This window comes from Cupressus sempervirens, chromosome 10, assembly GCF_028749045.1.
Source record: "Cupressus sempervirens isolate cs-2001-9-10 chromosome 10, ASM2874904v1, whole genome shotgun sequence".
In the NCBI taxonomy this organism is placed as follows: Eukaryota; Viridiplantae; Streptophyta; class Pinopsida; order Cupressales; family Cupressaceae; genus Cupressus; species Cupressus sempervirens.
This window is the reverse complement of record NC_143127.1, coordinates 269,197,504-269,269,592: the sequence shown is the minus strand read 5'-3', so window position 1 is coordinate 269,269,592 and position 72,089 is coordinate 269,197,504. Positions and strand designations below refer to the sequence as shown.

The following is a 72,089-nucleotide window of genomic DNA, read 5'->3' as shown; positions in this document are numbered from 1 at the left end:
AATATCTGTATGGATGGTTGGTTCTTGTGGAGTAGATTTTTTTAGTACTAAACATTGTGCAATCCACTCTCCTTAACCATGCCATAATATTCTTTCTATTCTTTTGCATGAAACTAGTTTCACAGAACTATCAGGTATTCTTTCCAATGTTATTTCTTCCCCTTTGTGCTCAAAATGAATCTTCAAGTTTGGAAGGTCAAACTTAAAACATCCCAAAGAAAATATCCATGGAGCTCCCAAAATTATATCTAAATCTAGTGGAACCACATGCAAGTCCTCTCTGATGGTGTGTTTTCTTCCTAATGTGATTTCTTGTTGTGGAATCACCTTTGTACATCATACCAATGATCTTGTGGCTTGAACAACAGTAAATCCCTTGAGCTTCTCAAATTTTAACTTCATTTTGTTAACTAGTTTTTCATCAATGAAGTTATGGGATGCTCCACTATCAACTACTGCAATGACTTCCTATCCATTAAGAGTGCTCCTAATTCTTAAGACTTGATGCTTAGAGGGTTGACTAATAGTGGCTATCACTCCATGTTCTTCTCCTTCTTCCTCTTCGTCATTTCTTTTTTCACATTTTGCTTTTTTGTTGATATTTTCTTCCTCTGGATCCTCTTCTATTCTTTGGAGGCAGCCTCTCTTTTTACATTTATGTCCTAGTACCTAGTATTCACTGCAATTGCGACAAGGGTTTCTCTTTTGGTTGAAACTATGACCTGGCCCCCATGGTTCTTGGCATTTGAAGCATAAATTCTTTTTCTTTAGCTCCTCTCGTTATTTTTTAGGTACAATTTTTTTGTATAATTTATCTTTTTTGTGAGATTTTATGTTGGGCTTATTCCATGATTTTCTATTCATGGTTGAGACCTCGAGTCTTAGAGCTATTTCAAAAGCATCGTCTAAGGATGAGGGCTTTAGGGCACTTACTAGACCCCTTAATGAGTCTTTTAATCCCTCTATGAACAAGTAGGTAGAGCATTCATCATCTACTCTGATGACTTGGATTGAAATTATTTGGAATTCTTTAATATAATCCTCTACTATTCCTTGCTGCCTTATTTGAGTCAATTTCTTAAAATTCTCTTGGGGATGCCTTCTATCAAATCTCTTAATGATTTTTTGAGAGAATTCTTCATAAGAAGTGATATTTTGATGTCCTTGAGTAACAAGGCCATGGTGCCACCAATCATGTGCCATGCCCTCTAAGTGAAGAATCACGAATTGAGGTGCATCTTCTTCTGTCATTGGACTAAGGGTAAGATAAGTGTTCAATTTTTGTAGCCAAGCACGTGTAGTAGAATTTTTTGATCCTTCAAAATTTGGAAGTGTTACTTTATTTACTTTGCTTTTCAAATCTTGATTGATGTCTTCTTTCTCTCCTAGGAGTTTCTTGCTTGTTGACTTCACAGAATTCTCTAAATGTTACTAGCTCTCTGATTTTTGGTTCAAGGTTGGCATAAACTCTTGCATTCTCAACAACATTATTGGTTGTTTTTCCCTCTCCTTCCATTGAGGGGCCCTCGCTAGGTAAGAAAAGGGGTTTGGGTACTTGAGATGATGAAGCTCCATTATTTTCTAAGTGGTTTGAACTTATGTCTCTTCCAACAAAATTATTGTTTTTAAGATTGTTTATGGAATTTCCCATGTTTTGTAATGCTCGGAGAAGTGCTTGGTTTGATCTCTCTATTTTCTTCACTAAATTTTGGTTTGTCTATTCCATAATATTCCTAAGTTCATTAGATAATTGTTCACTCATTTTTTCTCCTTTTCTTTACTATATTTTTAGGATGGCAGGATCATGCTCTAATACCACTTGTGATGATCCCTTTTTAACCCCTTGACCTAAAATTCAAAAGTTAGGCATAAGTTAGGGAATCATCCAAAATTTAGCAAACCTATGACCATCATTGTTATTAAGGTGTTTGAGGAGATGAGTATTTAGTATAATGAACATGATTATTTGGAAGATTTCTTCATAGAGGACACATGAACCTTCTTCTCTCCTTATTATGATCATCATAAGATGGAATACTTACATTGCCAAAGGGCACGTGAAATAGACTACAAGCGATTCCTTGGAGGATATCTATCATGTGCCTAAAATTACTCTGCCTCTCCCTCCACAAACTCCCTACCTAAAGAGATCATAATGTGGATGATAAAAAGACCCTGATGAGCTATATTTGAAATCTATTCCTAATGCTTTCATAATTCCTCAAGAATATATTATATATATCTTAATTCATCATTTAATTATATCTCACATATTTACACTTGTATTTTTGTATATATACATATATATACATATACATATACCCACACACACACACACACACACACACACACACACACACACACAAGACTTGTATCATATGTTTACTCATAATGGGGTTCCCAACATAATTCAATGTTTATTCCCAAACTCATATGAATCATTTTATTTAATTCATTAATCACTTTCTATTTAATTACAATTTATTCTTTGAACAAAATAGAATTGAATGAATTTAGGGATTAACATAATTTATAACATATGGAATTTCCAATATAATTCAATGCCTATCTCTTTATGTCATAAATTAATATCAATCATTCTTTATCAAACTATATGTATATGCTTAAATATGGGATAGAATGAATGTCACTTATATTCACACCTGTTGTATCCGATGTCAGCCCTGGCGTGAGGGAACGTGAGTACTGTTTGCTTGTACGACTTTACCCCTTAGATGTAGAGACTGTCAGAATCGTGGTGCAGAGACTGTCGGTCCTTCGGCACTGGAGGATAATTGTACTCATGCACAGATCTTCACGTGGATGTACAGGATGCTCTACTTTGTTTCCTTGTACTTACTATGCTTTTCACCTATATCCCCTTTCGAATTTGACATAACCCTAATAAATATGGCCTGGGCAGATATGAATGAAAATTCGTTCCCCAAACATATATATTTGTCATTGTTAATAGAATGTTATTAATCGGATTTATATTTATAAAAGTTATATTATGTTCATTTGCAAGTATTTGTAATATGATAAGAGTGTTATTATTATTATTATTTTGAATTGATTATTATATCTTGGATTAGTAAAGTATTTGTAGTATAATTAAGAGAGATGAACAATCAACACCTTTTTGCTATTGATTGATATAATTTAACAATAGTTTAACATTAACATTATTAATTATAATTTTTATGCTATTTACTGATTTTAACAATAGTGCTATATCTAAAGTATTAACTCAAATAATCAAACAAAAATAAGCATATGTTTTATAAATAAAGAATACATTAGTCATGGCTCATAAAAATGTTTCTTTGGTTATTACTGTAAGTGCAATTCTACCTAAGCTAATAATATTTAGATACTTATCCAATCCATTTTATTACTTTAACTAAAATAACTTCATAATATAGTATTTGGTAATGATAAAAATATTAATACTTTCATGTTTATTGATTATAGTTACTCCCTTTTGTATGTATTCATCTCTAGTTTTATGTCAACAATTTTTTAGGCCCTTTGCATTATGTGTTAGGATGGTTACCTTTGATTTCTATGTGATTACTATGTGTTCCTTCTTAATGACCATGATTACTCTTGCTATAACTATTTACAATGACTAAAGATCTTAGCATTGGTTTTCGTGTTCATGTTTTTTGTAATAAAAGAATATTAATTTTTTCATCATTACTTGTTAATGATATTATTTCAAGATCTCCTTAATAATTGATGTTTTGGAATAACTTATGATCTGTAAGGAAACTTGACAACAAAGAATAATATAACCGTTTCCACATAACCCATAATAGATCTGAAATAAACATGGAATTAAAATCCACATGCAAGAGAATAGACAACATACCCACAAAATGTGACACAAAATATACCTTGGGAAACCCTCATTGAGGGAAAAACTTAGCCTCCAAAAGCATCCATCACCATGTATTATTCAACAAAAATACCATTGCAATACAAACATGGAAGCCTTCATGGCCATAGCCACAACCGAGCAAACTATGTGAACAAACATAAATCCACACATCCCATGCCATGCTTCCAACCTTCACAAATGCTCCCTTGGCTAACCTATCAAGCCTTGTCCCGCTCGAATCTTTCCTTTCTTACTCTTTCTCTCTACAACAACTACCCTTGTGGCTTCTTATATAGTAGCAAGTCCCACAAAACCACCAAGTGGTATTACATAAACCACGTGCTAAAACTATGTGCTACCTAAACCATTGACCCCACATTTAATATTGGGCATTTAATTCTTTTCACCAATATTAATTAATTACATGAAATATTTTCACAATGTTACAATACAACTCATCAAGAATATTCAATGGAAATCTTTACATGTTGCATGTCCATCTAGGTGTGCAACATTACATAATAAAATAAAATAATAAAATATAACAATATTATGCAATGTGTGCAACACCCATTATTTCAACAATCTCCCACTTGTTGTATACATTGCATAGGGTCAATCCGTATCCACATAAATGAACAAGGGAACAATCCCTCCCAGCACATCCACCATCATGGATCAAAATACACAAAGTGCTTCATCTTGGTACTCGCAACAAAATCAAAGTATCCAACATCTCGAACATGAATGATCTCACCTCCTATTATGCCACTGCCACTGGACATACATAGAAGCCATGCAAAGAAAAAACCACCCAACCTATCACATTAGAAGATCATAAAATCCTATACCAACTAAAATGCCAAGCACAAAAAACCTGATCCAAAGGTAGTCACATGTATCCGTAGTTGCCGAGATATCCATAGCTGAAATAACACCCACAACAAAGGGCCAAACCCATCCAACTATCTATACCTCCAAAGATATATAACAAGTGAATCTCACATCATCAACATATCCAATCTACAACTTGCAATCACAAGCCTCAAGAGCAATACTTGCCACATATATACCAAGAAGCTCCCACTACAAAATATAATGTCAAATCTATAAGCAATCCACTCAACACATCTCAAAGAAGTGAATCCATGTAGTATCAAAGACATCCACAATACATTAACAAATATCTTGCAAGAACAAGTCTCATAACAAGTCTCCAACAATCTCCCAAGTTCTCCACAACCAACAAAGGAAAGAGATAAAGGAATAACCATGTCATATCTCACATGACATACATGAACACAGACTAGTGATCACAATCTCTAACCAATCTCAAATTCAATGTAGGCAAAATCGAACATTCAGGAAGATAACCAAGACCAGAGAAACCATGCAAATCACAACCTGTATCATGTCCTTCTACACACACCTCTAAATATAAACTGTGCAAGTATGATCTCCTCCATAAAACCCCAACAAGAACTCTAAACAACACTCAAACCATACCATATAACTAATCATGGATGTAAGCCTCTCATAAGAAAATCAAACTCAATAAACCATTCCTAAATCAAGGAATAACCATTCCTAAACCAAGGAAAATGCCCAATATAAAACTGTCTCCCAAACTAAACCAGCATAACAACATATGTACATGGAGATAACCAATGCTAAACCATCTCTCAAATGAACCTTCCAGAACTAACTCATGTACCATATCTCAAGATCCATATCCATGAAAGACAAGCATGAATATAATGCAACTAAGAGAAAACAATGGGTTATACCTCTCAAGTAGCAAACCACCGAGTAGACTAAGAGTGGGGAATTAGAATGCTCATCAAGATACCCAAGTCTTCAACCAAGACTAATCTAAGAACAATCTCCTCTCAAGTCCATATCAGGTGACTACCCCTCAGACTTCCTGTTGAAACCATTAACTGTCCCAACAAATACTTCTCTAATTTAAGAGAAATCAGCATCACCACCGTCTCTAAGTATCCATGAGCACCTGTGACCAATCAATCCATGCCAACTTTGAATGCAACATAGCAATATCATAAAGTATCCAGCTTATGATCAGTGTACTCAATACTAAGAAACTAAACCAAGATCAATGTCAAAGTTCCAACCATGGCCTCAAGAACATAAACATGACAACATGATCTAACCATCTCAACCAAAGAGATAACATGCTCCATATGAATATACTATAACATGTCACAACTCTAAACGCGTCTCAAGAGTATACCATGACATAATAATGAAACCATCCTCATACCAAGGATAACATGCCAAATGAAAGCATAAACCACACCTTTTCCAAGAACCCTGTGAGTCCTCAAGACGCAACCATCTCCACACACCATGAAGAAAACCATCTGCACATACCATGAAAATAAACAAGAACCCATGAGTCCTTAGATCTAACCATCTTTACACACCATGAAGATAACAAGTGCATCATGCAAATGTCAAAGATGCTTCTGTAGCAACAAGATCTAAGAAAAACCTCCAACATTTGCAAACACTCAATAAATATATCAATACCAACAACTCCCACTCAAATGTGGTACCAAGTCACCAATGGCATCATAAAATCCATCTCCTACATGAAGATCCAAACCAAACTAGGAACTAATCATACACTGTCACCCCATCACTGTCACAAGCTCCCACTAAACCATGTATCCAAGCTATCCATGACATCATGATTAAAATACCATCCTCTAACCATGAGAATCAACCAAGACATCAAACCATCAAGGAACTCAAAGTGCACATCATGAGCTCCTCAAAAGAAACTAAATTACCATGATCCTCAACCAAGAAGATATACCACCATAACTAAATAAAAAATCCAAGCTAATGAACATCAAGGATGTACCTGTATGTCCAATCATGTCATGCCAAAATTCATGACACCATGATCAAATTCATGAATCGAACATATGTCTCTCAAAGTGTCCAACTTGTCAGCATAAAATAGTCAACCACAATCCTCCACCATGACTGTACCTGATAACAACATCCCATCCCTTCTACATGAAAAAAATAGTAAATCATGTGACTTAGGGCATAGACAACCCAAATACAAGCCACCAATCTGAATATGCATCAATAATGAAAGTTCAATGGGCAAAGACAACCCATAATCAAGCCATAAATGCAACCTATAACTATAGACTGCTTACAACACTACACAACTTGTAGATCCAACAAGTCATCATACATATCCAAACCAAACACTAATAACCATACCATCATGAGACCAAATTGAATAATGACCTGAGTATACATGACATCAAATCTTAAGTCTCCAATGCCATAAACTCACAATGTTACCATAGTCAAAATATACCTATAAACTATTTAGATAAATATCACCAAATAAATCATGCCAAACCTACATCAAATCTGAACCAATGTGTAGAGCTCTCCAAGAGCTTTCCGTTGACTACTTGAAGTCCAAAATCTAACTCCGTATGCCCAAGTTATGCCCTTATCCATGCTCAAAATAAATAATATCTAAATTTAGGGCTCTTAAAACCTGACAAAATCTAAAAAGCATAGAATCAAACCTACACCAAGTTGTAGTGCTCTGAATTAGCTTTCCAATGCCTATAAGAACTCTGAAATCTGATATTCTGAGAAAAATTTATGGCCGTTTTACTAAGACAGTCTTTTTACCATTTTCATTGCGATTTTTCATTTTTGTTTTTTTTTTGTGACGAAAATTTCGATGGGATTAAATTTGACGGCCATCATGAGTTGAAACCAAAAAACTCTTTTATTTCCTTTGAACATGGCCAAACTAGGGCATATTATATATCAAAATTCAGGGAAATATCAACCCGGATCCAATAGTGAGGTTTGTTTTTACTTAGGAGGTCATTTCTGCATGCTACCCCCCAAAATCCTCATTTAAATGAAACATCCAAAAAACTCTTTTGTCCAACAATTTCACATGCCCAAATATTTTAACATCCCATCATAACAAAAAGTCCAAAACCCTTAGATCTGCAATAAATCATTCATATATCTTGCTATTTCTTTTATCCTCTCATGCATTCCCATGGATTCAATGCAGGGTTACAATAATAAAACCATAGCTCTGATACCACTTGTAAAGAAACTTGGCAACAAAGAATAATATAACCGTTTCCACATAACCCATAATAGATCTGAAATAAACATGGAATTAAAATTGACATGTAAGAGAATAGACAACATACCCACAAAATGTGACAGAAGATATACCTTGGGAAACCCTCATTGAGGGAAAACAACCAGCCTCCAAAAGAATCCATCACTATGTATTATTCAGCAAAAATACCATTGCAATACAACCATGGAAGCCTTGATGGCCATAGCCACAACTGAGAAAACTATGTGAACAAGCATGAATCCACACATCCCATGCCCTGCTTCCAACCTTCATAAATGCTCCCTTGGCTAACCTGTCAAGCCTTATCTCGCTCGACTCTTGCCTTTCTCACTCTTTCTCTCTACAACAACTACCCTTGTGGCTACTTATATAGTAGCAAGTCTCACAAAACTACCGAGTGGTATTACATAAACCATGTGCTACCTAACCCATTGACCCCACATTTAATATTGGGCATTTAATTCTTTTTCCCAATATTAAATAATTACATGAAATATTTTCACAATGTTACAATACAACTCATCAAGAATATTCCATGAGAATCTTTACATGTTGCACATCCATCTAGGCACAACATTACATAATAAAATAAAATAATAAAATATAACAATATTATGCAATGTGTGCAACACCCATTATCTCAACATGATCATAATAATATTTATGTATTTATTGATGAAAATTATATTCTAACCATTAATCTATCTACCTTGCCCTTAATATTCTAGATATGTTTTGGATGCTTAGTTGTGTTTATTTATTCATGTCTATGATTTGCCTATATGACTAGTGACAAAGTCATAGTCACTTCACTGGTGATATCCACATGATGTCTTGATCCTTTTCATTGTTTGCATTATCTTCTATACATATGCATGTATATAATTGTTGTTCTGCAAGATTGTAGGTACCATAAATTGACTTCACCTAGTTTCACATGCTTAAGCATGCCCTAAAAAATCTTTGATAATTGTTTTTATATATGATAGTGTCAAGGCCCCACATAACTAGTATTCCTCAACCATTCTAAGAATGATGAGATTCCTACATGGTTTGTTAGTTTTTCAAGGTGAAAAACTTGAGTTCATCCCTCTCATTTAAACATTTTTGTGAATAGCTATGTTGTGATTCTTTGTATTCATTTGGTCACATGATTTGATTACACACACACACATGCACACACACACACACACGTATGTATGTATGTATATATGTATATATGTATATATATACATACATACATACATACATACATACATACATACATACATACATATATATACATACATACATAGATACATACATACATACATAAATATATACATATATATATATATGTATACATATGTATATATGCATACATATACATATATAAATATATATTATATATATGTATACATACATATATGTATATATACATATACATATATATACATATAGATATATATCTATATGTATATATATATATATATATATATATATATATATATGTATGTATACATACATATATGTATATATACATATACATATACATGTACATGTACATGTACATGTATATGTATATGTATATGTATATATACATATATATATGTATACATACATATATATGTATACATATATATATATATATATATGTATGTATACATACATATATATATATATATATATATATATATATATATATATATATATATATATATATATATGTATGTATGTATGTATGTACATACGTATGTAGTGGTGTAGTTTTTGTTAGTGAATTTTTCTAGTATGGTACCTATTTTTGCAGTCAAATTTAGATGATTCTTTTTGTATATTAGGGGGCATAACTTGCTCAATTTTGCTATTTTTTAAATCTGGAAGAAGCACTAGAAATGCCTGTTTGAGCTCTTTCTAGCTTCTTTGTTATTTTCATCAATTGTTTTGAAAAGTACCCATGATTCTCAATTGAAGATTTTTTTTCCTCTCATTATATAAGCTTTCCTACTAGTTGTTGGGGCTCAATTTTTTGCATGATGGGGGCTGTTTTATATGCCAATTTCTATCATTTACATTAGTAAACCAAAATGATGTCAAAATAAACACCTTATAAAGAATGGTTGAGACCTCTTCTTGTCTAGCACTTCTGACCCCACATAACTATCACAAGTGGAAAACCTTGATGACACAACTTCTCTGTTCAAAAGGATTATGGTCTTGTTTAGATGATGTTCAACTAGTTTTATAGAGGGCCTTTAAGTTCATGCAACACAGGAACAAGATGGATGAGGCCATGGGACTGATTTCTTGGCAAGTATTTGATAGTTTGCAATTTCATCTTGGTGGGTGCACAACTGCTTGAGATGTGTGGACTAAGTGAGAGTGCTTATTTGGTATAGCAAATGAGTTCAAGCACTTAAGATTGAGGTAGATCTTACATCACTTGTACATGATGCTTCTCCATCTATTGAATATTTTTTGATGAAGTTTAAGCAACTAAGATCTTTGTTAAGTTATTGTGGGAAAGTAAAGACTGATAAGGACAACATTATCTAATTTTGTCAAAGCTTTGAGGAAACTTTTAGATTTTCTCTTCTACATTCCATTCCACTATGGGTGCTTTGGGTCCCATATTTACATTTCCCACATTTGAGGTATTTTGTGATTAGTTGACTAGAGAGTAGGCCAAGCTTACATAGTTGGACTCTCTAATAGGATCAAAGAACAAGACATTGGTTTCTCAAACATCTATAGGGAATCCAAAGAAAATACAAATCCCAAAATAAATTTGGCTAGTAGTAAGAGTTCCTCCAAGCCATCTCCTAGATTAGATTCTTGGAAATCCACTCCAAAGGGTAAACCTTCTAAGTCTTGTGAGTCTTCCTCCAAGACTAATAAATTTACATGTGATCATTTATAGTTTTTTGGCAAGGAAGGAAATCCAGTTTCCAAGTCTTAGAAATATCTTGAGGCTTTGGTGGAGGTCATACAAAAACATAGTATTAATTCTCTGAAGCCATCACCTTCTCCTTTAGGGAGATGACATGCTCATTCTATACAAGCTTTGCCTTCTTTTTCTACTTCAAACATTGATTCAGCTGCTTCCCACCATATAAAACACTCATCTGATTTGGTTACCTCACTTTCTTAGAGTGTTACTACATAGATTGTAGTTGGTGACTCAGTATAACTTTTAGTTTCAAGTTCTAGCACTATCACTTTGGAGGGTGGTTCTCTACAGGATATTCTATTGGTTCTAACCATCTCTATGAACCTCTTGTCTATCTATCAAATTTTTCATTTTGGCTCTGGTAAGACAATTGAGTTGTCACCATATGATGTGGTCATTTGAAATCTCCACAATCCTAATTTGGTTGTTGCTACTAGGAGTGTTAATATATAGTCTCAATTATATAAGTTTGATAGCTCCAAGAACTCCAATTCTATAGGTATTTTTCTTTTTTCTCATGCAAACATAGTGAGAAAACTTTAGCATGAGCTTTTTGGCCATGTCAAATATAGAGATTTACAACGAATAAGTACATAGGAGCTAGTGAAAGGGATACCTTAGATCTCTTGTACTGATAGTGTTTGTTTAGGTTGTGCACTTGGAAACCATCACAACTATCCTTTTCTAGAAGGTTATTTCACACGTGCTAAGGCACCACTAGAGTTGATACACAATGATCTTATTTCATTCCCCACTCCATCCTTTTTTGGTGCCTAATATGTACTTACCTTCATATATGACTTGTCTAGATGCACAAATGTGTACTTCTTGATGTACAAGTCTAATGTGTTTGATTCATTTTAAATCTTTAAGACATTTGTGGAGAAGCATTCTAGTCTTTCTGTAAGGCATATAAGAGATAACAATGGTAGGGAATATCTGAATTAGGATTTCAATTTTTTTTGCACTGAGCATGGTTTACAACATCACTTCATAGTTCCCCACACCCCTCAACAGAATGGGGTTGTTGAGAGAAAAAAAAAAAACTTTATGGGAGATGACCAATTGTATGATACAACCTTGAGACGTGAGTCCTTCCTTTTTGGATGAAGCTATTAATTGTGCCAACTATATTTAGAATCGGATGCCTCACAAGGAATTACAAAATTTGACTCTTGAGGAGACTTGGACTCATGTCAAGCCCGATGTTTCTACATTTTGTATTTTTGGTAGTGCAGCTTGGGAATTTATTCTAGATGCACAATAGAAAGCCATGGAGAGGAAGAGATGCCTATTCATATCTTTTGGCTACTATGAGGATGTAAAGGTGTACAAGATGTTTGATCCTAATTCTAGAGAGGTATTGTTTTGATGAGATATCTAATTTGATGAGCGTTATCCTCCGTTGGAGTGTCCATCACCAACTTCTCCCTCATTGCCTAGTACTTCTTCCTCTTCTTTATAGGATTCTTTATCCTTTGAGGAATATTTTTATGATGGTCTACCTCTCCCTCCTCCCTCTAATCTTCCATGAGTACCCAAGTGGGCTTGTGATATTGTTACTGCAGATTGACCTATGGTAGGAGATCCTTTAGATTCTCATTGCACTCAAGCTAAGACACCTAGTATTCAAATTTTAGGTAATGCCATTTCAGATGATCCACACAAAAATTCATAGGTGATATGACACTCAGATTGGGACAGGGCTATGAATGAGGAGTATAATTCTTTGATGAAGAACTACACTTGGGATCTTTGTCCTTTTCTGAAAGGAAGAAAGTTGGTTTGATATAGGTGGGTGTACCATACCAAGTATGTTGTAGATGGTTGTATTGATACGTACTAGGAATGTTTTGTTGCAAAGGGATTTTCATAGGTGGAGGGTATTGTTTACTTTGAGAGCTTTGCTTCTATTTCCAAGATGAATTCTGTTCACCTTATACTCTCTCTTGTAGCTTCTCAAGGATGGACAATATTTTAGATGGATGTAAAGAGTGCCTTTTTACATGGATACCTACATAAGGATATCTATATGGAGTAGATTCAAGGTTTTGTACATGACTCCTCTATGGTGTACAAACTTTGGAGGTCCTTATATGGTCTCAAACAAGCTCCTCAATTTTGGTATGAGAAGATGGATTCCTTATTATTTACAACACACTTCACACATTCTCATTTTGATCCTATATTGTACATTCAGTGTCATGGGGCTGATCTGTTGATACTTGTGCTATATGTTGATGATCCCATTATTACAGGTAGCTCACCCTGTATGATTCAGAGTGTTTAGTGAGCTTTGAGAGAGTAGCTTGAGATGACAGAGCTTGGACTTTTGTACTATTTTTTTGGGCCTATAGGTTTTTCAATCTTCAGATGGGATAGCCATACTCGAGTAGAAGTATTCTTTTGATATAATTTAGAGATTCAACATGCTTTATTTCAAGCCTATTCCCACACCTTTCTAGTTAGGTGTTGTTTTGTCTACCAGTTTCTCTACTTCTATGGTTGATTCCACTTTATATAGATAGCTTGTGGGTAGTTTTTTGCACCTAATGCACACACATCCTAATATTTCCTTTATGGTTGGACTTGTCTCTCAATTCTCTCATGAGAGTCATTAGCAAGATGCTAGATATATTTTGAGGTACATTCGGGTACTACATGTTATGGGATTCACTATACGTCAGGGGATCCTCACATTGTTGGTTATATAGACTCAGATTAGGCTAGTGATATTGATGATCAGAAGTCTATTTATGGTTTTGTTTTCTTTCTTGGTTCTAGTCCTATCACATGGTCTTGCTAGAAGAAACTTTCTTGTGCAATATCATCTATAGAGGAAAAATATGGGAAATTTGTCCTAGCTGGTCAGGAGGTTTAATGGCTTCAATACTTGATGAAAGAGTTTGGATTTCCCCCTGATAGTTCCACCTTTCTTTGGTGTGACAATTAGAGTACTATACAGATTTCCTACAATTCAGTTAAGCATCAATGTAGGCACATTGAGCTTCATATGCACTTCATTATGAATTTGATTTAGGATAGATCTCTTAGCTCGAAGAATATTCTCACTGATGATAAGGTTGCAAACATCTTCACAAAACCTTTTGCATCCCCACAATATCTTTAGTTGCACTCTATGCTTGGGGAGAAGGAAGTTGTCCTTGGGGGGTCTCAATGATGATTCCTTACTTCCTTATTTTTTTTATATCATTCTTCTATCAATTTTTGGAGTAGGGTTTGTCCCACGTGGTTTCCCTATTTCTTTTTTTTTTCAAAGATTTGGTTGTTTTAGGTACCTCGTAAGGCTATGTTGTCGGGACCGATTTATGCTTTCAACATCGTAGTTTCCTTTCTTTTTCATGCATTGTTGCTCATCTTAAGGGGGTGTGTTAGAGTAAAGGATTAATTTAGTTTCAAGGTATAAGTGCAAAATTCTAGTTCGTAAGTGCCTATATCAAGCCTCCGAGTGTGTAATACTAACCTGCAAGTGTATATCTTCTCTTTTTTGCATCCAAATCAAGTCTAATGAGGTCTTAGGATTTTATGAAAGCACTAAAGGTATTTAGGACTTATTTTCTAATAATCTTGATCTTTGTCTACATTGTTTGATCAAGGGTACTCATGTTTTATATGTATTTTGATTCTTACTTCTGTTTTTTAAATCTATTTAAATTCCTAAATTTGAGGTTTAGGGTTTTCTAGTGGAATAGGGGCAACAAGTAAACATGCAAACCTAAAAAAAAGACACTCATATACTTTTATGAGACTTGTGGCATGTATTCATGATATGATGTGGTTCCTTAATGCATTGGATACATGTTAATAAATTCATGAAGACCCTAGGTACACTAGGTGAGTGACTCTTAATAGGAACTAGGGCCCTGAGTGATTGCTAGGATAAATCATTGATGAGTAATTGAATTAAGTGTTAACCTAATTATATAAACTAGGGATGGAAAAATTACACTCTCAAAAGATTAATTTATTCCTTTTCCATGTATCTAGCACTAGTTAATGATAGGGATGGGAGTGGTGAAAGTGTTGATTAAGATGACACAACTATAACCTTATCTTCATGAAAGTTGTTTGTGGTTTTGCATGTTCTTACTTAGGGGTAGTGGTCTAGAGTTGATTGTTATGGTAATCAAAGGGGATTTGGCTATAAGATTAATTTCTTACCTTGATTTTATATTCCTAGAGTCTTTACATGTTTGTTTTCTTTGTGTCTCATAGTCTTGTTTGGACTTTATATTTACATGTGTTTCATTTCTTTCATTGGGAAGGGTTTTATCACCTTGTTTTATATACACCTTGTTCTTTTTGCACACGTAGGATCTAATGTCCATCTCCTTGCTTGGGGTAGTGAGCCTATGAATACCATGTGGTTGGATGATTGATATTTTTGTATCAAGGTACTATTCATGATTGTGTAGATGGACCTTCTATTTTTTTTCTTTTCCAATTTATAACTTTAGGACTTCACTAGTACTTACTTCATGGTGAGATCTATTATTGTATTTTCACTTATGTAGTAGTATAATCCTAGAAGGGGATTGATGTAATCATTTAGTGTAATGACATAATCATGTCATATCAATGTAGTTAGGTATATTGATGTATTTTTGTTCAAAGCAATTATAGGGGTAGATCCAAGTGAAAGAAAGGAAAAGTTAATATTTTGTGAGTTAGAGTTTATTATTTGAAAGAATATTTATTTATATTTTTAATAAATGTTAAGTTACACATGTATTTTGATAATCTTGTAAGAAGCCAAGTTAAGAAAGTATAAGCAAATCAACCTAGGAGAATGTGTGTATCATGTTGTTTAAGGGAAAATAAATTGATAACTATCTTAATAAATAAATTTTATTTGTTATAAAAATAATTTTTATTAATTATTCCTATAGTTAGATGCCTAGTGATTGGTTGAGATATGTGGATGACTAGTATGGTAGTGATTTTGTGACTAGAGCTAACAAACCTATGTTTGATGTTCTTATGCATGCTTTTGTAATTAATACTTTAGTGGAGTGAAATTAATTACATTGCTTAACTCTTGATCATGAATGGTATATAAGAATGACAAATTAATGTTGCACAAGGGGTTAACTATATATAGTTATGTTGTCATTTTGCACCTTGCTAAGATGAAATATGAATGTATGATATGTTCTAGGATGTGTACAAATTTTGCCAATATCTTCCTAGAATGCCTCAAAGGGATATGGTCTCATGGACTAAAATAGTTACAAGTTATACACATAATATATTTGTTGAGAAATACTTAGATTTTTTTAAGAAAGCATGTGTATTAGATTGGTGTTTGAGTTGACTTTACTCTCGTTATTGTGCAATAATAGCACTCAAGCTTTTATAATTGTTTTAGGCCATGTAAGAGTGTGTTGGTTCATGCAAACTATAGCATGAAGTTTAGTCGTTATTGCTATTTATAATAATCCAACTTCTTTTCCCTTAAACAACACAAATGTAGAACAAATTAAAGCTTGGAAAAAAATAGTCAACTTTAACTATTCAACATTTTTAGCATAGAAATCAATCCTTAATGTGCATTATTTTAGAGAACAAATCCAACACTAGTTTCCATATTTCACCGAATTAACAAAGCCTTTGTATGTTTTTATTTTATTTTATTTTAAAGGGGTAAACGCTTTGACCTGGAGCTATGAACCAGTGAGGCCACAAACGGGGGACCTCATCCCCATGAGATTTGAACCTTGATGGCCAAGATAACAACTCAACAACTTAACCATCACAACATGCCACTATTGGCAACAAAGCCTTTGTATGTTGAAACATCTAGAATGAATTATTTGTCTTTGATAATAGATTGATGGACCTTTAATCACACGTTCGAGAATATCTGATCGAATAAAAATATTTATCTGTTTTTAAAACAATTTGTGCATCCATGTTTTTTTCGTAGAACTATGTTATTATTGAATTATTCAATAATTACACCTCGCTAAGTGCTATTTTTAATGCCATTGCAATGACTGAATAAAAAACGATAAACATGTCAACTATTCTAGAAAGATTCTTACCAAATAGTCAAGAAATCTACACACAAAATAGATGAGAGAGCGGAGATTTATGAACTTGTGAGTGCAGTTGGTCACAACTATTCGAATCTCAGAAAATTGAAGACAATTTAGAAACAAAGCCGATGGATCCACTCCACTTCATTTATTCCTCGACATCAGGAATCCTCACATAGCTCTCATAGAGAAAGATGGTCTCGTAGACAATACCAGCGAGAGCACCACCGATGAGGGGACCGACCCAGTACACCCACAGCCCTGTCCAATCCCCACTCGCCAAGGCGGGCCCAGATGAACGGGCAGGATTCATGGATGCCCCTGAGAACGTCCCTCCCGCCATTATATTCGCCCCCACCACCAATCCTATGCACAACGGTGCACTCGGCCCAATACTCCCCTTCTTTGGGTCCACTGCCGTGGCGTACACTGTGAACAGCAACGAGAACGTCAACACGATCTCCCATATCACCCCTTACATGTACGTCACCCCCTTCCCCAACGCGTGCACAGGTGTCACCTTCACAACAAAAACACACATATTAGATTAGGTATTGTGAATACTTTTTCATATATCCTTAGCAGAACCAAATTTTGTTGTGGGGTGCTACTGTTTACCAGCCCACCGGTGATGAAAACAAGCAAGTAGCAGGCAATTGCTGATCCCAAGCACTGTGCAATCCAGTAAGCAAACGACTTTATAACAGTGATGTGTCCGCCCACAGCTAAGCCCAATGTGACCGCCGGGTTAATGTGACCGCCTGAGATATTAAAACCGGCAGAAACCATTGCGTAGACTACAAAAGCATGGGTTAAGGCCACAAATGCTAATTGTACTATCGACGTCCCTTCCACCTCTAGCTTATCTGCAACACATCAGATTTATTCACAGTTAAATAAAACTTTCTATTTTGTTTAAAAGATGCAATCTTATATATATATAAATGTGAAAATGAGGTGAAGGTTTCGATTCTAACTCATTGCCATTGAAGACCCAACCCCTGCAAACACGAACAGGAAAGTCAATATAACCTCTGCTAAAACTGCTTTCACACATTCGAAGCGGCACAGCTCCTGCCATTTGCCTAGAGCGATCTTCAACATCTTGGAGAAGGTCAGATGATCGAATCGCCGAGCTCACAGGGGCCGAATTATCAAACAATAAGTTGTTTGTGCACGGAAATGGGATTTGCAGAGGACATTAAATAGATTGTTAGAGCTAATTTAATTATATTAATGTTCAAGTGAGCTTAGAATCTTTAAAAATTGAAAACGGCAAGTTCTCCTGGTTGACTCGGTATATACTTTCGCGCATGAATTCTTATTGGACCAATGGGGATCTTTTTATGTGGCGATCATCAAAACTCCATTATTTTGTTATAAGCATTATTGGTTGGATCCACTTTCTGGTGCGCAGCGTGCGCTTTGTCTGGCTATGAATGGTATGAGACGTATGGTGAAGGTTGATGTACCGTTTCCACCTCATTATGCTGTAAAATAGTGTGGATGTGGATGTCATGATTGTTTAATTTACTACTTAAAAGAAGTCAATGGTTGTGGAGAACCCGATGGACACACATGTGACCGTAATGGCTATGCTTTTGCAACCTTTTTTATATAAAGCTGGTGGCTATAGTACAGCATATGGGAGAGAGGCGTCAAATTTTAGTAAAGTGTCTTTCTTTTGGAAAAAAAGATGTAATGTTTGTTTTTAATTGAATGGAATAAAAGAATAAAATATATACGGATACAATAATTTCATTTTATCAAAATCAGCTATATGTATATGTAAGCATAGTTCAAGAGATCAAATTTAACACTTGATTAGACATGAAGATATATGTGTCATAAGATCATTTACAAGCGTGTTTCAATAATTGTTATAATAGAGGATATTTTTTATTATCTTGTAGCAATAACTCTACTTTAAAGTTGTAAGTCTTGATGGTGCCTACTCTTAATTGAATAGAGTATATTACTTGGATCTAAAAAGTAAAAAATCATCACATGCTAACATGGGCAAACCAATAATACACTTTTAGGATTTTTTTTGAAGGCATTGAGGAAAAGCACACTGATGTGACCTTAAAACCCTCACTTAAAATAAAAGACTTGCCAAAAGAAAATCAAGAGCAATTTGAAAAATTTAAGTAGAATTTTGAAAAATCTAAGCTTAGAATTCTTGTTTATTATCTCCTTTATCATGCTCTCAACATAATATTATAAGACATAGCTTTTTGCTCCCAGGCACTCAGGTTTATTTGTTTTTCCTAGCATAGTTCTTGTTTTGGATTTTTTTGCAAAACTTTTGTAATCTGATACTTGATGGATTTAGAATTCTATAAAACATGTTTTTACCTTAATCCATAGTAAAATATTATAAGACATAATCATATCAAAAGAATGACTACTTATTGTCCATGTTCCAATTATTATATTCTACTGGTTGAAAGTCTGCAAAACAAAAATCAATTTAATGGGTCAGTAGTCATTTATGGACGGGGCTATCCTCCCTAAAAAATTTGATTGTGTTTTGGTGAATCTGAAAAAGAATCATGTTTGACATTTTTTTTTTCTGTCTTTGGTACATTCTATCTCGAGATTAGCCAATGTGATTATTTATTAGTATATAGAAAAAAATGTTAATATTTAGACTAATATTGCAATAGGGAACATGCATGGAAAATTAACTCAAAACAACTACTTTTTCAGTCTTTCATGCATAATGTGACTCACGTGCTAAAATAGTAGTTCTAAACATGCAAGTGGCACATGCTAAAATAATAGTTATAAACATAAAAGTGGCATATAAAGATAATGCGAAAGAGAGTAATGTACCCTTTCCTTTCAACATTTATGTAATGGCAGACGTTTTAATTAGTCTGCTAGACCAACAGTCTAAAAGATATTTTTTTAACAATCTTCACATTGATAAGATCATTTTCCAGGAACTATAAATAAGAAAACAACTACGTTTGCAATCCTGAACAAAAATTTAAGTAATTTTAACCAAAACTAACTTTTATTTTTCTAATTTTGATCAAGTTCGAAACTCCTGTTACAAATAACCAATCAATTATTTGATGGACTTCGACGTTTTTGACGTTACCGTTAACGAGCCAGTTCATCTTATAGTTCAGTTAACATTAACAAAGCAGAATGCCACCGTCCAGTTCAATATTTTTAAATCTAATAATGGCGTCAAATTAAAAGCACCAATTTTTTAATTCAGTACTTCTCGTAAGATAGTCCATCAAGTTAGCTTGATTTCCTGTTTTAGACGGTAACCATTTGAGGTTTTCTAACACTTCAAAACACAGAAATTGTGAACTGATTTTTGTAAAGGATGCCGACCGTCTCCGCGCGCTGCTAGGAAGAGAATTTCATAATGATAAAGTAATTTTGGTCTATGTTTGTATATTTTATCCAGCATTGACTTCGTAGTTTGCCGCTTGTGCTCCGAAGACTTTGAGCCCTACTAAACAATGGGACTGATAACGGTACAACGCACGCGTGAAGATTTTTCTCCTTCTCAGTTAAGACATGAAAAAAGAATATGAATATATTCAGTTTTAAAGATATTATAATTAGCAGTTGTACGGTTGGGTTGTGAGCCTACAATGTGGATAGCTCATATATTTTATATATTGGAAGAGAGTAACTATCTTAAATAAGGTAGTAATTTATATGTGTTTTGAATTGGGTAGGAAGAATTAGTATCAATATGCTTTGTGAAATTCTAGAGGCCTCCACCAGGGTGACCCTCTCTCTCCATATCTATTCATCATCATGGTTGAGGGTTTGGGCAGATTCATTAAGTATTAGGTGCTCCAAAATTCTATTCAGGGTGGTGGTGGGGTAATGGTTTACCTTCTCTTTCCTATCTTCAATTTGTTGATGATTTTGCTCTTGTGGGTCTTGCTAGGATCAAGGAAGCTGAAGCCTTTTGACATACTTTGGACATTTATTTGGTAGCTTCAGGCTAGAAAGTTAATGAGCACAAATCTTCCATTTACTTTTTTAACACTTCTGATTCTATTCAGCACAGGATTGCTGGTATCTTGCGGTTTTAGATTGGGTCACTTCCTTTGACTTATCTTGTCATTCCTATTGCTGTTTCTAGGCAGCCACGTCTCTTCTGGCAAAATTTAATTACCAAGCTTCAGGATAAGGTAAATCATTGGACTCATAGATGATTTTCTATTGCTGCTTGGGTTACTCTTCTTCAATCTATTATCCAAGCTCTTCCTACTTATAGAAGCATGGTTCAAGCTGCTCCTGTTTACTTTCTCAAGGAGTTTGATGCTCTTTCTCTGCAATTCCTTTGGAGTGGTAATTTACGTAGTACTAAATGGAGCTTGATTAGTTGGGCAACTGTTTATAGACCTAAAAAGGAGGGTGGTCTTGGTCTTTGATTAGCTCTCTTGAGTAGTCAAGCATTGCCTGCTAAACTTTATTGGTGATGGTGCTCTAGAAAACATCAACTTTGGGCTCGTATTATCACTCATAAATATTTTCATGGTGTTGATCCTTGCTCTGTTTGTGCACTTCCTCTTGAAGGTCGTGGCTTAATGGTCTGGCATACTTTGAAGACAGGTGCGGTGTTAGTCAAGAGGGGTCTGTTCTAGATATGTAAAGGCGGTTCTGAGGCTTTGTATTGGTCTGATGCTTGGGATGGATTCCCATCCATTTTATCCTTGTACCCTCATCTTCAGACTCTTTGTGACTCTTTTCATGCTATTGGATGGGATAAAGTGGCTCATTACAAGACTCCTTATCAATTGGGACTTGTTGTTGGTTACAAATGGAAGCATTCTTCTGATTGGCCTCCTAGAGGCATAGACGTGGATCGTTAGGAGCTTTCTTAGATTCTAGCCTTTAGAGAGTGTTCCTCTTTGCTAGGTCCAAATATTTTGGCTTGGGGAGGTACTTTGTCTGGTAAATATCATGTCTCTGCTGGGTATTAGGAGATAACTAGATAGTTATTTGGGGATGCTGAGGCCCCTTGGTGGAAGCAAGTTTGGAGTAAAGTTTCTTGGTCCAAGTGCAATTTTTTCATGTGGCTAGTGGCTCATAACCATTGTCTTATGTGGGATAATCTTTGTAAACGTGGATTTTAGGGCCCCTCTTATTGTGTTTTGTGTGGTAATGGGGAGGAGTCGGTCTCCAATTTGTTCTTCAATTGCTCCTATTCTATTTAGCTATGACAACTTTGGTGGAGTGCTTGGGGTTGCTCTTGTAGGCATGCTTCTTCTTTGCCTGAGTTTTGGGCCCGCTTGGGCAGTGCTCCCTCCAAGTCTTCTCCTCTCCATGCTGCTTGGATTGCTGGCCCATTGTTCATGCTTTGGCATATCTGGCTGGAGAGGAATCGTCGAGTATTCCAAGATATTCGGCTTGGTGTTTTTCATCTTTGGTGGAAGATATCACATTCTCTTTAGGAAACTATTCAAGTGAAGTGTGAGCTAGATGGGGCTATGGATTCGGTTGATCTTGCTATATGCAATCGCCTCAATTTTCATCTTCAGGATGGGGCTGCAGCTTAAAGGTTTCCTTTTGTGTCCAGGCAACTTCAGCATCAGAGGAAAGGTCATGTGAATCGGGATGGGCATTGGACTCCTCCTCCCTGTGGAGTTTTAAAAATTAACACTGATGGTTCTTCTTGAGGGAATCTAGGCCCTGTTGCTATTGGGGGAGTGGCTCATTGCAGTTCTAGTGATGTTAAATTCTTTTTCTTAGTTCATAAGGGTGATTACACTAACAATATCATGGAAGCTTAGGCTATTTTATATGTTGTGGAACAATGTTTCTTGCGAGGATGGAGTAAGATTATTTGTGAGTCTGATTCCCAAGTGGTGGTGAACTTGCTTTCCTCATAGGTGCTTGAGGATGTTAGTTGGCAGCTGGCCACTATTGTTAATCAGATTATTCTCTTCTCTACCTCTTTTCAGTTCATTAGGTTCACTTATATTCCTCATGAATGGAACAGAGCTACTGATTGTTTAGCCAAATGGGCTTGTAGTCATGATCCAGGTTGGAATATTATGGATAGGGGGTAACTTTCCTTTGAGATGGTGCAAGAATTTGATGATATTGTTGCTCAGGATCGAGCTCCTTGTTGAGCTCTCCTTGTTGTATTTCTTTCTGTCTTAATAAATTTTTACTCCTCTTTTTCCAAAAATTAATATTTAAAAAAATATAATATTGGAATATAGTAAATATAAATTCTATTTAATTTGTGCTTAATTTTACAAGTAATAAGTTGATGAAATTTATAAAAAAAATTTAATAATGAATCGAACTGTAATTTTCAAGAAAATGCAGAATACAAAAATCCTTCAAATTGCATTATTGTAAACATAATCTCACAAGTTAAAATAAAATCTTCATATGTTTTAATATCATCATTTAAAAAAAAATAAAGGCCCCTTTCAATTATTATAAAACAAATTTATAGAAATTCAAAATTAAAAAGAAAGAACAATCAAATTACACTTTATAAAATTAAATGATTATATAGAGGACAAATTATTTTTAGTGTGAATTTAATGAGATAACATCTTATATTTTAATGCTTAAATATGTCAATAAGAAATCAAATTTCTTTGTCCACAATAACTCTTCTCAACAAAATTGTAAATGAAGGAATGAAATAGACCACATTTTTAACTTATCACCCATTAAACTAACCATTCAAAACATGCAATAGTAAACATTCTCTGAAAGAGGTTTATTTATTTTACTCAAAAAGAAGAAGAATACATATGTTGTGAAAGACCATACACAAAAAAGATTGTCCACAATTTTCAGAACACTTAGACAATCCATATTAAAGCAATTTTTACAGACAAAAGCTGTCAATCCAGATGGACATGGCCACAAATGAGACAAAAATACAGGAATGATATGTGGGTTGCTACAAGAGGATTCCAAGGCCACAATGACATCATAATTGGTATCTAACTAGGAGCATCTATGCTGTATTTTCTACTGAAATAAATGTTTGTGCAAATCATTTTTTTTTGTTTCTCTTAACTTCATTATTTTTTGGTTGTGTAACATACCAGAGAGAAAAAAAAAGCATAACAATTTTTTCTTGTTCTTGAAAAGCTTAGTCTTGGAATCCTGCAATTTCCTTTCTTTAGTAGCCTAACCTCTAATCCTAAGAGTAGCAAAAAAAATTCTTCCAATTTGATTGCCTTTATCATAGGCTTAGATTGAAATACATCTGAGCTTGGTTTTTGAAATTTGAGAAGCCTTCAATTATACACTACGATGGTTTGTGATTTTTTTGGATAAAAAAGATTATGAATGTTCCAAAACATGTTGGAAGGGAAGATAATATAAAGAATAAAAAAAAAATTAGAAAACATTGTCTCGACTGATCATTATCAAATTACTATGGTGTAAATTACTAAATTACTATATTTCTCATGGAAAAACATGAAGTATATGTAAGTTGTAGACCAATAATTTAGAGTACTCTTCATGAAAGGAAAACAACTTTTGATTTTGAAAAAAACAATAAATGCAATCACAAAGATTTTAAACATTTTTACTTTGGCAAAATGGGTTCTCAAATTTATTTAACATAAGTTTCATAGCTTTCTCTAATTTTCATAAACTCAAAAAATTCTACCATATAGTATATACCTAAAGGCAAGTTATAGTAATTTGCAAGCCTAAAAGAAAAACCTATGAACATTTCAAACCCAAGCTACATGGGCCAAAAAACTTTTATTACAATGCACAAGAGGAAAGGTACGCGACTAGAGTCGAGGTCAGTAGTCCTCGTAGAGCCGTCCATCTTAGATTAATCAACATGACTCTAGTAGAGGAGTCCACCATATTCTAGTGCTTCCTAGGGTGGACATGGATCTAGTTCTAGTTTTGGAGGAGCATGTTTTTCTTGTGGTCAGCATGGCCATAGATCAGTGGAGTGTCCTATAAAGACATCTTCATGCCCTTGCAGAGGTGCAACCAAACCTTGCATGGGTGATGCAAGCATATCTCACATTTTATTTTTAATAGTTGAAAATCATCAAGTTGAGAACTAGGGTACCATAGTTAAAGCTATAGGTATGTTGCATGGTAATTATTTTTTTGTTTTAATAGATTTTTCTGTGTCAGATTCTTTTATTTCACCATCCTTTGTTCAACAATGTGGGCTAGTGGCTACATGATAGGTTGATAGGTGGCAAGTTGAGTTAGCTATAGGTTCCAAGGTGACTATGGATTCTATATTCAATGGTTGTGTGCTAGACTTGGGCACCTTCACCACCACAGTTGATCTTCTTATCCTATCCTTAGGTTCTTATGACATTTTGTTGGGTATGGATTGGTTAGCCAAGCATTAGGCAAATAGATTGCCAACATAAGTTGGTACAATGTGTGGATGACATAGGTGGGAAGGTAGAACTTATAGGGATCCAGAGGCCAATCTCACTTTAGATGATCTCAGCTAAGCAGTTGAACTAGAGTGTGCAACATGGATGCCAAATATTTGCAGTCTCTCTTGGTGACCTTGAGGAGGCTAAGAGTCATGAGGTTATGCTATACTATCACCCACTCCTTCATGAGTATGCTGATGTATTCCCTAATGAGATACTAGGAATCCTACAAGAACACGACATTGATTTCCACTTTGATCTCATTCCAGGAGTAGAGCTTGTTTCATGAGCTCCTTATCGTATGACTACTTAGGAGTTGAGTGAGCTCATATTGAAGTTGGAATAATTGTTGGCATATTGAAGTTGGAGGAATTATTTTCCAAGGGCCATATTCATCCTTGTGTATACCCATGGGGCGCACCAATCATATTTGTGAAGAAGAAATAGCATTTATGCATTGATTACTGGCAATTGAATAAGGTGATAGTGAAGAACTGGTACTCCTTGCCAAGGATTGATGACTTGTTTGATCAGATGAAGGGAGAAAGAGTGTTCTCAAAGATTGATCTTAAATGAGGAGACCATTAACTTTGAATTCATGAAGATGACATTCATTGAACAACTTTTTGTACATGCTATGGGCATTATGAGTTTATGGTTGTACCCTTTGTGTTAACTAATGTGTCATCAGTGTTTATGAGTTTGATGAATGGAGTATTTTTCATGCACCTCAATCAATGTGTCCTTGCTTTCTTTGATGGCATATTGATCTATTCTAAGACTATTGAGGAGCATGAGGTCCATTTACACTAGTTGTTGTAGTGCTTGCAAGACCATTAGTTGTATGAAAACTTGGGTAAATGTGGATTCTTCCAATCTAAGGTGAAGTTTATGGAGCATATCATCATAGGTGATGGTATTGCTATGGACCCAAAGAAAATTTGAGCTATCATGGATTGGTCGGCACCCACTAATGTTTTTGGGGTTCATAGTTTCATGGGATTGGCAGGTTACTACTATCGATTTGTGAAGGACTTCCCACAAGTGGATCATCCTATCACTTCTCTTTAGAGGAAAGGGAAGAAGTATGTTTGGTTAGGCCAGTGTGAGTTAGTGTTTGTGGCTCTGAAGGAGCAAATGAATAGTGTGCCAATCCTTGTTATGCCTAATCTTGTTGGTGATTTAATGGTTTGTATAAATGCTTCGTCGAAGGGTGTGGGCATAGTATTGATGTGGAATGGTCATGTGATTGCATATTAGTCTAGAAAACTCAAAGACCATGAGCTTAACTACCCACTCATGATTTGGAACTTGTGGCAGTTGTGCATGCACTTGTGTGCTAGAGACATTTCCTTTTGGGATATAGTTTTGAGCTACATAACAATCATCGTAGCTTGCAATATATCCTTACTTAGCTAAACCTAAATGCTTGTTAATGTTGTTGGATGGAGTTTCTTTGTTAATATGATTTTGATATTCACCACATCAAAGGGAAAGAAAATGTCATCATGGATGCCTTGAGTGGGAGGTGACATGAGATATAATTTTTGTCATTGGGAGTGGATTTGCAAGGCCATATCTTGGAGGGTTTTCCTAGTGACACATGGTATCAGGAGGTGAGGGCAAAGATTGAGTCTAGACATACCCTTGAGGGGAGGTTTACAAGTTATTTTCTAGAGTGTGATGGAATACTATGAAACTTGGGGCACATTTATGTGCCATTTTTTGGTGATCTTTGTGCCTTGATTTTGTCAAAAGCACATCACACACCATATTCTACACATCCCAACATCAAGAATATGCATGCTAACCTTAGAATGTTGTACTTTTGGGTAGGGATGATATGCGATGTTGCTGATTTTGTTGCTTGATGTCTTGAGTGCCTGAGAGTGAACGCAAGAGCATCAACATCCAGTGGGCTTTTTGTAGCTGCATAGCATTCTAGAATGGAAGTTGGATACTATATCCATTGATTTTATCATGGGGTTGCCTATGTCATCACGATTACGTGATCGTATCACAACGAAAGTTGAAAAGTTGTCGAAGGTAGCACATTTTTCACCCATGAGAGTATCCTACACAACTTCTTTTGTAGTGCATGTTTTCTTGGAAGACATTGTTTGATTCCATAGATTCCCTCAACCGATTATATCAGATAGAGATCAAGTGTTTACTTCATCACTATGGACATCTCTCTAGCATGCTTTGGGCTCACAACTCAATTTTAGTTTAGCTTACCACCTAGAGACTATTGTCAAATAGAGAGAATGAACTAGGTTTTGGAAGACATGCTTCGCATGTATGTGATGGATAGGCAGGTGAAGTGGGAGGACTATCTCTATCTTGTTGAGTTATCTTATGACTTGGCATCTCACCTTTTTAGGCCTTGTACGGTAGACCATGTCATACCCCTTTGAGTTGGGATCGTTTAGAGGACTGAGTGATTTTAGGTCCAAAGATGCTTTAGGATATGGAGTAGTAGGTTGTTCATATTAGAGAGCATTTGGTTATTGCTCAGGATAGGAAAAAGAAGTATGTAGATGCCCATAGGTTGGATCGTCACTATTCAATTGTTGACAATGTGTTTTTGAGAGTGCATCCAAGGAAGAGCCCCATCCATTATGGGAAAGGCTCTAAGTTGTCACCACGTTTTGTTGGACCAATTGAGATCCTCGAGAGGATCAGTCCTGTTGCTTATCGACTTGCGTTGCCACCTAGCCTATTGCACATCCATGATATTTTCCATGTTTCTATTTTGAGGCAGTATATTCTTGATGTGACCCATGTACTTGATTGGGAGGATTTGTAGGTGGAGGACAGATAACTTTCTTTGGAGCCCATTTGTATCCTTTAGCATCAAATTCTGGCCCTCAGAGATAAGGACATAGAGCAGCTAAGGGTCCAGTGGGAGTTGAGCAATGAGACTACTGCTACTTGGGAAGATGCTACATGGTTGAGAGATTTGTACCCTTACCTTTTTGTAGGCTTCTAGGAGTAAGCCTATGCCTAGTGGGGGAGGACGTAGTGCCTCTCATGTTTGCATGATGTACCTTGTTATATTTTGGGTTTGAGAGATACTTTAATACTCATGTTTGAGGACATTCAAGATGACCTAAAGGTCAGATACTTTATTTTGATTTACTAGTATCATAGATGTTAGATGCTATGATGTTCAATTTGATCATATCTGCATGATGATTCTTATTGATGCGACATGATGCTTTATGATGATATCTAGTTATTTTGAATTTGGACATATTCTGTTTATGATTATATGATGGACTTATTAGATTCTAGATACTTTGTTTTGATGCTGCGACTATTTACTTCATTCTTTCTTTGAGATGTTTTATGATGCAACGAGAGATTTAAGTAGATTATTTTAATGTGACTAAATAAATGGTTATTAATGTGATTTAATGCATTTATCACTTTGGCTATACTTATTATTGTATGCAATTGCATTTGATCATGTTCTGTAGTGTACAGGATTTAGATCCCTGGCAGTGGGACATGGAGTTAGTGATTCAGTTGTTCTTACCTAGCCAATGTCATCTCTATATGGTTAACATATCCTAATTAATTGATTAATTAAACCCTTCAGTGATTTAATAAATCTAGACTCATTTGCATTATGTGATTAGACCTGTGAGTGTGTCTGTGTATTTAGAGGTTCACATTGTCACAAAAGTTATTAAGGAATATTGTGATTTTATAGTTTTTGGGAATTTTATATTTGATTTAATTATTTCAATTCTTGGTAGCTTTGTCATAATTGAATTCCATTTAATTGGAATTGCCCAATTTTATCTAGGTTGAAAAGGGTTGTTTTAGTGGCCCAATTAATTTTCTAATATTATATTCCACTTTTAAAAGTGAATATATATCCCAAAAGGAAATTATTTCTTCACTTCTCACTTGCAAAATAGGAAATTGGAGAGCAAATTCCAAAATCCTCTTTAAAGGATTTACTATTTTTTTTGTTGTAGGAGCTACAGGTGTGGGATTGTTGCAAGGTTGAACTCATTGGATCCATCTTGGGGAACCTTCATTTGTCAAGATTTTTGGTAGTGACCGTAGGGGGATTATTTTATTGTATGCATTCCTATTTAAGCCCTTTGGCTGCAAGGTAGGACTCTACCATTTTATTGTTCACTTTGTTCTAGAGTCTATTTTTGGTAGTAAGTTGTTGGGAGGATGAGAACTAGTGTTCCCCTCCATTTATACATGCTAGCTCTACCCGGTTGGCCATGTATGAGCATTTGTACCTTTTTAGACTTAAGAGTTCAGAGTTTCATGCTGTTACACTAGCTATTTTTGCATACAAACTCTAAACCTAGATTTTATTTGATATTTGTGGCTTTTTAAACCAATCACATAATGGGTTTTAATTTCAAAAATTTTGGGCATTTTTGGTTTTTGCCTCGATTTGTGTGTTGCCCATTTTTCTCATATTTTCCTAGCATTGTAGTTGGTCATGGATCTAAATTATCTGTAGATATATATTTCTGACCCTTGTATTTTTATTACATTGGGATTCATGTCAAATCTATTCTCCTAGATATAGGTTGGTTGAGTGAATTGTTATAGTTTTGTTTTATATGTTTCTCATCCAGCCCTTGTTATTATGATCATTGTGCAGTTGGTGCGCCCACACATGAGCATGTGAGCATGCACTTATGGGATTCTTCTGAGACTTGAGCTCTCGGTTGCTTGTGAGTTCAGTTATGTTCATTGGGGTTGGGTTGGGAAACTACATTGCCTATGGGCACTCATCACGTGATGAGCATGGGTATGTAGGGTAGGTCAGTGGTGGGGGTTCTGAGATTTTGCAATTGAGAATGACTAAGAGCCATATAAGGAATCAAGGGAGAAAGTAAGAAAAATAATATATAAATCATCAATTTTTTTCCCACATATGAATGGTGGATGAAAGTCAATTGTAAATTGAGTAATTAAATAGCAAGTCAAAAACAAAAGACATTTCATTTAAATAAAGAGTAATTACAGCTCATGAGGAACTTGTCTATAATGAAGCCCACCAAATGTGAAGCAACTTTAAATCCCAAAATTATAGGGAGTCCATTACGTGAGGTATGTGAATTTTTAAAAGTAATGTCTTTTTTAAATAAGAAAGCCAAATTTTTAGGTAACATATTTATTATGTTATTTTTTATATAACTTTCTATTTATAAAAAATATTATTAGAAAAGTTATAAGATATTAGAATAATGCCATGTAAAGATTCTAACATAGAAAATTATTATTGACTTTGATATAGATTGAATTATTTTATATTTAATTTAAATATATTTGGGACATTATAAGAATATGACATTTAACATTTTTTATATTATTGGGAATTTGAGAGAAAATTATGAGTAGCCCTAAGCATGGAGATTACATTAGTATTATTGAACTAGTATTAGTGAAATTTCAACTAGTGAGAACACTATGTGCATTTATAATTTTATTACATTATATCATCATCCTCCAAGATAAGATAAGGCCAGTGGTGTAATGGGTTGGGTGACACCACTCGAAGTACTAGGTAAGGCCTATGGTGAGATGGACATTGGGCTGCATCATCCAAGGGTACTAGGTAAGGCCTATGGTGGAGTGAATACCTCAGGGTACATCATACAAAGGCACTATCATGGAGATGATGATCACATAGAGATAACAATAATGAAGGAGAATGGTGAGGCCCATGATTGGGTAACAAGGTACCTTATTGTAGTTTCTCCTCCCATACTCAAAAAATGACAAGTTAATATTATAATGAAGTATACTTTTTATTGGCAAGTCACTAAATTGAGGCTATAAATACCTTGTCAGGGGATTAATATAAGGAAATCCTAAAATGGAAAATTTATATATAAATGTGTACTAATAATTTTGTTGTTGCAGGTTCACAATCGAGGAATCACGTAATGTGTGTATTGTGTGTTTACACCATGTTTACTTCATGTCTTCAACTGTTTGCATCATGTTTACTTCGTGTCTTCAATTGTCTACATCATATATACTTCGTGTCTTCATGCATTCACTTTGTATTTGCTTCATGTTTTCATTCATTAAGATTTATATCTCATAAATCTTTTATGTTTTTTTATGTAAATATGTTTTGTCTCTATGAAGGAGCTTGTGTATGAATGATTTTGCTTGAGGACAAGCAAATTCAAGAGGGGAGAAATGTGATATCCCTATTTTAACATATAATTTAATAATAAATTAATATTATACATTAAGTTTATAATATTAAAAGATTAATAATGTATATAAATTAAAAATATAAATTATTATATATCATATATATTATCATATGTGTATATATATATATATATATATACATATATATTAGATATTTAATATACTATACTATTGATTATATATATATATATATATATATATATATATATATATATATATATATATATATATATAATATTTAATATACTATACTATTGAATATAAATAATATATGTATATATAATGATATTTTAATTGATAGAAAAAATAAATCATATTTATATCACTGATGATGTCACTTTAGATATAATATATCTATAATTAAACTTATATAATATAACTATAAATTAATATAATATATGTTATTATTAATATAATTATATAATTAATTTAATTATTATATTGTGAAAATACATGACTCTTATTATTAAAAACACACACACACACGCGCGCGCGCGCGCACACACACACACGCACATAGACACAAACGCACACACATAGAATTAAAATGTTGGTAAGGGGGGATGAAGGAAAAAAATAGAAAATATATGCACAGTCTGGTTTTAAAATCTAATGTCCTAAAACGAGACATTACATATACATAAAGAAGTTTATAATAAGTGATAACTAACTAAATTCATGGGTAATTAACTAAGATAAAAAAATACTATGTACTTGTATGGCTCCTTCGAAAGTATGTGCTCATCAGTTTATTTGAGAGCCACATTGTAAGCATGGTTCATTTGGGGACACAACACGTTGGCCTCCCAAGGGAGTCCCAAGGGGAAGGGTCCATATGATGTTGAGCTTGGGATTCCCAAGCAACCTACTCTCCTCTAGTCCCTACATAATAGACCCATGGAGTGTCTGATTAGGACCTCTTGTATTGCATTGTCTCATGATCTTGGTTTCTATCCTCTATACTATTTGGTGTGAGTGTTAGACATGAATGAATATTTTGTATGTGTGAGTTTGGATCACTATCTCTATTAGCACAAAGGGAGTGGGTCTACAAGTTCCATGTGGTTGGAAGGCATAGCTACCTTTACCATTACTAGGGACCAACGTATAGAGTGGGCCTTCCTCCATGTTCAGTTCTAGAGATGGATGCTTACATTGTTCTTTGTATCTTTCAAAGTATGTTTCCATGTGATTTATATTATTTCAGCTCATAGAGATAGTTTATTTATGCAGATGTATGTTCACCACGATGTTGCTTTCCACATGATTACATTAGATGCTTGGATTAGATGTTGTGGTTAAGATGTTAAATTTATACAATCTTCCTTATACTTTTGAGTGTTTACTCGTCAGCTATTGTGGATCTGGTACTCCCTAGTGTGGATGTTCTAAGTCTTTTTCCTTTCTAGTTGTTTATCATGTTGTTTCTTTGCAATCCTAGGTGACAAAAGTTTAGCATTGGGCGATACTCTAAAAGTATCACATGCCTTAGAGAGAAATCTTGTGCGATACCAGAATGTATCACACAATAGTAATAAGTTCAATTGTACAACACTGGTAAAGTATTGCATGGTAGTAGTAAGTTATATCGTGTGATACTAGAAAGTATCACATTGTAGTTATAAGAAGTATTACACGATACTAGAAAAGTATCACCTAATAGTATTGAATAGTGTCATATGACATTGGAAAAGTATTGCCTATTTTCTTTGCAGAAAATTACTTGGGCAAACAATGAGTATCTTCAGACTTGTTGGTTGAAAGTTGAAGGGTGTTTTAGGTACCCTCTTGGATTATGCCCCTTCCTAAATCCTGGCAGGTAAGAGATTATTGGTTTCTTGTTTGCATAAACTTTCATTGTTGGTTTTGGACTCATTGGTTAGTAGTGATGCTTGGAGATTCGTTGGATGTCTAGATTTCTTGGAAGTGTTCTATTGTGATCTTTTGATTGGTTGCATTTTTATGTGTGTGATTCCATGCTTGTTCTAAAAAAATTTGTATTGGCTTTTATCTATCCTTGTTCCAAGAACACATAGAATGATATAAAGAAGACAATAAATTTACACACAAATTTGACACAAACACACTATCTTTCATTGATTCAAGAATTCATTACATATTGCCTCCAATATGAGGTCTTTTCAACCATTGTTGTTTAGACACACCTTGTATTGTACAACATAATAAAACAATGCAAATTACACATTATATTAATTCTACAACCTACATAGACCACAACATGTTGAACTTAACTCAATGACTAACTAGTAGCTTCCTAAATTAACTTGTGAAAAAACTCTAGTGTAGACTACCCATGTCAAAACTCCAAAACTAAATGCATGACTAATTAAAACAAACTAGCTAACTCTAAAGAAAACTAAAGTTATCATTGAGAACTAGCAGTTGTAATTCATGCAATCTTCCGCATTAACAATGGCATCAATCTTAATGGTTTTTTTAATAAATAGACACCTTTTATTCAGAAGAGCTTCAATTTTCTATTGAATTATCTTATGAAATGTGAATACAACCATTACAACATTGAATGACTTACTTTATGTGAAATGTTGAAACTCTTTTCATATAAAGCAGTGGTCAATGTTGATGGAAATGAATCATTTTTGGATTATACTTTTTTATGATTGGGGCTACTTACTGAATGTTGATGGAAATGGATCTTTTCTGGATTATACTTTATTATGATTGGGGTCATATTTCAAGTTGGGTCTAGATGTTATTATGTATTCAATATTTCTGCATTTCAATTTCCTATCTTGGTGAATAGGAAACATGTTGAAGTGCTAAATATCCTAGATATCTCTCTCCCTAGTATGTGGCACTGCATCAAAGGTCAAACAATGTGTTAGTCACAACACAAGGTAGGATCTTGATGTTGTTGTACGGATCCCAATCTATTATTATTAAAACGAATGCATAATAAACAAGAGCTTTGATAAAGATGAAGTCCTTTTCTTTTAACATAACATAGGGGAATGTTTGTCAGCATCATAGAAAAACATATTTTGAAGAGTTATGATTTATTCAAATTTATGATCATATAGATGAGCTTTATTAGTATGTTTGTCACTATAGATAAATTACCTTTTCTTCTAGTGTTGATACCTTGTAGCTTTATCTCAAAGCAAGTTATATAAGACATTCATAAAGTAATAGAAATTAAACCACAATAAAGATTTATTCATACTCATGTGAATAAAGATTGAGAATAGTAGATAACTAGCACTTGCACCTTTGAAGGGTGCAAGAAATAAGCCGATAGTATTCATATGCTTTTGATGGTGTTATTGAACATATCTTCATAAAATCTCCCTATCTACTTCCTTACTCTATCTTTATATTTTTGCACATAGACACTCCTTTATTCCTCCTTGTCTTTATCCTATCTTACTAGTCTTTACCTTTTTCTCCTCTATATTTATATCATGATTTCTATATTTCTCTTTGATCTACTATATCTATCTATCTATTTATTTATCAGTATCCATCTATCACTTTGTATGTCCTTATCATTCTCTATAATTACTTCCTTCTTCTCATCTTCCTATTTCTTTCCCTCCTACTATCTCTCATTATCACTATTTACCTCCCTTATCATTATTTACTATAGGAAAAAGATAACCTAGCTATTTCAAATCAATAATTCTCTCTCTCTCTCTCTCTCTCTCTCTCTCTCTCTCTCTCTCTCTCTCATATATCAATATACACTCCTTTCTCCCTCCCCATTTCTCTCTTATCTTACTTATTTCTTTACTATTCATCTCTCACCATCTATATTTTTCTTTGAGTTTACCTTTGATATACCCTATGTATCTATCTATAAACTATCCATCACCTTATTTATATCTTTAAATCATTCTATCTCTTCATCTCCCCACTCTCCCCTCTTCTCTTCCTATTTCTCTCCTTCCTACTTCCTTCTTATTTTCATTTCCCTTCATATTTATCTCCCTCATATACATTCACTCCCTATTTTTTATCACTATCAATTTTTCCACCTAAACATCTTTTCTTTTTCTACATATTATTCATTTTACTCACTCTCCCCTACCTCTCTCCCTTTATCGCTCCCTATATATCCCTACCTCTTTAACTATTGTTTCTTATATGAAATGGATGGCCTATACTTTGGAGAACATTATATAATTTAAGGAACTATACCCAATATACCAAAGTTTTTAAAATCTATTTGCTAATAAGAGTTATATATGCAACCTTGAAGACAAACTTAATTAGTATTATGCATTATAAAATATTCTTTTTGTATTGTATTTTCGTAATGTATATTATGTGCCTTACAAACACTCAATAAAAGAAAGATTGACAAAAAAATTTCAAGAGCATAAACTATGTGCTACAAAATATGAAAATGTTTATAAATGTTGATGTTAAATAGAAAAATAAATACAATAATTTTTTTTATTTTTTTTTCTTTTTGTCTAAATATTTCAAAAATAAAGCACTTGAAACTATGATAAGAAACTTACCTCTAGATTCTTATCAGTTTAGAACTCACATGAGGGCCAAGTATTCCATTCATCTCTGTCACACAATATTGCCACAATACTTTAAGAAAATGTATCCATTTCTCAAAAATCTACAATGAGTACAAATAATACTTATTTTAAGCCCCTTAAAAGTTAATTTTTAATATTTTATATAATAAGATTATAATTTGTATATTTAGTAGAAAATTTTAATACCCTAAAATATATCATTATTAGGTTTACCATTTATGTTGAGACAAAGAATTTAAAATTAGTGAAAAAAAGAATTTCTAAAATATAATTTATTTGTGGGAGTTGGGAAAAACAAAATAAAAAAATTAACAACTATAACAAAAATAAGTAAAGTGGAATAAAATTTGATTACATTCAATGAATTTTTTTAAAAATTATGGTTTTATCTCTTTATGTAATACCAAACTGCCCAAAAAAATATTCAACCAAGAGATTTGATTATAAGTATTAAATATTTATGAGTTTATTAGTATTATTTAAAGATTTTATAAAAGCATTATAGATATTGATAAGTATGAGATAATTTCCAGAGCAAGTCAAATTGTGATATTGCTATCAGGATTTAACTATGTGATTTGAGTCAAATTGATTGACCCATGTTTCGTGAGTAGTGATTAAACATGAATCCATCTCTCATGAGAATAAATGGAACACTTAGCACTCATTGGATCTAGGTGATGCTCACAAGGGTGAAGCACCGAGACTTCTGGGGAGGTCACCCATCCTAGTATTACTCCATCTTGAGCACACTTAACTATAGAGTTTCCAACCCAAAGCTTGCAACCCCATTTGAAAAACCTTCACCAAGTGTTGCATTATGAACCATTCATTAGAAAGCCCCTTAAGCTCAATAAGTAGGAGATAATTTCCATAGCAAGTCAAATTGTGATATTGCTATTAGGATTTAACTGTGTGATTTGAGTTAAATTCATTGACCCATGTTTCATGACTATTGATTCAACATGAATCCATATCTCATGAGAATAAATGGAACACTTAGCATTCATTAGATCTAGGTGATACTCACAAGGGTGAAGGACTGCGGGACTTCCCGAGAGGTCACCCATCCTAGTACTACTCTAGCCTAAGTGTACTTAACTATGGAGTTTCCTCCATGGTTAAACCCAGAGCTTGCAACCCCATTTGGAAATCCTTCACCAAGTGTTGTGCCTTATGAACCATTCATTAGAAAGCCCCTTAAGCTCATCAATTGATAAGTAAGAGATAATTTCCACAACAAGTCAAATTGTGATATTGCTATCAGGATTTAACTGTGTGATTTGAGTCAAACTCATTGACCCATGTTTCATGAGTAGTGATTCAACATGAATCTATCTCCCATGAGAATAAATGGAACACTTAACACTCATTAGATCTAGGTGATGCTCACAAGGGTGAAGCATTGGGACTTCCTGGGAGATTACCTATCCTAGTACTACTCTAGCCTGAGCACGCTTAACCATGGAGTTTCCTCAATGGTTAAATCCAAAGCTTGCAACCATGAGAGATGGATTCGTGCTGAATCACTACTCATGAAACATGGGTCAATGAGTTTGACTCAAATCACATAGTTAAATCCTGATAGCAATATCACAATTATAGATATTGTTAGAATAAAAGTTAGAAGTATTGCTAATATATAAATTAGAGTAATTGTAACTAAATTGGGATGAATTTAAAATATAGTGTAAATTAGGAGTGAATTTGAGTAGAATTATTATGGAAATTTTATAAATTAGAGTACCTTATTATTCTTTTTCTTGAGAGTTATAATTATATCATTGAAAAGCTAAGAGAACAATGCTAATATATGTAGTTATTGATAATCATGACAAAACTAAATTTCACATAGCTTATATTGTGATAGGAAAATATCCTAGATATTAATTATCATATGTGCACTCTAGATTATTGAAAGTGTACATGGATTACAACAACTTAGGTTTACATAGCTTAGAAAATGTGCGTCGAGCTTACAACTTCTTAGATGTATATAGTTTTTGTATCGGTAATTAGGCATCTACAAATTTTCTAAACCACTCTAGCCATAAATTTATTTTAATGCACATATAATTTCTTGGCCAAATCTATATTAAAAAAGGTGTCCTCCCTTACATTATATTTTACCTTTTAGATGGCCCCAAATAGTTGTTCTAATCCACACAATATTAAAAAGATTGAATGTGTGCATTGTTTCTCTATTACAAGAGCTGGTCTCTCTCTCTATCAAGAACCATTTTCTAATACACCATACACACACAAAAAAAACTGTAACGAATATTTATTCTCCCTCAAACCAATATGAGATTACACATTAGCCATTGAACAAGGTTAATCTTTACTAGGAAATTAACTCCTAATTATTTGATAAATTGTAGTGGAAGCGAAAGAAGAAGACAATAAATATGATAGGTGATATTGGCAAAAAAAATTATTAATAAAATATAGACATAGAGGACTTTTGATTTCTTGTCCACTTCTTCGAACACTACTTATGGACTTTGGCCTAGTCCACTAAATCAACAATGCATAACCTTTCTATATAGCTTAGGCTGTTAGATGTTGTTGTTTCCATAAATCAGTTTTAGAAACTAGGAAGTATTCATTTTTATTCAATCTTTCCCACAAATCTAGGTGATTTACTAGTTCCAGAGGTCATAAAGAAATCTTTATATATTTATAAAATATTATGATTGTTGTATAGATTACTGTGATAAATAGCAAAAGTTGACCATCAACAACATGAATGGTTGAAATACAATGATTTTCCTTCATGTTTCTATTGTAAATATTTATATAAGTCATTGCATCAGAAAAATAGGCCACATTACTGGATGGTGCACCAAAAATTACAAAGTAAAGAGATAACAAGAACCCATTTTCACTCTTCCCATATTAGAACAACATCCAAAGATCTAGCATAACTTTACCATATACTGAGGCTCGTCATTAAACTACATCAAACAGTCAGCTTAACTCTGATCACAAGCATACAGTAAATGATAGATAGGTCTTTTTCTTCACACCATCCTATCCACAGGAATGGTGTGGTATAATATCGATGATCACCTAGCTCTGTGTAAGAATCCACACATTGACGAGTTTGGTGTATTCAATGTCCCATCACAGAAATCGATTTAAGGAAGATAAGGTTAAGATTTCTAGCTCTAACAAGTTGCCAAGATTAGACAACAAAACGACTGCATTTGTAGCTCTAAAACACAAGACATATATTGCACTCGTATTCAAACTGTTAGGCGGGATTTGAGAGATTTTAACTCTGCAATAACTCTGATTCATCTCCTCGATGCTGGACTCCACCATTTTGTTGAACCAGCAAGCGTTGGAATCTCATAGACTGAGGTTCCAAATCCTCCAAAACAATTATCGGAAAAAGACAAAGTCTGGTCAACTTTCTAATGTTCAAATTCCATCAACTTTCTGCATTGATCCTACTGTTTGATCTGTAGTAGGTCACAGCCACATTACATCTGCTATTACCACAATATATAAAACATGAATATCTGCAGCTTTATCGGCGTAAAACAATGCGGAGAAGTTAACTTTTTCGGCATCCGACACTACCGGAAGGTGGCAATGTTGCTAGTAATAAGCCTATCGGCTTAAATATTGATCAAATTAGATAGACTTGAATATATATAGTTAAATACCAAAATTGTATAATATTGGTGGGTTCTGGAAGTGCACAACACTAGAGCTCGATTGACCTCTCATGAAATTGGTATAAACACTTCCATTTATACCTCCAATATTATTTGGGTAAATTGATGCCTCCTCCTCTATACTAAACTTTGAAGATGAATAAGGCTGCACTGTGCTTGTATAGAGAGGACAAGTAGTGTGAGAATCAAACCACATATCGATGCATTCTGTAAGGAAGCTATGATTACAGTTTGATAAGATCTTGCTTTTTCCATTCTCTTGAAATTCAGAGAAACATACTACACATTCTAGTCCTTGATTGAAAATATGTGATTTGTATTGAAATATGAAGAGCATCTAGACTTTCTTTATTGAAGTCCATAGTGTAAACAATTGTAAGATTGTGTTCAGAGTCAGATTAATTGAGCACAACAATCACCTCCCCGATCACCATCAAAATTTAACCTAAAGATACATTGCACTTCAGAATTTAGGTGTCCTCCAAAAAAAATAGCAGGCTTGATATCATCATAGAAAACTATGTACAATGCAGCATTCGAACCTAGGATCACGCAATGCATCCAAATGTATTGATCTACGTTTAATGCATTCAAAGGTATGGTTTTCTAAAAAGGGCATTACCATATACAATATCAATCATTCCAAAGCTATTTCATTTCTAATTTGTGACGATTGTCACAATTGCTTATGTACCTGCCTAAAGATGTGTAAGCTAAGAAGGCATATTTTCGAGTTCAAAAATAGAAAGCCATATGGAAATATGGAATTCTGTTTTCACTATAGTTTTGTCCAGCTCTGATATCAATTGTAAATATAATAACAAGTAAAGAAATTGAATCAAAGAAGACGAAATACACAATAACATAGATTTATCGTGGTTTGGCAAAACTTGCCTACATCCACACTCGAGTAGGGAAATCTTTATTATGGAAACATCTGATACAATCTAGTACAAGATAGCATATGTATATTTATACATTAGCATAAGCCTTCAATCGAAGAGCCATGAGAAGATGAATAAACAGTGTGACCGTTGGGCTTCATATCCCAACAATCTCTCCCGTGAAGAACAACCAACACTGCCATGCACTACAGCATTCCCTGCTCCCTTTCCAAATTTTAGAGAACAATCAAACCTTGAGAAGATCTCAAAATTGCCAAACTTTGTTCCAGCACAATGCAAATGAGTCTTCTCCACATTTTTTTAGACTTGATCAAGTCTAACAGAGGAATATCTTCTCCTCGGTACTGCAACCTATTGCTCACAAAGTATGTTGCATTCTATTACCCAGACATTTTATAGAGAGTTTTAATTAAATTAATTAATCGGAGAGGGAGAGAGAGAGAGAGAGAGAGAGAGAGAGAGAGAGATTAGTCATAAAAAAAAATTAAACTTTCTCTCTCCCCGTACTTTTCTCTCTCCACGTACTAAAACTTTTAGAGAGAAGTATGAGGTTTGAGTTAGAGTCTCATTCTCCTTTTCAAAATCCTCTCTCTCCACGTACTCCAACCTTTAGAGAGAAGTACGGGTTTTAGTTTTGGGTTTGGGTTTTCACTCTCTCTCTTTCAATTTTTCTCTCTCCATGTACTCAAACCTTGTAGAGAGAAGTATGGGTTTGAGTTTGGGTTTTCTCACTCAATTTTTCTCTCTCCACGTACCAAAATACTCTCTCTCCCCGTACTCCAACTTTTTAACCTAATTCTAACTTGAATCTCCCAACCCAAACTTCAAATTGAAGGTAACTGCTGGCTGGAAATACAACATGATCTATGGTTTCAAAGGTGCTGAACTATTTTGATATGCTGCTTTAGAGATACATTTTGATTAGCCATCCAACTCAAGTCAAGATTTGCAGCTTTGATAGGCATGATCAGGCATGTGAGTCATTTGGAGTAATACCATAGATAATACAGGTAAATGGAAGCACAGACAAAGCATGCAAACTGTTTGACAAAATACTTCACCTCCAGGTTGTGGTACATTGAGTAGTGTTACTGGATCGATCTTCCATGATCGATGCAAATGAAAGGTTTAGAAAATTTATTGAGTTCTTGTGATGATGAAGCATGCTTTGATTACATGCCCATATTTGATGATACTCCAGGCCTACACCCCATGAAACGTTCAATAGTGTTCAAATATTGAGTTCCAATGACTGGGTTACTTGGCATAAGAGGAGATGTTGCAGCTGTTATGACAAAAGAAGAATTAAGCAAGCTTTCTTTTATACTGCACCTACAAAAACTCACAGTTTCATTCAAACATGGAATACTAGCAGCTGGATATTCAACCAAGCACGTGAGCTACTTGAAAGAAATGACAAGATGGCATCATTGAACAATGAAATGGGCGAGGAAGAGATTTCAGACCCTATGCGTACAAAATTAGTTTGGGTTTTTATAGCCATGCAAGTCCTTATATATATCAGTTTCCCTTTCATTATGCCAAATGTTGATAAGGCTTGGGACAAGGATTATTTGGCTTATTACATGTATTTTAGTGGATATTGGTCAAGTTACAGTGGATGATATTGGTTGAATTACAGTGGATGCATACTTTCAATCACGACATTGTTTATAGATACAGATCTAGATAGTGATACCGCTATTTTGCATGTCAGGGTACTCTCACGCAACTTAGTAATGATGGGAACATTGGCTTTGATTGGAGCAGTTGATTTGTTGATGCTTCTCTGACATCAACTTAAATGGCTTGTAAACTAAGTTTTCAATTCCACATATGAGTTAGCTACTCAAATGTCAACATCATTGCTGTAGATTGAAAGATCATGGAGATCATGTGACAACGTCATAGACATGCATATAGAATGTAGAATCTTCATATGTACCCAATCGCTCAACAAAATGTCATATTCATTCCATGAATCTATGATCAATGGGCTCGGTTGGATTTCTCATTACATGTTTGAGAAAATGAGCATGGTAAAGTTTGAACGATCACTCATCAAGCATCTAGCAAAGTCTGGCAGATCAAAGATTTCTTTGATAAATTTTTATGCAAGAAATGGTTAAACCCAAGCTCCCTTCATATAGAAATGAACTCATTCAACTGCCCAATAGAATGGTAATATGAACTCAGCAGCATGGTAAGGACAAGGTACAAAGAAAGTTGATTCATCAACTTATCTAGTACTCCTTTGTGAGTTTGTAAAATGAGAACCTCAAAGGGACACATAGCTTATTGGATTGGTGCATGTTTGGAAGTACAATTGCAAAGAAATTCATTAAACAAGTTGTCATTTCTTGAGGCCATTATTAATGATATTGGCACAGTACCTCTTCTTCAAGTGGATGCATATTAAGTTATCTTTTTGGGCAGCAATGGGGAATTATATTGGAGATTGTCATAAAGTTGCTCAAGTGGATCCATGTAGTCATATGTGTAACTTATTATGTAAAAGTGAACATGTCACTTATTGTAATTGGAGTTAAGATCTAGAGTTTGGTACATATGAGTTGGAGTTAGAGTCAGTTTTCAAATGCATGCCCAATTCCAAACTCTAACTTTTTGAGTAGTTATGAACTCAAAAGGTTAGTTATTCTAGAATAGCTATAAATTCTTGAAAATAAATGTAATAAGGGACTTTTTGGGACTTGGATACAGGGAACACTTATTCTCTGATAACAAAGCAATTTTTGGAAAGTGTGTACGATTGTTGTTTTTGTGTAATCAATTATTTCTTTCTTTCTTGGTGCAAGAAATGAAAGGAAGTACATTTGGTGTTCTCTCTCCAAGGAATCTGAAATGTTAACGTGTTGATTCATCTATGATTACTTTCATGGTATGATGTGAGTATTTGTGGATGGTTGAATTAGCATTGTGTTGGTGAAAGTTCTCAAGCGTAGTCCTTGATAGCTCTCATTAATAGTTACATCATTTTTATGAAAATGTTGAAGCCGTGTGGTGCATTCACTATCAATGTTTTTCCTTCCTATTCTCTAAGTTCTTCATCTTTATTGAAAAATCACATATTTTATCTTATGAGGGAGCTGCCCTTCTAAATGCAGAGGAAGGCCAGATATCAAAGGCCTATCCAACTGTTGTGAACGGTTTGCCACACACTCTGTTGGTCATATTCTACTATGACAAATCTGTTTACCAACATATTTTTGGCCACTCCGCTAGGGAGATTGAATAGAAAGATTGGTAGTCACCTGCAATGAAGCACAATGGTGCTTCTGCAACATTTTTCTTGTTCTCCAACTGAACCTCATCTTTCAAGACACCCAGGAAGATATCATCTTGGACATGAACACTCTAGCCTTGAGGTGTAGATGACATGCACAACAATATCATCAAGTGAATCAAGTTCTTGAAGAAGAAGAAGAGTTCGAAGAAATCTTGCGAAGAGCCCCTATTGGTCAGAATGTTGTAGTTGTTGAAAGGATAGTGGTCATTCCAAGAAGAAATAGGCAGAATCTTGGTCACATTAAAGGGAAAATAAATAATAAGCACTAAGCTGGTTTATAAACCGTACACTCAGGTTGATAGAAAAAAGGGTTTGGTAGACAAAGATTTTGAAGCCCTTCGAATGTTAGATCTTAAGCTAGTTACTCCTAAGAAGAAGAAAAATGTCAAGTCTATTAGTAGGTCTTCTTCACCAACTAAGGCTACTGTTTCTCCTGTGGCCTTTTAAGCTTTGATTCTGCCAAGTACTCTTGTACCTTTAGCTATAAATTTGCAGCCCTTGAGTATCATTCTTCCGAATATGGCACATCAAGCACCACAACCACCAGTCCCATGGGGAGCTACTATTGGTCCTCTAGATTTAGGGAACCAATTACATGACATGTGTGTTGGTTCTCAAAAAATTCTTTCCAAGTTTTCTGGTGACGGAAAAGTCACTACTGATCAACATATAAGTGCATTCTTTACAGCAAGTAGTGTTCTTGAAATTCAACATGAAGATGTTTTTGTCCATCTTTTTGTTGAAACACTCATTGAAGCCGCAGCTGAATGGTTTGGACAGCTACTAGCTAGCTCAATTACTTCATGGTTAACCTTGATTCAAGCTTTCGAGAGGAGATTTAAAACTGCTGAAGATGAACATTTGCTCCTTTCCTAGTTGACTTCAATGAAAAAAGAATTCATGAGCCAATGTGAGAATTCATTTCTCATTTTAATCAGATGGTGAATCAAATTCCTATCAATAAAAGACCCATTGAAGAAAATCAAATGACTTTCTTCATCAGTGCTCAACTTTTTGATGTAAGCTTTCAACTATGAAGGGCGAGACCTCCTAATCTAGTGGCTGTGCAAACTTTGGCTATTGAGGTGGAAGATGACTTGCTTAGTTCAGGAAAATGAAATCGTGATCTACAAAAGGGAAAAGGTCAACAAGCTCCTGTCACTACCACATATCCTTTATATGAAAAATTGGCTAATGATCTGTTACAACTCAAAAAGTAGTTGCCCTATAATCCTCCACCTTTGTATAAAGATATTCCAGGGAGGAATTATATGCCATATCAGCAAAACAAACAAACTAAATGGCTACCCCAATCAACACCAAGATTAGCCATCGAACATCCCTCATCATTTGGTAAACAGGCTGCTATGTGTGATTTTCACTTAACAACATATCATGATGATGCAAACTATCGTAAGATGGCTAGATTCATGCAAATGCATTTGACTGCAGAGAAGATAGAAGAATATGTGGCTCTTGAAGATGTAACAGAACCCAATGTTAGGACCTCTTCTATTAACTTTCTAGAATACGAATCTGATGATGATAAAGCCAAAGATATTAACAATCATTCTTGCAATGTGGCTATACCAAGTTGGAGACAATGGTTGGAAGAAAAGTGGAGTAAACAAGCAAAAGATAAAGCTTCTAATGAGACTGCTAAGAGGATTCTATCTCACAAGCATACTCTGGAAGAGCCTTCACAAGCGAAGGAAATAGATAAGTATAAAACCTCTCCCATTGTTGAAGATTCTTTTGATTTTATTGATCATTGTAAAAAGACCAAAGTGCAAATTTCTTAGTTGGACTACCTTAAGGCAGACCCTCATCAATTAGAAAGGTTGATTCAATGTGTTGGTAAAGGAAAAGGTTCATCTAAGATCACTATCAATCATGAGTTAGAAGTCTCTCTAGAAGCAAAAGATAATTTGGAAGGTCCCATGACTAAGAAATAATCTTTTTTTGTAGTGTCCTTGTTAGATAAACCTGACCCTTTCTATGTTTCTCTTTATATAGTTGGATGCAAGTTAAGTAATTGTATTATTGATTCTGGTGCATCTGATAATTTTATCCCTTCAAAGGTAGCCCATGCCTTAGGACTTTCTCTGAATAAACCATCTAGAAAAGTGTACTTTATGGAGGGGAAACAAGTCCCATTGGTTGGCCAGTTAAAAGATGCTCAAGTAGCACTTGCAATGCATCCTGAGAAGAAGTTAAAATCGAATATCTTGGTTGCTGATATTCCTGCCAATTACGGGATGCTTTTGAGTAGAAGTTTTTGCAAAGACCTTGGTGGTGAGATCAAGATGGACATGTCTCATGCTCTTATCCCGATTGGAGATAAAAAGGTTAAGCTTAATCCTGAACCTAAAGCTAAATATACGGTCTTGAAATCAGATGATCCAAGAGTTGAAATATTGTATGTTGATACTAGGCATGGAACATATATGATGACATCCACTGAATAAGATGTAACTGAGCCTCTCATGCCTGATATAACCAATGAATTATGGTCAATGGAGTTTGATGGAAGTTCTTCTTCTGGTTCAAGTGCTGGGATAGTGTTGATATCACCTAAAGGAGAGAAATTTTCAAAAGCTTATAAGTTAGCTTTTGAAACCACCAATAATACCGCGAATATGAAGCCCTTCTACTTGGTCTTGAGTTTGCAAGAGAAAAAGGAATCAAACAACTCAAGGTATCAGGAGTTGAAGAATTAGTTGTCAATTAGGTGCGAAGGCAATATCAAACAAAGAATGCAAAACTGAAGGTATATATAAATAGAGTGTGGGATGACATTGAGTATTTCAATGCCTTTTCCTTATCTTCTTTCCTTCGTGAACAAAATTCTAAAGCAGATTGTCTTACAGTCTCTGCATCTCTACTTATTCCTCACCCTGAGTTCAACAGAGATGTTTACACAGTAGAGATGATTCATAGACCTAGTGTGCCTAATAACAATCAACATGGGCAAGTTTTTGATGATGATGGGAAAATCATTGCATTTCTTGAGGGAAGGCCTCCATTTTCAGACTTGAAATTTGAAGGATCATGTAATCATAATGGAACACCAGGAGGTGATCCTAGGGTTATTCAATTGGAGGGTAATGTTATCCTGAGAGGATTAGTCACCCTAGAGAGTCTTTTTAATAAAGAAGACAAAAGGAAAGAGAAAGTTGAAGACACTAAACCTTCTAATTGTTCGAGTTTTGAGAAAGTAAATATTGGTTCTGAGGAAAACCCAAAGATGGTCCTAATAGGAAAATATTTGACACTAGAAGAGAAAGAAGAATTCACAAAGTTGTTGAATGCTTACCAAGAAGTTTTTGCTTGAAGTTATGAAGATTTAAAAGAATTCATGAATGGGAAATTTAAACATCAGATTCCTTTGAAACCTGGTTCAAATCCCTTTCGGCAAAAGAAAAGGAAATTCAATCCCAAGGTAGCTGATGCTATTTTCAATGAAGTTGATAAGATGCTTAAAGCAAAGATTATCTATCCCATTCACTATTCAACATGGGTAGCTAATATTATTCCCGTCAGGAAGAAGAATGATGAGATAAGAATATGTGTTGACTTCTGCAATTTGAATCAAGCATCACTGAAGGATAATTATGGACTCCCTATCATGGACCATATTCTGCAGTTGGTATCTGGCTTAGAACTCATGTCAATGCTAGATGGTTTCTCTGGTTATAATTAGATCACTGTCGCACTGAAAGACCAACATAAAACAACTTTTACCACTCCATGGGGCACATTTGCCTACAATCAAATGCCTTTTGGTTTGATAAATGCCGAAGCCACCTTTCAATGGGCCATGGGTCATTCATTCGAGGATTTCAAGAATAAGATCATTGTGATGTACCTTGATGATCTTACAGTGTTTTCAAAATAGAGAAGAGATCATGTGCATCATCTTGAAGCTATCTTGCATCGATGTCAAACTCATGGCATCTCACTCAATCCTAAGAAGTCTATATTTGGAGTGACAGAAGGTAAACTATTGGTGCATATTGTCTCTAAAGATGGTATTCAAATAGATCCTGAATGGGTGAAAGCTATCCAACAGTTGTCACTTCCCATGAGTAAACTAGGAGTCAGGTCTTTCTTTGGGTAGATAAACTTTATAAGGAGGTTCGTACCAAACTTCTCTGAGATAACAAAGTCAATTGTGGATATGATGAAAGGGAATACTAATTTTAAGTGGACAAAAGAAGGTAAGTCTTCTTTTGAAAAAATCAAGACTGAAATTGCTAATGCCCCTACCCTTTCTTATCCAGATTTTTCTAAAGATTTTCATTTGTATTGTTATGCATCTAAGAACACTTTATCTGCTATACTTACCCAACCTGACAAAGACAATACCGAGGCCCCAATAGAATTCATGAGCATACCTCTTAAGAAACATGAATTAAAATACTCTTTGATCAAGAAGAATTCTTATGCTTTAGTCAGAGCAGTGAAACAATTCAGGTTTTACATCCTGAACTCTCACTCCAAGGTGTTTGTCCCTGATTCAACAGTAAAGACTATACTGACACAACAGGAAATTGGTGTGAACAAAAGGGCCTCCTAGATAGCTAAAGTACAAGAATATGATCTTGATATCAAACCTACAAAGCTTGTAAGAGGCAAAGGTTTGTGTAAGGCAATTGCAAAAGGATCTTCTAAAGGTGAAGAAGAGACGGAGGAAGAAATGCCTTTAGTTTTATTCATCAGTAATGTTGATGACTGGTTTTCAAATATTGCCTATTTTTTGACATATGGAGAATGTCCTGCTCATTTATCACCTAAAGAGAAGAGGACCTTGAAATTGAAATATGCGAAGTATGTTCTTTGGGCTGATGCTTTATACAAAAAAGGGATAGATGGTACCTTTCTGAGGTGTGTAGATTTCGAACAAAGAAACAAGTTGCTTCAATTATTCCATAATGAAGCATGTGGAGGTCATTATTCAGCATCAGTAACAGCTTACAAAATCCTAAGAAATTGTTTTTATTGGCCCGGGATGTTCAAGGATGTAGAAGAATGGGTTAAGAAGTGTGATTCTTGTCAGTATTTCAAAGGAAGAGTTCAATTAGTAGCATTGCCCTTGAAGTTGGTAGTGATTGAAGAACCCTTTCAATAGTGGGGTTTAGATTTCATTAGTCCTATCCATCCTTCTTCCACTGCCAGACACACTCACATTTTGGTGGCAACCGACTATTTTACAAAGTGGGTCGAAGCTATTCCAGTCAAACAAACAACTTCAGAAGTGGTGTACAATTTTATCAAGCAAAATATTTTGGTTAGATTTGGAGTTCCTAACAAAATCGTTACTGACAATGCTACCAACTTATCCTCCCAGGAGATCTCATCCTTCTGCTATCAATATGGAATCATTCTCTCTCACTCAGATTATTTTTCCCAAGGGAATGGTAAGGTAGAATCAAGTAATAAAAATATTATGACCATTGTGCAAAAATTGATAGATGTCAATTAGAGATCTTGGCATAAACACCTGTATGATGCACTTTGGGTAGATCAAACCACTAAAAAGAGAGCAACAGGGTTGTCTCCCTTTGAGATCCTGTATGGAACTAAGACAGCTCTTCCTCTTCCTCTACAATTATCTGCCTTGAAGTTACAAGATGCTATTGAGAATCATGAATTCAAAGATGCTCTTGAAAAATGAATATTGTATCTAACCAAGTTGGAAGAAGAGAGGGATCTGGTTGTGGATAGAATTCAGGAACATCAAGCCCATGTTAAGAAGTTATTTGATAAGAAAGCTAAGCAGAGGGTGTTTCCTTTGGGATAAATGCCAAGAACCAAAGGGCTTACATGGAAAATTTGACTCCTTATGGAGAGGCCCTTTCCAGATTAAAGAGATCTGCGGAAAGAACTCTTTTATTTTGTCATACCTAAGTGGTACTCAATAGCCCTTGCCTTACAATGGGCAACATTTGAAGCATTATCATTAGTAAGGTATCCAATCTGCCACCTTGTACATATCTTAGCTAGGAGTTTTTGTTGTGCTTTCTTTTCTTTTCAGTTCGGTGGTGTTCCTATTTTTGTTGTGCTTAGTCCCTTTTTCCTGGATTTATCTCCTTTTGGTGTGACTCTATAGCCCTTGTGATAAAGCACTGTCATTTCTTAACTCTGGGTTCATTTAGTGTTTGCACAATCCTTGTGCCCAGATAGAGCCAGTTGTTACTCAAACATTTTACAGAGAGTTTTAATTAAATTAATTAATTGGAGAGAGAGAGATTAGTCATAAAGAAAAATTAAAATTTCTCTTTCCTCATACTTTTCTCTATCCACACTAAAACTTTTAGAGAGAAGTATGAGGTTTGAGTTAGAGTCTCATTCTTCTTTTCACAATCCTCTCTCTCCATGTACTTTTCTCTGTCCACTTACTCCAACCTTTAGAGAGAAGTACGAGTTTTAGTTTTAGGTTTCGATTTTCACACTCTCTCTTCCAATTTTTCTCTCTCCACATACTCAAACCTTGTAGAGAGAAGTATGGGTTTGAGTTTGAGTTTTCTCACTCAATTTTTCTCTCTCCATGTACCAAAATACTCTCTCTCCCTGTACTCCAACTTTTAAACCTAATTCTAACCTGAACCTCCCAACCCAAACTTCAAATTGAAGGTAACTGCTGGCTGGAAATACAACATGATTTGTGGTTTCAAAGGTATTGAACTATTTGGATATGTTGCTTTAGAGATACATTTTGATTAGCCGTCCAAATCAAGTTTAGATTTTCAGCTTTGACAGGCATGATCAGGCATGAAAGTCATTTGGAGTAATACCATAGACAATACAGGTAAATGGAAGCACAGACAAAGCATGTGAACTGTTTGACAAAATTCTTCACCTCGAGGTTGTGGTACATTGAGTAGTGTTACTGGATCGATCTTCCATGATCGATGCAAATGAAAGGTTCAGAAAATTTATTGAGTTCTTGTGATGATGAAGCATGCTTCGATTACATGCCCATATTTGATGATACTCTAGGCCTACACCCCATGAAATGTTCAATAGTGTTCAAATATTGAGTTCCAATGACTGGGTTACTTGGCGTAAGAGGAGATGTTGTAGCTGTTATGACAAAAGAAGAATTAAGCATGCTTTGTTTTATATTGCACTTGCAAAAACTCATAGTCTCATTCAAACATGGAATACTAGCAGCTGGATATTCAACCAAGCATGTGAGCTAGTTGAAAGAAATGACAAGATGACATTGTTGAACAATGAAATGGGCAAGGAAGAGATTTCAGACCCTGTGCGTACAGAATTAGTTTGGGTTTTTATAGCCATGCAAGTCCTTATATATATTAGTTTCCTTTTCATTATGCCAAATGTTGATAAGGCTTGGGACAAGGATTATTTGGCTTATTACATGTATTTCGGTGGATATTGGTCAAGTTACAGTGGATATTGGTTGAATTACAGTGGATGCATGCTTTCAATTGTGACATTGTTTATAGATACAGATCCAGATAGTGATACCGTTATTTTGCATGTCTGGCTACTCTCATGTAGCTTAGTAATGATGGAAATGTTGGCTTTGATTGGAGCAGTTGATTTGTTGATGCTGCCCTGACATCAACTTAAATGGCTTGCAAACTAAGTTTTCAATTCCACATATGAGTCAGTTGCTCAAATGTCAACATCATTGCTATAGATTGAAAGATCATGGAGATCATGTGACAACATCATAGACATGGATATAGAATGTAGAATATTCATATGTACCCAACTGCTCAACAAAATGTCACATTCATTCCATGAATCTATGATAAATGGGCTTGGTTGGATTTCTCATTACATGTTTGACAAAATGAGCATGGTAAAGTTTGAACAATCACTCATCAAGTATCTAGAAAAGTTTGGCAGATCAAAGATTTCTTTGATCAATTTGTATGCAAGAAATGGTTGAACCCAAGCTCCCTTCATATAGAAATGAACTCATTCAACTACCCAATAGAATGGGAATATGAACTCAGCAGGATGGTAATGACAAGGTGCAGAGAAAGTCGATTCATCAACTTATCTAGTACTCCTTTGCGAGTTTGTAAAGTGAGAACCTCAAAGGGACAATAGCTTATTGGATTGGTGCATGTTTGGAAGTACAATTGCAAAGAAATTCATTAAACAAGTTGTCATTTATTGTAACTAGATTTAGGATCTAGAGTTTGGTACATATGAGTTGGAGTTAGAGTCAGTTTTCAAATGCATGCCTAATTCCAAACTCTAACTTTTTGAGTTGTTACAAACCCGAAAGGTTAGTTATTCTAGAATAGCTATAAATTCCTGAAAATCAATGTAATAAGGGACTTTTTGGGACTTGGATACAGGGGACACTTGATAACAAAGTAATTTTTGGAAGGTGTGTACAATTGTTGTTTTTGTGTAATCATTTATTTCTTTCTTTCTTGGTGAAAGAAATGAAAGGAAGTACATTTGGCATTCTCTCTCTAAGAAATCTGAAATGTTAAAGTGTTGATTCATCTATGATTACTTTCATGGTATGATGTGAGTATTTGTGGATGGTTGAATCAGCATTGTGTTGGTGAAAGTTCTCAAGCGTAGTCCTTGATAGCTCTCATTAATAGTTACATCATTTTTATGAAAACGTTGAAGCTGTGTGGTGCATTCATTATCAATGGTTTTCCTTCCTATTCTCTAAGTTCTTCGTCTTTATTGAAAAATCACATATTTTATCTTATGAGGGAGCTACCCCTCTAAACGCAGAGGAAGGCCAGATATCAAAGGCCTATCCAACTATTGTGAACGATTTGCCACACACTCTGTTGGGCATATTCTACTGTGACAAATCTATTTACCAACACATTCTTATCATTAACAGTTTTGCCAGTTGCTGCTAAAGCATTATTATTGCTGCTAAGCATCTTCTCCTTATCTTGGAATTTAGTGGGGAAGAAATTATAAAGTAAGTTTACTACATGCTGCCACAAATTTAATAGAAAATGAAACAAAATAATATTTTTCCCTTACAAACTATGATGCCCATATATTTTGGCAAATCAATACCTTTTTTGTAGCAGCAATAAATGGATTCATGCTTGGAATTTTCAATCGAATTATGTCTTACAGTGGGCATTCTAGCCTCATAAAACTTTGTATCACAAAAATTTTGACACCCAATATGCAGGTGCTCCTCCAAATTTTCCCCACCATATGCATGAACAATTAATGCCATGTCATAGTCGACATCCACCTTGGCAAGACTTTGGCCATATTGTGCTATGATCCCCTATTTCCCATACTGTTCTTCCATATTCATTTCTATGGGAGTAAATGATAGCGATTGGTGTGTTTTGAGTTGGTCTATCCCTTTATCTTCTTCCACGCTACCTTTGATAGAGAAGACTACAATTAATGTATTCCATTCTTCTTCTTATTCTCTAACATGTCAAATACTTCTAGATCATGTGTAGCCTTGAGCTCCTGGATCTCACTAGCCTCGTCTTCTCTGGGATGAGCAGCAATTTGCACCTCTTGACCTTCTTGGTTGATATGCAGGCCTCTCCTTGGGGCCTCTACAAATAGCCTATGCCTGGCTACATGTTTGCAAGCTTAATCCTCCTCAACTTGAGAGGCAAACTTCACATCAGTTTTGACGTGGGACTCCAATGACAAATCTTTTGAACCTTCATTGTTCATAAAACCAGAATCTATCTCCACCTTCAACATAGGGAAAACAAGTTGGAAACTTGTCTTACGAGGCCAGCTATTGTTTTGAATAAATATCATAGCTGCATCAACATTGCGAAAGGAAATAATTCCATCTTTCGTCTTGTCTTCAGGTGAATTCTCCTCTTTTTTCCAACCATCCCACCAGTGTACACGATATTCCTTTCTTACTTTCACATACACAACATCTCTTTCTAAATTATCAATAAACCTGTTGATAATAAAATCAACTTCATCATATTCCATCTCTACTCTAGCCTCACCTCGGCTCTAATACCAATTGTAAATATAACAACAAGCAAAGAAATTGAATCAAAGAAGACAAAATACACAATAACACAGATTTATTGTGGTTCGGCAAAACTTGCTTACATCCACACTCGAGCAGAAAATCTTTATTATGTAAACATCTGATACAATCTAGTACAAGACAGCATACATATATTTATACATTAGCATAATCCTTCAATCAAAGAGCCACGAGAAGATGAATAGACAGTGTGACCATTGGGCTTCATATCCCAACACATATTGTCTTCCTCTAGAAACATCTTTTTGATGTTTGAAATTAAAATACATTTTGCAATTGAAATCCATGTGAGGAATATGCATGCACTCTTTAAATTATCGGCTGTGACTTTATCTGAAATTGAGATTTGTTGATTGTGAATCTAAATGAGACTCCCACGATTTCAGAAGATTTATTCAACTTTCAGAAAGAATTTTATGTCTCTTTGGTAGACATGAATGTTTACAAGGGTGCTAGGCATTCATGTGGCTGATATTAAGTTAATGTTAGAGGGCCAAGGTCCATGGAGTATTTTTTCAGAGTTTTGACATTATTTTCACATACCTATGCATCATTGGGTAAGTGGCATCAAAACTCCATGTGTCTGACGTGTGTTTCCACAGTTTACAAAATTGCCTCCATTTGATCATGATCAATCTTGTCTTCTACTTTTGTATGTATTTGTTCACAAGGGAAAGACACTTCGTTTTGGTAGAATACAACTAAAAGTATTTTCATATCTTTAACATTGCCCTAGATTCATTACAATTTGTTAGAATTTTATGGGCTAAACATTGCTGTAAGATTACTTTAAATATTCTCACATCTGTAAGATTACTTTAAATATTCTCACATCTGTAAGATTTCTTAAATTGCATGGATCCTACCACAGACGATTCATCAATCAAAAAGTTTACTTATTAAGTTATAAATATCATCACTCAGCTGTTACCCTTCCTTTGTCGTAGGCAGAGAACATTTTGGATTGAAGCTAGCCACAGTTGTGTATCATTATGGGCCTCTCAATTTTTCAAATTTCAAGGCCGGTTTAGTTTTCTTGTTTCTCACCTCTGAACAGGCTCAAATTGCAAGTCTTTATTTTTTGCTTGAAAATTCTGATTTCAGATTATCCAGAAGGGTCCCATTATAAAAAAATTATCATGCAGTTCTATTGCAATCTACCAGAACAAAGAAAAACAAAAGTGCAGAAGTATTGCAAGAGGGTAGTCAGGTGCTGAGAAATAGTGCAAATGAAACCCTTTGTTGTACATTGTATTGCTGGGGAATAGTGATTCAAGTGGGGTTTTTAATATCCAAAGAATCAATCTTCATGGAGAATCAAATCTGAAAACTAGATTTTCCAAGTAGGAAACACTCGTGCCGACGCCAGAGAAAGAACCTATTTCAGGTACCATTTTCTGTAAAGAGCCCAATACGAACATTTATGGATTTCATGCATACATAGAATTTGAAGGAAAACGGATCTCACTTGGTCCTAAAGTCATGCTAAATAACTCAGGAGCACCATAAAAGAGGAGGAGACTGCCATTTCAAGGTTGAAGAGAACAAAGTTTATAATTACTGAATGAATTTCAAATAAATAAACTCAATCTTCATACATGGTATAGTATTAACTTGTAAACTGGAAACTAAAAACAAATCGGGAAAGGATAAACAAAAATACAAACCAACAAACATGTAAACTGCAAAGTTAGAAGCTTTCGGGTGTGAAGTGAGACAGAAAAACAAGTTTCATTAGAAAAATGTGCAATGGATGCCTACGATAGACAAGTATAAATTAGGTCGACCACTGTTATTTCAAAGTTGAAGAGAAAAAAAATTATAATTACTGAATGAATTTCAATCCTCATACCCGTGCAGGTCAGAAAGATGGAAAGACAAGTTTCTTTCATGCAGTGGATCTACAACAGAAGTATAAATCGAGTCAACCATACATGAGGTAGTTTCTAGGGCTGGGGTCCCATGAGCCATGGCTTCCATAGAAATAGAGAATTTTTTAGGATTTTTAAATGACATTTAATTGTATGTCATTTTCACAATTTTAGTTCTTCAATTTAAGCAATGTGTAATTGATTTAAAAAAAATTTAAAAAATAAATAAATTTTGTTTCTAAAATTTTGATTTTAGTGGGAAAAAATTCTATAAATTGTTGACATGTGGCTAAATTTACTCCTATACTAGTAGGGCTATTTCCAAGCCCACCCCATTTACACCCACTCAAATTCAGCAGCCTAAAAAGGAGGGGCTCCTATTTAGGAGGAAAATATTCCAAATTATCCTTCAACCCTCCAAAAAAATTCTCATGAGACCTCTTCTACGTAAAAAATAGAGTAGTAGCCCCTCCTATAGGACCCCTGCCTAAGCCTTCAAATCAATTCATGCCGAGAAAATAGGGAGAGCTACTTGCTAGCATTCTTGAGAAAGTGGATCAATATTAATGCCCATGTAAGTATGGCACAAAATATTGGTATATTTTCTTATTAAAAACATTTAAGCCACTAAAAAAAACCAAACAACCAATCAAGAATAAGTATTGAATAATAGAAAGTTCAACTTAAATAATAAATTTTAGTAAATATTGTAGTTCAAGCTATGGATTAAAAATTTTGAAAAGCAAAATTAAAAATAAGAGTAAAATGGTGGAGGTCTACAGTAATGATATTGTGGTTATTGGGATTCAAGCCCAGGTCTCCATGACCACAACACAAAATTCATATCATTAAACTACAGCCACAAGTGACATGTCAACTCCAAAACTTAAAATATTTCTAAGTATTAACCTGATGGATAATAGATTTATAGACCCAGTGTGTGGTTTAAATTTTTATTTTTATTTTGCAACAACGATTTTGTTAAGAGTTGGACCACATAGTGGTAAGCCATGGTCATATTTCTATGTTTGAACTGCAAAATTTCATCCATTAAAATGACCGGTGAACACTTCATTATCATAAGATGAAATAATGAACTATACATACATTAATGAAAATATTTGTATTTAACCTAGCTTTTAGCCCTCATAAATCATTGAAGAATAATGAAATACTTTCAAATATCTACTTGTAGTTTAGAGATTGACCTTGTTTCTTAGATACTTCTCATCTTATACATTGGCAATCCAAGGCATTGTTAAATACCCACAACATCGCCTCTTGACACAGAAGATCCCTAACTCACAATTTATTTTTAAGTCGATGGGCTTATTGTGGGAGCTTTGTTCTTGGAATTTTAGTTTTTGTCTAAAAATTTGTAACACTCACGGTTTTACGATTTTTCAATAAAATACAATGATTTTTCGATAAAACACAAAAGGAATCTTTCTTTTTTTATGATGCTAAAAAATAATGTATAATTAGAAGCTTTGGAAATTTCCTTTCCAAAATTTTCTTTTTAATATTCATAAGAAGAAAAACTTATGATGCAGACATTCTCAAGTAAGTTGGAATTTTTTACATTTTTCTTCCCAAGGGTTTTATTGCAGCATCTTTTAATGGCTCTGTTAAAACTTGCATGCCCATGCCCTTTTATTTGCAAAGAAACAATAATCTTTACGTTTTTCTTTGTATATTTCAAGCTCCATACTTATATTGAAATGATGACTTCAATAATCAAAGGAGTCTCTTGTTTATGAAACCTTTTATACATATTTCCTTTGTTGAGATTTGTTCCATCTTGTTTTCTATTGGTTGAATCTTGGATATTTGTAACTTCTTATTCTTTTCTCAAGAATCTAGGCATTATGGCAACAACCACAAAGAACTAGAGTCTGTTTGCATGTGAAATTTCCACCCTCTTCCTCTCTTACAATCATGAACTCAATGTTCATGGCATGAAATCTGATCATCTTTTCTTAATTTTTTTTATTCTCTAACAAGAAACCACTACTCTGTTTTTAGTTCTCATTTAAATATACACAAAATCTTGAAATTTTTATTTCTCTCATGCTTCATTGTTGTTGGATGTGGATTCCATTTGTACTTGGTTGGTTTTTTCTGGAAAAATTGAAGTTCCCATTATGCCCGTTGTTGTATTTTGCAATGAAAATTGTCCACAACTATGCAATCCGAAGAAAAGGGGTTTATATGTGGTTTTTTATTTGAATGTATATAGAAGTTTCCATTAATTAAGCTAATAGGCTTATATGTGGGAGATTTTCTCCTAGAAATAACATTTTGTTGATGGATATTTGTCAGCCTTGCCAAAAAGTTATCAACCTTTATAACTGCCTTTTTTCTTTTTTTTTCTAGTAACTTAGATTTATGGAAAATTGTAATTACTAGATAATTCTTATAAATTTTAGTTAAGGAAACATCTCTTTTTTTTTTGGTAAGTTTCCACATAGCTTAGTTGCATAAGTTTTTTAAGGAAACATCTACAATGTTTTGGTAAGTTTCCACATTGTTTAGTTGAATAAATTTTTTTCTAATTAGAATTTTTAAGAGGTTTTAAAGTTGGAGAATGCATCATAGAATTTCAAGTGTGATAATGATGCAGATGATTTCAAAAAAATTGAGCATAATTAATGAAAAATGCACCATTAAATTTGAGCCAAATTATGATGGAGGAAGACCACATTAAAGAGTAGTAGATGATCATTTTTTATTTTATAATTCCACACTCATAAAGAAGTGGATGAAGAAGGAAAGGGAAAAGTAATATGTTCATTTCCTCATGATAATGAGAAGAAGATGTTAACAAGACATGAGGCTCTCAAGGACAAGAAACATGATTACAAGAACAATGTTGGCCAAGATCTAGCTCTTTTTGTAATGCTCAAGTTGGTAGAGAGTTTTTTGGATAGAGTAAGCTTTACATTATTTGAAATTAGACTCTTTTCTTGTATTCTTAAAAAAGTATTGCTTTCAAAGTTTAAATCTTCTATCTAATTTTTTTCAATTGGATGAGTTATGGAATTGTTAAAACCTAGTAGTTTACTTTCTTTTCTTTTCTTTTATGTTAGCAAGAATATTAAGCTTCCAAAGTTTAGAAATTGTACAGTCTATAATATGAGTAAGATGAGTTTTATACTTCTTAATAATAGACAATGTCTTCTATGAGTAATACGGGGTTTAGAAAACACAAAATGGTGAAAAAAGAAAATTCACAAATCAATACACTTCACCCCAACTCGAAAAAATTTGCATACCAGTAGAAGAAGAAGCCCTTTCCCCCTTTACATACCAGTAACAAGTATGATGCCCTTTTAGCGTAGAAAGATGACCAAATTATTCCCCACAACAATGAAGGCAATTTCAAAATTCTGGTCAAGCAACATTTGAAATGAAACCAAGAAATCCAAGCCAGGAAAAACTTTAAAGTTGAGGAAGGATGGCAATTGGTGAAAAATAGGAAAAAATGAAGCTAGCAATAATGAAAACAAGATGGAAATGAAATAAGAATTTTGAGGCAAAATATTTTTTTTAGCAAAACTAAATATGCACCAGTCATAAAGCTAAACCCTACCCCTAAGATGCACAAAAATCCCCATAAGGAGAAGCAAGCAGAATGAACCAAGATAATATCAGAGGCAAATAGTGTCCCCATAGGGATGACAACAAAAAGTTTAACCAAAGCCACAAGCACACCAAATCTTCAAAAGAATACGCGCGATCATAATCTGCAGAGGACATTGCCTTTTAAAAGGAAAGAAGTTTATATTCCACCACATCGAAAGAACTTTCAAACAACAATGAAAGAGAAAGTAGCTAGAAACAATAAGTAAAAAAATCCTAACAAAAAATAGAGTGTGCGAAGAAATCATAATCAGCAACTCATACAACAAAGGGAAATGGAAGGACTATGAAGAAAAGGGCATTTACATGTATTGGAATGGTCCATCAAGGGAAAGCTTCAAGCTGGCACACATCATAGCCAAAAAATGGGGAGATAAAGTAAGTAGCATTACTTCTTTTGCCGAGCATTACTGGTTCATTCTATGTAGAAATGATAAGGATAAAGAGGAAATTATAAAATTAGATAACTATTTTTATGAAGGACACTATATTAGTTTCCTAACATGGAGACCAAATTTTAATAAAAATCACGCTAAAAACATAACAACGATCAAATGGGTGGAAAGCTCAAAAATTCCATCATAATTAATGGAGGAGAACACTATCAAGAAAATTGGCAATGCTCTAGGAACAGTTATAGGGTTTGAAGATAATATAAAAAAGCAGATACAATTAGGGTCTTGATAAAATCAGACCTTAATGATCTAGTATGTAAAAAGATAATTACTAATAGATCCATTTATTATTTAACTTTTAAAGAATACTCGAGAAAATTTGCCAAAATTCTAGATCCAAACTTATTTAAATCACATATTAAAATTAACATTAAAGATAGCTTAACAATTAAAAGATGCAAAAGAAAATAGAAAGCACCAGAACATGAGGTTAACACAAAATCAGATAAACTCACAGTTAAGAGGAATGCAGAGCACGATGCCAACAATTTAGATAAAAGGCAGCTAGAAAATAATAAAGGACCTCTACAAGAAGAGATGGGTAAGAATGAATCCATAGGAGAAGATTGGACGAATAACATTAGCTACAAACATTCACTGAACAAATTTAAGAAATTTAAGGACTGTCAATTGGAAAAAGAAATGATATGAGAATTGGAATCGAATATCAAGAAATTAAATGAGCTCCAGCATGAAGCACTCCTGATACAAAATGATCTAATTGATCAGAGTGTACTAGCAGAAGAAATCCACATGGAGCATAAAGGGAAAAGAATAAGAATTATAGAAACAAGGGAAGCTTTAGCAAGTAATAAGGAATAGATGAAGGAATGGACCGGGGATCAAACAAAGGATATGACAGAAAAAACAAACAATGTGCATTTGGCTCAAAGTTCAGATAAAGAAGATGGACAGATTATGAACATTTCACAAGAAAGAGCAGTGCAGAAGGAAACTTATGAGCGAGAAATCAACATCCCACCAGTAGATTCTACCCACTAGAGAAACATAATGATCAGGAAAAAAGGGAAGAAGAAAAGATACAAATTCTGGCAAACTCCAAGCAATGGGAAGGATATGTTTGCATCAACCCCAAAGAATTTATTATCAGATTCAAAAATAAGAGGGTCATCTCTAGAGCAGAAATATCCTTCAAATGAAGAACAAAGAGTAAGGAACGAGTCATAGGACAACCCAGAGGAAGATGATGGCAGTAGGGAAAGCAAGGATACTAGGTCAGACTGACCCACAGAAAGCAAGGAATACCAAATCAACAAATTAATGACCAAAGAGATCATATCAAAAGATTTGTACGAAAGAGAAGACTCAAAAATTGCCGAAAAAGTAATAAAAGAACAAAATCTTGAAAGGATATGCATTGTAGTAAATCAAGAAGGAATGAAAATACCTAACTATGGAAAGTCAAAGTAGAAACATGGAAGGAAATCACTAAAGGCAATTAGAGAGGTAGTTGGTTAGGTAAAGGATCAAACTAAGATCTTCAATATACTACAAAGTGGGAAGGGGAAGAGCCTTCCTAAGGAACAATGAAGATCACAACGTGGAATGCTAGGGGCTTAAATGCCCCTAGCAAAAAATGCTTGTTCACGCATAACCTCACCTTATTCGACTCTAATATTACATTACTACAAGTAACCAAATTAAACAATGAAGAAGGAATAAAGCTTAGTAAGAAATTGGGGAAATGGAAATCAGAATTCCTTCAATCATAGAGAGCATTAGGAGGTCTCGGAATGATTTGGAACCCACGAAATATTAGTACAAAAATCCTCTCCTACCATACCAATTGGATGGGAGCAAGAGTAATCAACATAAAGACAAATCTGTAGGTAATCCTAATAAATGTGTATGGGCATACCAGATAGCAAAAAAACTAATAGCCTAGAATGAAATCAACGATTTTATTAGATCAATACCCCAAGAAACATTCATCTTAGGAGGAGACTTCAATGTGATATTAAGTAAGGAAGAGAAACTGGGAGGAATTAATCCAGTACGTAGAGCCATGGAAGATTTTAAAAATTGGATCTAGAAGGATTCCCTTATTGATATTACTACAAAGAATGGAATTTATACATGGAATAATAGAAGGAAAGGATTCTATTATATAGTAGAACAACTGGACAATTTTTTACTTAAAAAAGATCTCAACATGGATAAGTTTGTAAATGTAAAAATACTACCAATGGCAGGCTCAAATCACTTCCTAGTGAAAATGGAAATAAAAGAGTAGACCAAACCAAGCAGGAATCCCTTCAAATGTGAGAAAATGTGGTTTAAAGACAAAAAATTCATGTACCAGATCAAAGAATGGTGGTAAGAGGAACAATTTTAGGGATCCAAAATGTTTTTCTTTGTATCAAAATTAAAAAGTATTAAAGAAAAAATCCTAAAATGGAACAATACACATTTTTAAAACATCTTTAAAGAAAAAATAGACATTGAAGAAAAGATTAATAACTTGAATAAAGAAATTATCAAGAAAGGTATGGATAATGAAGCCTACCATCTTGAGAAAGAATACCTACTAAAACATGAAGAAATTTTAGCTAAAGAAGAAATTTTCTGGAGACAAAAATCTAGAGAAAAATAGTTACTGGAAGGTGATCGCAATACAAAATTCTTCCATAATAGCACTATCCATAATAGAAGCTTCATCAATATATCAGAGATCAAGAATTTGGAGGGGGAGCTAACTAAAAATCTAGTAGAGATAGCAAATATATTTGTCAAATATTTTAATAATATACTTAACAATTATGATTCATCAAATAGAATAGCCTAGGAGGAGATGCTCAAACATATCCCAAAACTAATTGCAGTGGAGGACAAAAAATACCTTAATGAACCTTTCTCCTTATAGGAGGTCAAAACAACACATTTTAATATAAACCCAGAAAAATCACTTGGTCCAGATGGCTTCCAAGCCTTCTTTTTCCAACTGTGCTGGGACATCCTAGGTGAAGAATTATGGAAAGCCTGGAAGCTACACAGAATGGAGGATCAATACTAACTAAAATTAATCAAACTTAACTTACTCTTATCCCCAAAAACTGTGAAATTGTAGTGCCTGGGGATTTTAGACCAATCACCTTATGTAACACCATTTATTAGGTTTTCTAAAAAATTTTGGTTTCAAAATTAAGCCTCAAAATCCGTTACAAGTCTTGGTTTCAATTTTATTTCAATTAATCTTTAAGTTACTATTGATCATATTCATGGCACATCCAATTTTCAGCAAATGACATGTGATCTTGGAATAGACATCGGTTAATCATAGTATTCAGTGGATGCATATCACATTTAAATTCATTTTCCTTGATGCCTATTTTTATTAACCCTTATTATCACTTTCATTTATTTTATTTCTCAATGACTTATTAATATCTACTATCACTTGGAATTGGCTTCCCCAGATCCCCAGTTAATTTCATTATTTTTTTTTTCTAACCTCTAACACATATAACAATAATAATAATTACGCTCATTAATTCATGAATCGTTCAATACATATTTTCTATTATTTGGAGTTGGCTCTCCCTGGATGCTAATCAAGGATATGATGTATTTATCTTCGTCTACTAACCCTTAATACATTTGCTGGTCATTTGTGTTGCTCTCTAATCAGGAACTCAGTAGCCAATCTTATAGAAATATTTTGAGATACACTTGAAGGATCTTGATGTTGTTTTTTGACTCTCATTATGATGTAATAAACTAGAGTATGCCCCTTTTATCAATGTCTAATATAGGACTTCGGTCCTGAGCAAGACTGGAGGTTTTCTTCCGCCATTCTTTCCTACCAGTGTTTGTTAGAATGGTGGATTCTTTGTACATTTAAAATTCAATTAATAAAATTAATCAAAGCTACTGCCATTTACCGATCAAAATAAAAATAAAAATATATGGGGTTTAAAAAGCTTTAATCCTATTTTTATGCTTTCTAGGACATTTGAGTTTCCAATGACATGAAATCAAATTGTCATATAAGGTGACCAAAACTATTTCTTATGTATTGTGTTTTATTTTTCCTCTTTGCTAAAATTGAACATCAAAACATAAAAATTTATGAAAATATTATGTTTACTAAACTATGCAATTATTTGTTGTTCCAACCTTAATAAAATCAAAATCAATTATGACATTGTTTCATATTAAATACAATAACAAACTATGAAATTATTTCTTGTTACAACTTAAATTCTTTTTACAATATTTAATTATTTTATACAGATTTGATTTGAATTTAATCATTACAATTTTTTTCTTTAAATAAAATAATGTTTGTAACTTGGATGATTTTAAATGGAATATCTTTTATCAATCTAGTATAATTTTTTCTAAAATATGAAAAATATTTGGTAAAAGAAAAAATAAAAGGAATAGTTTTGTTATGTAAGGAAGTTTCTAATATCTTTGAATATTCTCGTGTTTTTCTTTTATTTCTCTTTATTGTTAATTTGGTTTATACTAATTTATTAGTATTTGATTAGTTTAGTTTGATTGTTAAAATAATTTTTAATTAGTTTAATTTTTAATTTTTATAATTATTAATTAAATGTTTTCCCTATTCTTTATTATTTTTTTTAAGGGAGAGACTTATCAAAATGGATTTTTTTTTCTTCATATAATTCATTTTCGACATTTAATTGAAACAATTGTGATTTCAATATAAAGATGTTTTGAGCCATAAATAATGTTGCTTTGTAACTCATTTTTAAAATTTGAACAAATATAATGTTTCAATTTATTATTTATCATTAAATTTATATACTATGTTTTTAGTTTTAATTGCATTAAAATTACTTTATTAATATTTAATTAGTTTAATCTAATCAAAACTATTTAATCAATTTATATATATTTTGATTTCATTTTAGTTTTTAAAATTATTTTCTTATTAATATGATATATTCTTTAAATTATTTCAATTTTTAAATTTAATATTATTAATTAAGTTTTTTTTTTTCTCCATTTTCTTTTATGTGGGAATGACTGAAAACTCTTAAATCATAAATATCAAGCCTTGAATATTGAAATTCCTATGGGTTTATCATTGCATGTACAAAAACGTGCTAGTTATAAATACATTTTAATCCATTTCTGGTCTGAATAAAGAAAGACAAAAGAAAAATAAATTGCACATACATGTTGCCTATTAAAATTGCCCACTACAAGGATTTTTTTCTTTCCATTACTGTGTTATTTTGGATGGCATTTCCTTTTTCTTTCCATTACTTTGTTATTTTGGATGGCATTTCCTTTTCTTGTTTTTGATTCCTCTTTTTTGGTATCTTTTTAGCTTTATTTTTCATAATTTGGAATTTGTAAGATTCTGCAATTTGAATTCTAAGATTAATTTAAATTTCAAGTTCTAAGTCCAAATCTCCTCCTCTTCCAAATTACATGCATAATTTTTGCTTTTATTTTTCTTTATTCATTGTAATTTACATAGGTTTCTCCACCTATTCAGAAATTACATGTTTAAGTTTTGCTTCTTGTTTTATTTATTCATTTTAATTTAAAAGTATTATAATTATGAAAACTATAATTTTTATTTTCAATGTCTCTATGATTCCTCTATATTTTTCTGCGAGTTATATTTTTTCTTCTAGCTAGATCTAGAAGACACAAAAATATGTATTTTCCAAAGATATGATACTGATAGAATACAATTTCATAGCTCATTCAACAAATTAAATACTCTTATTTTAATGCATATTATTCAAAATTTTACGAATATTCATAATCATGAATTTATGGTTAATAACTTTCAATTCAATTTCCATGGAAATCCACACAAGTATTATGTCAAACACTTCACATGTCTTCAATGTTTGAAAATTGAAAAAGCATGGACTTTAAAACACTTTAAACTTATAATTATTTTCTATGCTAGATGTTGCTTGTATTAGCAATACAAAAAGTTCACATTTATATATATTTAACAAAGATTCTTCTCTTCCTAGCCAAACTGTGGTTTTATTTATGATTAACTGGCACAATATAAATTAATAGTAGTATGACTTCTCCAATCACGTTTTTTAGACATCTAACATTTACCATAAAAAAATAGGTTTAATTTAAACAATACTTCAATCTACAATTCAGTTATATATGCTTATTTTAAATATTCTCCTCACTTTGTAACGAGATTCAAAGGACAAATGCATTTTAAAAATTGGTCTTAGTAGAACTTCATAATAAACAAAAACCAAATGTTCACCACTCAAAACTATAGATTTTGACCTACTAAATGATGAAATAAACAAATAGAAAACCGAGTTGTTTACGAACTTTATCCTATTATCACCAAAATCTCCTATCGACTAATCATTGAACGTACTTAAAATCGCAACTGCCAGTTTACAATACTAAAGATTAGAAATCTCAATAAAAATGATATCGCTTCCTTCTAAACTTGCGCGATTGTAGTGAAGCTGAGTATCTCTTCCTTTTGAAAGTGTGCACATGCCTACGAATCAGGAAGACTAGTGCAAATGGGTTGTATCATTTCAAGAACATGGGTTGCTGCCAAAATGCCTCAGTACCAACTAGAGCCTTAAACAAAACAAATACAAGCCCCATCCAAAATTTTATACTGGCTAATAACCAAGTTAATAAGCAACTGTGTTCACAGGAATGCATAAAATATCTATCCTACAACTTTGACGTTGTATCCTTTACACCAGTGTGACCTCAAGAATATAAAGATTCTCATAACAAGACTTTAGAAAACCCTAAAAAAACAACCACTGAGTATTGGATATTGCGACAGCGCTAATCTGTAGAGGCTGCTGACAACTATCGATCATTTTCATCAGTTTAAAAAATATATTATTGAAAGTGGATATTTTAGGAAGACGAAATGGTTCACTTCAGCAAGATTATACTTATTATAAATATTATATGTTCTAAAATTACATTTTATTAAAAATATTTTGAAATGTCTCTACGAATATAAAAATAGTAAGCACTACAGTCATACCACTTTGCAAAAGTTATAAAAATAGTTATTATTTAGTAGTTTATATTAAATTTTAATTATACTTTATAAATAAAAGCTTATGTTAATTTAATTTGATGTTTTATATCATATTATTTAATTTATTATCATTTATTTATTTTTACTTTTCATATCATATAACAATGTATTTTGAAGTAAAAAAACCTACAAACTCTAAGTTCCAACCACCTTTGGCCACCCGTAAAGTCATATACTAAAAAATAATTTTAAGTTTGAAAAAATAAATCAAGTTTACCCATTTAGCACTTTTAAGAATCAAATGTATGATGTTTAAGTTGTCTACTCTTGAACTTTGACAAATGTCTAAATGAAATATGACATTACCCCTTCCCATATGCTTGAAGATTTCTAAGCATTTTGAACTGATTTGGTCTAGTGTACACCTGTAACCATGGCACAAAAATGGAAGCTAGCTAGTATGGATGGGAGACTCCCATTTTCAGAAAGTTATATTAATTATCAACATCAATAGTGTATAGTGGACACAGACCATTTCTAGAACCACCTTAACACACCAGCTATCCCTAATAAACATGTGCTAATCTCAACTACTAGAATAAATATTCTAGTTTAAATGGAATTTAATATGTACTTTTCTATTAATTAATAGTTGAGGGTCGGTGTTAAGGAGAGCCCATATTTGGGTTTTTCTCCTCTAGTTTCTTCTTTGTGTTTGATTTTCAACTGGTATTAGAGCCATAAGGTGAGAGTACTATGCAAGATGTTTGAGGTAAAGATTAGAGCAGTGAACAATATCATGCAAGATAAGATAAGTGTGTTTTCTGATCGATAAAACTTGCTATGGTAAAGTGGATAAATGTAGATCAGTGAAGAGTGGGTAGTTTGAAGGAGGAAATGTCAAGGACAAGATCAAAGTGCTTTGGATATATGTGCTTTGTTGCATTTATTAATTGTACAAGGGTATTGTAGCTCTCAACATATTTGAATGACGGATTTTTTGTGGTTGAGCAATAATTGAATTTGGGTTTTTCAAATGCTCTGAAGTGCTTTGTTTTGAGAAGTGTAGGGGGTTGTCTGAAGAGTTATATTTTTGTATGAAGTGTTTTGTTGTTGGTAAATGTCTTTTATAAAGTAGTGGAAGAAATTCCTAAGAGTTATTGAGAAAGAATTGTTGGTATAGAGTGTCATGTGCCCCAATTGGCAAAGTGGGGTGTTGAAGTTTAGAATTGTGCATTGATGTTGTTATTTGGTGAATTTTTGTTGATCATAGTAAAGATTCTATTGGAGTCCTTTCTGGATAAGGAGAAGTGTGTGCAAAATGGACATTTTATTGAGTCATTGGAGATGTTTAGACAAATGTACAAGTAGTGTGTAAAGTTACTAGCAAGATATTAGTGGACCTTAAAGTACCTCTGTGCAAGTGAGAGTGCCAGAGAGTGCATACACACTTCTTGTGAGAGAGTAATATTTCAAAAGACTGCAAAGTGAATTGGAGATCAAAGTTGATGTTGAAGTTGTTAGGGAAATGTGATTCATTGTTAAATTATTGTGGGAAAAGTAAGTTCAAAATGAGTTTGTTAACCATGTCTTTAATAAAATTTTAAACATTGTGAATGGATTATGTGGCATCTATAGTTATTAACATTGTTTACTTTAGGTAAAAAGAAAATAAATTAAAGAGACGAGATGGTGTATTAAAGATTTCGGTCATGGTAGAAAGTTGTGTGTGTGCTGATTTGGGGTAATAGCCTATCAGTGAAAATATCATCAAGCTTCATAGTATGATCATAATATCAAAGTTGCATTAAATTATTCGAAGTCAAAATATTAGGTTGGTTGTGTTGAGATTGTATTATCTGTTGGATCATGTATTTTGAAAGTTCGATAACTTTCTCTCTTGATGGGAAATCCTTAAGCATCACACGCTACGGAAGAAATTAAATTTGGAAAAATATGTGAACTTTTATTATTTAAGACTTTTAGCGTAAGAGTCAAGTCTTAGTGTGTGATGTTTAAACCATCTACTCTTGATGCATTGAATCCAAAATTAAAACGTTTATGATTGTAACCTATAAGGCTATAGATAATATCTTATGTTGATTCTTGAATTACATTCTTCTTGTATATTATGAGTTAGATAAGATGTGAAAAGGATGCAATGCATCTTATAACACAACTATTTCTTGATTAATCAATTGATAATAACGACCAATCAGGTTAAGCTTCTTTAGAATTATCTTTTGAGAGTGAGTTTTTGATCGTTGAGTTTGTAAAAATACCTATTTTTCTGTAATACAAAACGGGGGAACAAGGTATTTCTTTTTCTTGGATCTTTGAAAAAAGTGTGTTGGTTTTGTAAAAGAGCATAGTTCATAGGGAGTTCGATAAAGACAATCCTATGGTCTTTGGATGAGAAGTTGGAAGTATAACAAAGTTATTTAGAGGAACTCGAGGGAGCTTGCAGGAAGTTCTGAAGCATTGGAAAAGGAAATAGAAATCGTTTCTTGCAATCACGAACTTTAATAAATTCTCGAACTGGTTTTAACTCTTCATTCATTAAGATCCTTGGAAGCTTGGCTAGATAGAAAAGAGTTCAATAGAAAGGAAAGGAAGTTTGCAGCCGCAAGTGTGAGAGAGGATCATGCTAAGGGACTTAGCACTTACCAGAACTTGTCGACTCTGCTCATTATTTTATTCTATGTAGGCATGTTTACTTATTTATTAAAAAACGTTTACTTTAAAAAGTCATACAGAGAAGGAAATTAGGAAGAAATAAATTGCATACACTCGATCTTTATTAAGAAACCCACTGCAATTACTGGTTCATGCTTCATAATCATTACCATGTAATTGTTGTGAGATTGAGCATACTATTAGAATAAGTCAAACATAAGCTTGTTTAATGAGTTATATATGCATGAGTCACATAATTTCATTTTACAATCGTCAAAGTCAAAACCTTATGAATTACAATCATAAAAGTCAAAACCTTATGAATGGGAATGTATCTGATGTCTTTTGATGAAGGAATGAAAAACTTGAATGAATTGAATGATACATATCCTTCTTAGAAGCCTAACTCTAGTACCACCTTGAAGTAAGAAGTATGATGCAAGAAGGAAATGCTTGATCTTGATGAATACTTGAAATTTTTTGTTCAAAATCTCATGAATGTGTGTATGCTTGCTCTTGGTTTCTTGTAGGATTATATCTATCTTAATTGATGAAAATTAAAGGCCTAAGCCTCCTTATTTACTAATTTTAAGGATTAAAACAAAACAAGCCAAATCGGGAGCAAGATTAAATAATTTACAAACCCTAGAAACTTCAGGCAACAAAATTAAAAAAAGGCCTCAAGGAAGAGGTCGACTTGGGCCATCCTCTTACAGAATAGGTTGAATTGGGTCAACCTATTCCTATGGAGGTCCAAAAAATAGAGGCTCCTCAGGTCTCTAAGAAGGTGTAGAAAGATTTGAGAAATTCTAAAACTCTCATAAAATATGACCAAAGAGGTAGTAAAATAACACCTAAAGGGTCATGTTGGAAGATGAAGAATGACCTAGGGATTTGGGCATAGTTGAGAGAGAGAGAGAGAGAGAGAGAGAGAGAGAGAGAGAGAGAGAGAGAGAGAGAGAGAGAGAGAGAGCGCAAAGTCACACTAAGGAGGGATAAAAGGTCTCAAAATGAAGTGCTTCCATTTTAAGACAGAACATATGTATCTTTAGAGTTTCCTCTTTGCAATAATTTTAACTTATGTCAAAAATTTCTTTGAATTTATAGATTTAACATTGTAATTATTGGTCCTCAAAATAGGCTCTCACCTAGATGAGGGTAGTGTAGAAGCTTTCCAGGGGTAGGAAAAGGGTTCATCCTACAAAGCAATGTCTGAGATTTTATAGAAGTTGACACTTCTCTTGATGAATTTTGGGAAAGGCAAAAGATATTCAAACAAAATTGAAGTGAAATGCCATAAATTTTGAAACCCTTTGAGCCCTTATTAGTATTAATTAAAATTTACCACCCCAAGACCACAAAATCTTCATTGTCGAAAAGAGAATGTGATGAAAATATCCTAGACATATGCCAGGTAATTTATATCTTCCTATGCAAAGCATTCGTTAGGGATTGAAGGGAAAATACCCTACTATCCCACTAAAGTGACAAAAATATGAGAATCTTATTCACTATATTGATATGATATAACCCTAGACCACAAGTATTGATAGAGTGATTAGACATGATCTAATAACTTGTAAAACTAAAATAGATTGTCAGATCGAAAAGAAATAAATGAGAACTATAGTTGGTAAAAAATGACACAAAATATTTAAACCATCCACAAAATAGAGAGAAACTTATAGAACAAGAAAATTTGGGCATAGTATAGTATATCTCTTCTATTAAATATGACTGGAGATTACAAGACTATGGTTGGAAGAATGTAAATATAGCTATATTACACTATTATCCTAATAACAACTCCTAGAATATAAATCCTAGCTCTAACTGAACTCTCCATAAGCCTTCTTATTATAGTGTGCTCGTTAGACTTTTATGGGATGAAATCCCTCAATAGAATCTAAAAAAAAAACTATAGGAGCTCTTATCCATGTTTAGTGGAAAAATTACCATTGTGATTATTATGATTTTTTAAAGCATGCCAACCTTGTAATCATTATCCTTTTTCTGCATGTGGCATGGGTGACATATGTGCTCTCTCTTAAAACTTATTCCATCATGATGGAGAAAATTTAATTGCATCTTGAAAGTGGCTTAGTTTTTTTATTTTTTAGACAATATTGTGGCATCATATTTAATTGAATGGTAGGACTTGTTGAATTCTCGATATGACTTGATCACATGCCAAATAGATGGCGGGTCATCATACCTTTCCTTTTTTGTTGACTCCTCCTTTCTCTCAAAACTTTTCAACCTTGATATGTAGCTCTCTCTATGGTAAGTCTATTAGGGAATAACAATGGGGAAATATTTGACTTTTAGAGCATGTTAGATATTATGTAGTGT

The 72,089-nt window shown here is 33.8% G+C and overlaps 1 pseudogene across 1 annotated transcript; it reads right to left on the bottom strand.

The window, feature by feature from the left end:
* Positions 1-17,097: 17,097 nt before the first annotated feature.
* Positions 17,098-18,143, bottom strand: LOC149533672 (aquaporin TIP4-1-like; annotated as a pseudogene). The gene is made up of 3 exons (XR_016356756.1): positions 18,017-18,143; positions 17,658-17,905; positions 17,098-17,559 (listed from the first exon to the last, which is right to left on the bottom strand). The product of XR_016356756.1 is annotated as an aquaporin TIP4-1-like (transcript).
* Between the last annotated feature and the right edge of the window lie 53,946 nt (positions 18,144-72,089).